General features: G+C 35.3%; 9 protein-coding genes and 1 non-coding gene across 14 annotated transcripts in view; 5 read left to right on the top strand and 5 right to left on the bottom strand.

The window, feature by feature from the left end:
- Positions 1-6621, top strand: part of LOC133313664 (ATP-dependent RNA helicase DEAH13) — a 7756-nt gene extending 1135 nt beyond the window's left edge. The window contains exons 6-12 of the mRNA XM_061515059.1: positions 1-250; positions 643-888; positions 986-1216; positions 2349-2465; positions 2596-3813; positions 4228-5767; positions 6081-6621. The exon at positions 1-250 is cut by the window's left edge and continues 131 nt beyond it. Of these exons, the coding sequence (XP_061371043.1) occupies positions 1-250; positions 643-888; positions 986-1216; positions 2349-2465; positions 2596-3813; positions 4228-5751 (3586 nt within the window). The 3' untranslated portion in view covers positions 5752-5767; positions 6081-6621. The remainder of the gene's footprint in view (positions 251-642; positions 889-985; positions 1217-2348; positions 2466-2595; positions 3814-4227; positions 5768-6080) is intronic.
- Positions 6622-6924: 303 nt separating this feature from the next.
- TRNAK-CUU (transfer RNA lysine (anticodon CUU)) lies at positions 6925-6997 on the bottom strand. Its single transcript has one exon. It is a non-coding gene; the product is annotated as a tRNA-Lys (tRNA).
- Positions 6998-7848: 851 nt separating this feature from the next.
- On the bottom strand, positions 7849-11963 carry LOC133313674 (glutathione S-transferase 2-like). 3 transcript variants are annotated; one of them, XM_061515071.1, is made up of 10 exons: positions 11774-11963; positions 11567-11678; positions 11123-11179; positions 10932-11017; positions 10564-10635; positions 10185-10238; positions 10034-10106; positions 9863-9924; positions 9210-9269; positions 7849-8052 (listed from the first exon to the last, which is right to left on the bottom strand). In XM_061515071.1, exons 1-10 carry the CDS (start codon positions 11855-11857, stop codon positions 7945-7947), a joined length of 768 nt encoding a protein of 255 aa, XP_061371055.1. In that variant the 5' UTR covers positions 11858-11963; the 3' UTR covers positions 7849-7944. The 3 variants fall into 3 exon arrangements, with proteins under 3 accessions (XP_061371055.1, XP_061371057.1, XP_061371056.1); XM_061515072.1 differs by lacking the exon at positions 7849-8052 and adding an exon at positions 8118-8212; XM_061515073.1 differs by lacking the exon at positions 10932-11017 and having other exon boundaries at positions 11100-11179.
- Positions 11964-12924: 961 nt separating this feature from the next.
- Positions 12925-18179, bottom strand: LOC133313668 (ATP-dependent DNA helicase 2 subunit KU80). Of its 2 annotated transcripts, none has more exons than XM_061515065.1 (12): positions 18126-18179; positions 17885-17977; positions 17702-17753; positions 17175-17306; positions 16179-16582; positions 15265-15551; positions 14959-15154; positions 14648-14854; positions 14068-14235; positions 13680-13994; positions 13387-13517; positions 12925-13289 (listed from the first exon to the last, which is right to left on the bottom strand). In XM_061515065.1, the coding sequence occupies exons 1-12, from the start codon at positions 18138-18140 to the stop codon at positions 13229-13231; spliced, it is 2061 nt and encodes a 686-aa protein (XP_061371049.1). In that variant the 5' UTR covers positions 18141-18179; the 3' UTR covers positions 12925-13228. The 2 variants fall into 2 exon arrangements, with proteins under 2 accessions (XP_061371049.1, XP_061371048.1); XM_061515064.1 differs by having other exon boundaries at positions 12926-13289; positions 13680-13997.
- Positions 18180-28902: 10723 nt separating this feature from the next.
- On the top strand, positions 28903-30873 carry LOC133313660 (uncharacterized). Its single transcript, XM_061515054.1, has 3 exons — positions 28903-29426; positions 29512-30105; positions 30363-30873. The coding sequence occupies exons 1-3, from the start codon at positions 28903-28905 to the stop codon at positions 30871-30873; spliced, it is 1629 nt and encodes a 542-aa protein (XP_061371038.1).
- Positions 30874-32729: 1856 nt separating this feature from the next.
- LOC133313676 (uncharacterized) lies at positions 32730-35415 on the top strand. The gene is made up of 7 exons (XM_061515075.1): positions 32730-32906; positions 33011-33067; positions 33280-33405; positions 33755-33824; positions 33990-34082; positions 34785-34898; positions 35234-35415. The coding sequence occupies exons 1-7, from the start codon at positions 32773-32775 to the stop codon at positions 35285-35287; spliced, it is 648 nt and encodes a 215-aa protein (XP_061371059.1). The 5' UTR covers positions 32730-32772; the 3' UTR covers positions 35288-35415.
- Positions 35416-35678: 263 nt separating this feature from the next.
- LOC133313666 (proteasome subunit beta type-1) lies at positions 35679-38494 on the bottom strand. 2 transcript variants are annotated; one of them, XM_061515062.1, is made up of 7 exons: positions 38339-38494; positions 38136-38243; positions 37885-37966; positions 36494-36623; positions 36274-36416; positions 36091-36181; positions 35679-36015 (listed from the first exon to the last, which is right to left on the bottom strand). In XM_061515062.1, the coding sequence occupies exons 1-7, from the start codon at positions 38383-38385 to the stop codon at positions 35945-35947; spliced, it is 672 nt and encodes a 223-aa protein (XP_061371046.1). In that variant the 5' UTR covers positions 38386-38494; the 3' UTR covers positions 35679-35944. The 2 variants fall into 2 exon arrangements, with proteins under 2 accessions (XP_061371046.1, XP_061371045.1); XM_061515061.1 differs by having other exon boundaries at positions 35679-36019; positions 36095-36181.
- A 1124-nt stretch (positions 38495-39618) lies between these two features.
- Positions 39619-42499, top strand: LOC133313675 (pentatricopeptide repeat-containing protein At1g09220, mitochondrial). The gene is made up of 2 exons (XM_061515074.1): positions 39619-41365; positions 42262-42499. The coding sequence occupies exon 1, from the start codon at positions 39622-39624 to the stop codon at positions 41164-41166; it is 1545 nt and encodes a 514-aa protein (XP_061371058.1). The 5' UTR covers positions 39619-39621; the 3' UTR covers positions 41167-41365; positions 42262-42499.
- Positions 42500-44343: 1844 nt separating this feature from the next.
- Positions 44344-47005, top strand: LOC133313658 (probable leucine-rich repeat receptor-like protein kinase At1g35710). The gene is made up of 2 exons (XM_061515053.1): positions 44344-46522; positions 46635-47005. Exons 1-2 carry the CDS (start codon positions 44344-44346, stop codon positions 47003-47005), a joined length of 2550 nt encoding a protein of 849 aa, XP_061371037.1.
- Positions 47006-54093: 7088 nt separating this feature from the next.
- On the bottom strand, positions 54094-55119 carry LOC133313681 (zinc finger CCCH domain-containing protein 17-like). Its single transcript, XM_061515079.1, has 3 exons — positions 54695-55119; positions 54430-54527; positions 54094-54343 (listed from the first exon to the last, which is right to left on the bottom strand). The coding sequence occupies exons 1-3, from the start codon at positions 54842-54844 to the stop codon at positions 54334-54336; spliced, it is 258 nt and encodes an 85-aa protein (XP_061371063.1). The 5' UTR covers positions 54845-55119; the 3' UTR covers positions 54094-54333.
- Positions 55120-69267: the final 14148 nt, after the last annotated feature.

Genomic DNA, 69267 nt, shown 5'->3' with positions numbered 1-69267 from the left:
TCATTTGGTGCAGGCTCAGGAAGTTGGTGCAGATATCATTCAACCAATTAGAACAGAAAGAAAAGTCTTAAATACAACATCTGTTCCTTTGGAGTCCTCTCAAGAACAAGTTCATGGAAATGAAGCTGTAAATTATAAATCTGTTGCTAAGCCTCTAGCTGGCATTTCCATTGACAAGCGACCTGATGAAATCAGAAGTTCTTCTCCCAGGTCTTGCTCTAATGATGAGGTAAAAAGCACCAAGTCAAAGGTATAGTCCCTGCTCAGATTGTGCTCAGATTGTTGGTGGGTGCGTGTAACCAAGAGACAATATATAATTCAACTGTGTCATTTAGATCATTTGATTTGTAGCCATATTTATAAAATTTATGAAGTAGTAAGCCTTAGTTCTTATACTTGTTTGCCTTCTTTTTGTGTATGTATTTTTTAGTACCCTTGTTTTCATCCTTTCATGTATTTGTTAATTTTGGAAGAAATCATATATATATATATATATATATATATATATATATATATATATATAATGGTAGTTAATTAATATGTCATATTTGTTATTAATTGTTGCCCTGATTTCTGATATCTCCTTTTTTGCGTATCTCGTAAATTAATTTAAGCTTTTTGGCACTTTATAACATGGGACAGGATAGGACAGAAGAGAATACAAATACCAGTTTCAATGAATTGAGAAACCTTCCAGAACTTTCTGCACATAGGCCTTCGACTGTTCCTACTGTTGTGCATGTATACAGACCAACGGAGGTTGAAGACAAAAGAAAGGATCTGCCCATTGTCATGATGGAGCAAGAGATAATGGAAGCTATAAATGATCATTCTAATGTTATCATATGTGGAGAAACTGGATGTGGTAAAACAACTCAAGTTCCTCAGGTGAGTATGTCTGATGCTTGATTATGATGATATCATCCATCATTCAAAGTAGCTTATACTTTGATTATTTTCTTTTTTAATTTTGGAAATGTATCAGTTTCTTTATGAAGCTGGCTATGGTTCAAGTAAGTCTCGTATTCACAATGGTATTATTGGTGTTACTCAACCACGTCGGGTGGCTGTTCTTGCCACAGCAAAGCGTGTGGCATATGAGCTTGGTCTTCATCTAGGGAAGGAGGTTGGCTTTCAAGTTAGATATGACAAGAGGATTGGAGAAAGTTGTTCTATCAAGTTTATGACCGATGGAATTTTGCTCCGGGAAGTTCAGGTTGTTAAATTATGCCTCACTATTTTTTGCATTTGTTCATTTTGAGAAGTTCTTCTATCGTGTTTGTATCTGAGTAACAAATGATAAATTTGCAGAAAAATTTGTTCAATTTGTGGGAAAACATGCCAATAATAAGTTCAGAGTTAGAAAAAATAAATAAATTATATTGACGATCCTGGCATCTTAAAACTCACAGTAAATTACTTTCTCACGGTAAATTACTTTCCCTCCTGTGAGAGATGCTCAAAGTACACTGTCCTCCCCTCTGTTTTGAAAAATCACACTCTCCTCGCCTGAGAAATGAAAATATAATATATTACACTTTTGTCTATTTTTAATGTAAGTGAATCTCTTAGCAGTGATGAACAATAATGAATGAATCGGGACATTTTTTCATTCTTTGTGACTTACTGTCAACAAAAGCTAATTTTAAACACCTTATTATTGCCATTGGGACTTTAGAAGGTAAAATGAAGTTTTGAACACTAATACTATCAACTTTGGGACTTCACCCGCATCTTTATTTCATCTTCTAAAGTCTCAGTCAATATTAGGGGTCCAAAACTAGCCACTGATGATGCTTCATAGGGAGAGAAAAACATCCAATGAGAGGCTTGTTCACATTAAAATGGACTGAAGCGTAGCACATATTAATCTCTCAGGGAAGAGGATTGGAATTTAAGAATCTCTCAAGGCAGGAGAGTGTAATTTACCTTAATACATGATAGAATCTTTGAAATTATTATTCATTGTGGAACATCTTAATCCATCATTCCTGGCAATCACTTACTTGGGAACATTTATTTTTTTGTGAAATACTCAAGAGTATTATTATCTGTGTGAATGTAGCACATTTTAGGATGATGTATATTTCATATCACTCCAGATTGGACACTGAAACTTGATTGATTTTCATTTGTTCATACCATGTTTATTATTATTAGTAGTTGCAAGTATCATTGCTATCACTGAAGCTGTGTTGCTATTGTTTATTATTTTTTTATGATGATTCCACGTTATACTGGGATATGATGCTCTAATGTGTTTGTGCTTACTTATATTATTTGAAAAAAAATAATAATAACAGAACCATATGTACTTATTTCATTTAACTGAATACATTCTGTTGCAGAATGATATTTTATTAAGGCGTTACTCTGTCATAATTCTTGATGAGGCTCATGAGAGGAGCTTGAACACAGACATTCTGATCGGGATGCTCTCACGTGTAATTAAAACTCGCCAAAAGGTGAATATGAGAGTAATTTATTTTATAAATGTTTACATAAGAAATTTAATTTTCTATTAGATCTTTTAACATATTAATTGTGCCACTGACATCCTATTCTGGATGCTCTTTTATCTTTCTATTATGACAGATTTATGATGAACAGCAGAAGATGATACTTTCAGGGGAAAATATCAGTTCTGAAAAAATGGTTTTTCCATTAAAACTTGTGCTGATGAGTGCCACCTTGCGAGTACAAGACTTTACTTCTGGAAGGTTATTCCATACTCCTCCACCCGCGATAGAAGTTCCTACGAGGCAATTTCCAGTTACAGTGTACTTTTCAAAGAAAACTGAGAAAACAGATTATATTGGAGAAGCATATAAGAAGGTTTTGGCAATTCACAAGAAGTTGCCACCTGGGGGCATACTTGTCTTTGTAACCGGGCAAAGGGAAGTAGAGGACTTGTGCCGGAAGTTACGCAAAGCATCAAAGGAGTTCATCATGAAAAAAGTTAAAGGGTCTGTGGAAAGTGATGGCTCTGTGGTCCAGGAAACAAATTCTGTTGAGGGAATACACATTAATGAGATCAATGAAGCATTTGAGACTCATGGAAGTTCAGCCATCCAGCAAACTGATAGGTTTAGTGGTTATGATGAAGATGAGGGTGATGTAGACGGGAATGAATCTGATTTTTCATATAATTCAGAAACAGAGAGTGAACTGGAGTTCGATGATGATGATAGTCTTGAGCATTCAGAGAATAAGAGTAATATTGTGGATGTCTTAGGACAGGAAGGAAGTCTTGCTTCACTGAAGGCTGCTTTTGAAAACTTATCTGGGCAAGCTCCATTAAGTTCCTCAAATGGGGAGCAGACATTATCTGTGGATAAAGAAGGTAGTTTAGACCAATCAAAAATTTCAAGGGAGAAAAGATCTAGAGAAAATTGCAGTCTTTCTCCAGGCGCACTTTTTGTTCTACCTCTTTATGCCATGCTGCCTGCAGCAGCTCAACTTCGTGTATTTGAAGGAGTCAATGAGGGAGAACGGCTCATTGTCGTTGCCACAAATGTTGCTGAAACATCTTTAACAATCCCAGGTATAAAGTATGTGGTTGATACTGGAAGGGAAAAGGTGAAGAATTATGACTCCTCTAATGGTATGGAGACATATGAAGTACAATGGATAAGTAAGGCATCTGCTGCTCAACGTGCAGGCAGAGCTGGAAGAACTGGACCTGGACACTGTTACCGTCTCTATTCTTCTGCAGCCTTTAATAATGAATTTCCTGAGTACTCTCCTGCTGAAGTTGAGAAAGTACCTGTTCATGGTGTTGTCCTCCTCTTGAAGTCCATGCATATTAAGAAGGTAGGTTTAATATTTTTCCTTTTTCCTCTCTGAGTTTTCATTCCTGTCTGCTTGTTGATATTGGGTGCTATCATTAGCAGCAGGGAAGGAAGTAGTTAATTTTGTACTTCTCCATTCTGATAGCTTGGCTATTTATCGTGGGCTGAGTGAAGGAATGGGATCCTTTTCAAGCCAAAAGGTCTTCCACTACATATGTCATTAACAAGATTGTATTCATTTAGACTGTTACTATTTTATTCGAAGGCATTATATGCTACTTATAATCTCAAGTTTGGTCCTGAGTTGTCAATTTTGTTCTACATCGCATACTTTGTTGAGCTTTTCAGTTGTCTAGTAATGTGATTTACTCAATTCCTGGTCAAACTGGATTTTTTAAAGATATTTCTGTACTTATTATTGTTGCTTCTCATTCAGGTTGCGAACTTCCCATTTCCTACTTCTCTTAAAGCTGCTTCCCTGCTTGAAGCTGAGAATTGCTTAAAAGCTCTTGAAGCACTTGATAGCAAGGACGAACTTACACTTTTGGGAAAATCCATGGCGCTTTATCCCTTGAGTCCTCGTCATTCTAGAATGCTCCTCACTGTTATTAAAAATACAAGGCACAAGCATAAATGTAATCCAAGTCTGCTTTTGGCATATGCGGTTGCTGCTGCGGCAGCATTGAGCTTGTCAAATCCTTTTGTAATGCAATATGAAGGAAATGATAGTAGCAGGGATTCAGAGATGTCTGAGAAATCTAGCATGGTAGACAATGACAAGGACATTGATAAAAAGGAAAAGTTGAGGAGAAAGAAACTAAAAGAAACTGCTAAAGTTGCACGTGAAAAATTTCGAGTTGTCACTAGTGATGCCCTAACCATAGCTTATGCTTTGCAGTGTTTTGAACAATCACAAAAGTCAGTAGAATTCTGTGATGACAATGCCTTGCATTTCAAAACCATGGATGAAATGTCCAAACTTAGACAACAGCTACTTAAACTTGTCTTTTTTCAGAGTGATAAAGGTGGTTTTGAAGAAGAGTATTCATGGATTCATGGAACTCTTGAGGATGTAGAACGTGCTTGGGGGGCTCCCTCTGAAAAATATCCTCTTTCACTGGTTGAGGAAAGGCTCATCTGTCAAGCAGTATGTGCTGGCTGGGCAGATAGGGTTGCGAAACGTATTCTATCTTCTTCTAGGGCCTCCGATGGAGAGAAAAGTTCTCATATTGTTAGGTATCAATCATGCATGGTTGAAGAAAGTATTTTCCTTCATCGTTGGTCATCAGTTTCCATTGTAGGCCCTGAGTTTTTGGTTTACAATGAACTATTAGAGACAAAAAGACCAAACAAACAAGGGATAACAAGTGCGAAGAGAGCATACATGCATGGAGTAACAAGTGTGGAGCCAGCTTGGCTAGTTGAGCATGCCAAATCTTCATGCATCTTCTCTCCACCCCTGATGGATCCTAGACCTTTCTATGATTCCCAGACTGACCAAGTAAAATGTTGGGTCATCCCAACCTTTGGGCGTTTCTGTTGGGAGCTTCCAAAGCATTCATTGCCCATCAGCGATGATGATCACCGAGTGCAAGTGTTTGCCTATGCTTTGCTTGAAGGCCAGGTGTGTCCATGTTTAAAAGTTTATCGAAAATACATGTCAGCCCCTCCTGAAAGTATTATGAAGAGAGAAGCATTTGGTCAAAAAAGGGTGGGAAATCTTTTAAGCAAGTTAAAGAGCAAGCTGATTGATAGCTCTGCTATGTTAAGAATGGTGTGGAAGGAGAATCCAAGGGAATTATTTTCAGAAATTTTGGATTGGTTTCAGCAGAGTTTTCACAAGCACTTTGAAGAGTTGTGGTTACAAATGCATAGGGAAGTGCTTCTGGAGACACAAGAACACCCTCTAAGTAAAAGTTTTAAAAAGAAGTTGAAAGGAAAATCTAAATCGCTACGATGATTGTTCAACAGTAAAGGTAAAACTGCATATCCAATTCTACTTTATTTGATTATTTGTGAAATCTAAGTTACTAACGTATTTTCAGTATTGACCCAAATTTTATGTCAAATCTTTTCCACGTAGTTTTGGTTTGGTAAGCATAGTTTTTTAGAAAACTAAAAATAAATAAATTTTACAAAGAATGTCTCTATTTTTTGGCTGTTTGAATATGGGTTGGGTTAGTATGAATGATTGAGTTGTGGGTTTAATATGGTGCCTAGGTTGCATCTTGTTCTAACCAGCTTAACATTTTTATTTTGTTGTCATGAATATAATGTTATCCTTTGCAGGAAAGGAACGAATCCCAGTTTTAGCCACAGCCAGTGATGACAAGAAAGTTGTGGGCATCTCCATCACTGTATTCATCCTGAACTACTACATCTACCTCAGTACACTAATCTGTAACTTTAGCATGATCAATCACCTAGCTGTGACAACTAATTTATTTGCAAGGGAGATGCTGCATGGAGTTACTCATCTTTGGTTTCTTCGCCCTCTTTGGTGTACACAATTTGCAACTTGATGGAAGCTGCATGGTATATCATGGAAAGTAAAATGAGAAAATAGGATGAGTTGAAATTGATACAAGTCGAGTTTGTTGCTTCTTAGATTTATATGTCACTGAATTTAGTGGCTAAGAATTTTGTAGTGATTAGATAATAAGGAGTTGGTTTTGGCTGCTAGTGAGCCAAATGTGAATAATTTGGTGGAGAGAGGAGTAAAAGCAACTTTGGAAAAAGACATTGGTCATATTGCTTAATTACACACCATTAACCTTTTTTGTTACGGTCCAAGGTCCTATTTAACCTTGCTGATTTTTGCACCATGTTTCAGAACATAGAAGCTGTTGTTTACATCAGCATATTGGAAATCTTTGATTAATGCCCCTCGTTTGTAGCTCTCTAATGCAATTTGATCAGAACGAGAATGCCATTGAAATTCACTGCACCTATAAAATGTTTCAGGCTTTGGACCAACCAGAACTGTCATTCGACAGCATAAAAAACACTTGAAGTTGTGTAGCAATTTATTAATCACAAACAATACCGAGATATCATACAAAGCACTCTATACAAAAGCAATATGTAGCAATTAATGAATCACAAACAATACCGAGATATCATACAAAAATTTCGCCCACCGTGGGGCTCGAACCCACGACCACAAGGTTAAGAGCCTTGCGCTCTACCAACTGAGCTAGACGGGCCTCGTTGCTATATTTAGCTTTGAAAATGTTTTGTTAGTTTGCTACTAGTTATTTATGGTGGCTTAATTGCATATTTTTGCGGTACTAATTTCGTAGCATGAATTTTTCTGCACTAAATCATACATGATAGGTTTATACATTAAGTATAATATATAATTTTATAAATATTTTTTGAAAAATTTACTAATTCTTTAATATCTTCTATATAAAGAAAAATGATAAGAATTTTTTTTTAATATTGACATAGCATATAGATTTTAAAGTGAATGGCAACAACTACATTAATATTAGGTTAAATTATTGTATAAGCTCCTATAGTTTTAGTAAGTTATTAAATAAATTTTTAGATCAATTATAAAAATATATTTGACAGAAAACGTAAATAAATTCATATACTTTGAGTTTTCAAATGGATTCTTATAATTTAACAAAAAATAACTGGTGACAAGTAAACACTTAATTAAAAAAATTGAAGGTATAAAGACTCCCTTAACATCCTTTAAACTATTTTTTTTTTGGTAAGAAAATTATTTAAAATTTTAATAAAACTATAAAGACTTACAAAATAATTTATTAATATTAAAAATATATTTTTAGTACCAAATTGGTCAACAAAGGTATTACAACTTAGAAGATATTTAAACTATTTGGACAACTTTTAAATCCATTGGTTTTACGATGAAGAAAAAAATACATAATAGTTTAATATAATTACTGACATCGATTTAATCTAATTCAAGCACTGTTGGACTATAATAGGGGTGCCTCTCCCAATATTGTTTTTTGTCATTCCTAGGACTAAAATTCGAGACCTCTGGTTAAGGAGAATAAGCTTACCACTTGAACCGATAATTATTGGTTGTGACAAGTATTTAATTTGCATGGTATTCTCCATATCCAAAATAAAATATACTATAATAAAATAAAAATTGCAGACACTGAGGCAATTAAGAATTGTGAATGTAGGCATCAGGTTGTCTTTGGGGTGATGAAGCCTGGAACTCTGGCAAAGCCTTGTATGTTTCATACAACCTACTCAGGATAGGGAATTTGGACTGCAAAAACCAAAAACTTGAAAATGTTCATCATATATACCAAGAGGCTTATAATCTCTTCTTCTCTCGGCCAGAAGCTTTTATAAACAGTTGTTTGTTAAGGAATTAGAGTTTTAATATAGATAAAGCCACCTTTGACAGCACCAGCAATTTTATGTTTCTGTACAATAGAACATCATGCTAAAACATTTCAGAATGTTAGAACTGCAATTTGTTAAAGCTCTTTCTAGTGAATGTTAACATGATTTTCATGGATGCTAACTGCATTCTCCAATCTGTTATGCAATTATTTGACCAATTGAAACAAACAATAGTTCCGAAAACCATCTCTCTCTTAAAAAAAGAAGTATCACATCTTTTGGACCATCTAATGTTTAATTATAATATAAAGGCATTTTAACACCTTTAATTAAATCATTGGGTCCTAATACAAGCTATGAAACACTGACACTTCAAAATCCCTGACGTGTCGTGTCCGACACTTCCCGACACTCACCGACACTTCCCAACACTCACCGACACTTCCCAACACTCCAATACTCGTTACAAAGACTCAAAAAAAGTTCAAATGTTACGTTGCGTTGCATTTTGAGTTCCAACTATTAGATTCATTGGATTACGATTACTATTTTATTGAGTTTAAATCAAATATTTGGTATATCTTATGTTTCTTTGCAAAATTGATAGGTATTATAAGTTTAGCTTTATTTTTTTGTTAAATTATTGAATATTAAATATAATATACACTACATAAATTAAAAATATTATATAATATCAAAACGTGTCCTAACGTGTCGAAATTTAATATTTTTTAGAATTAACGTGTCAAAGTGTCGTGTCGTATCCCGTGTCCCGTGTTGGTGTCGGTGCAACATAGAATACAAGTATGCTTAATTTGATAAAACTGATACTTCACTCTTTGATTTAATATCTAGTAACCATCCAGTGCTTGTTCTAAAACCTCCATTGAAAGAAGGATCACCAAATGACACAGCCATTCCATCATACTTTTATTTTTATTTTATTTTTATATATATATAAAAAAAAAGACAAGACAATAATTTTATCTCCACTCTCAACCGTTCATGCTTATGCCCCAAGAGTGATATAAAGAAACAAAAGAAATATATCAAGAAATCATAAGAACTATACTTTACCATATCAATATCAAACCTCTGAAGTGCCTGCGTAATCTGTGGGGCCAAAAATACATCAGCCTGCAGATTACAATATTTACTTTTGTTAAATATGCCTTTTCAAGTTGGAAGTTTAAGGGTTTAACTTCAAAATATCATAAACTTTCACTGTTTCCTGCTAGATCGTTAAATTAATTCATTAGAGAATATTAAATATTTTAAATAACAAAGATGGGCATGAAAGCTAAGATATGGCAGATAAACCTTTAAAGGTTATGAATGTGCAATAAGGACCCTTGGTTGCAGAGAAAATTAAAATTCAATACCAAAGGAGCAAGAATCTCAGAGTAGAGAGAATCATACAATACTTAAAACTCATTTTGGCAGCCATTGAAATTTTGTAATCCGTGATGGACAAACCCAGCATGTTAATTAAGGGGTATAATTGGAAGGGGGGAAATAAGTTTATGCAAGATTATGAGCAAAAGATAAAGAAAGGCTAATTTACAATTTCCATTTTCTGCCTTCAATAAATAGCTTAGCTACAAGACATACTTTTCAGGAATTATGTAATGACCACAATAACATAGAACAATGATTCAAAATAAGACATTCAAATCATACTGAAGCAAATCATTGTAGACAAAGAAGGCTTTAGAGCGACCAGAAGATACCATATAGATATGTTCCCCTGTGGCATATGTACCAGAAAAATCCTTCAATAACTTCTCAAGAGCTGTACATTGGCCAAGTAAAAGAGAAAGTGAGTGATACATTTGAAAAAAATATTGAAACAATTTCAAAAATCAAAGGAAATGATAGAGCTTAGAGTAAAATATGCTTACCGAAGAAACCTTTGTCTATGGTAAATTGGGCCCACAGTTCTGGTTCTGCGCCAAACATTTCCTCCATATCTTTCTGTTGAAATAAATTGTCAAAACTGAAAAATATTTGAGCACACAGCCAATCCAAGCATTTCAAATGAAAATAATATACCAGAACATTAATCATATGAAGAGGTTGTATACTGGAGTTGACAATACTTGCTACCTGTAAAATAATACAAATTTATATAATTTGAGCCTGTTAATCTATCAGTGTCAGAACATTTCCTTACAGGTTATATTTTCAAATTACAAATTGGACTGCAGAATCATTTTATAGTGAGCAAATTATTACAATCCCTGGTTCTCCTGTTCTTCTATATATCTTGCATCTATGAAAAATATTTAACTATAATAATTCACAACATGGTTTACTTTTTCCCACTGAATTCTTTCAGAAGACACCAAACCAGTAGGGCTAGCATTAAAAATGAATCTTGATTCAACACGCTCATGTTCAAATCCAAAACATCAATCATCTTAAATTTTACCTGAAGATTGAGAGCTCTGAGCTGAGGAACAACTGGCAACAGTGGCTTCTGGGTATATTTTTCCTCCAAATACTAACCAAAAAGGAAAAAGTGAAACATATAAAGTTTTCAATTTGAAGACATAACACCAAACCCTAACGAGGGACATAAATGAAACTACTGAAAAGAAACTCAAGCATCAGAATAACTAGATATTTTCCCCACTCAACTCCATGTTTTGGTTTAATATATTCTGAAATAACCAATGTCACCCAGAAATCGACCCCTAAGACTGATGTAATGTAATCAGGTGATAGAAAAATCATTAGTTTCCCGGGGGAATCAAGTTGAATACTCAATATTTTCAGTGCTTATAGCACTAGACCTACCAGAAATATTGCAAAAGAGTCTGAAACCACCACATTATCATCAACTAATACTGGAACATAATGCAGAGGACTTAATCTCTCAAACTCTGAAATTTAAGCATAAATGAAATATTTTTCAGTCAAATAAACATTACTAACAGGCATTCAGTTTGGCTCCAAAAGCACTACATTTATTAGAGCTCTGCATTCACCTGGACTGAACTGCTCTCCTTTTAAAAGGTCCACTGCTTTGTACTCATATGGGATCCCTAATCATATTAGATTTCAAAAAAGCAAAGTCAATCAAAGAAATCCAAACTACTAGTGTCCAATTGAACATCTTATGGAGTTATAACCAAATCCAAAAAAAAATGCAAAGATTTAATCAAACAGATGGAATTTCTGAATTCCCACCACAATTAATAATTAGTTATTCTTGATTAAAAAAAAAATTAAAAAAAAAAAAGCAGCAATGCTGCAATGGAGGTCATTCTGAAATGAGGGGGATTGAACTTGGGGGATCATTCTATCAGAATTTCAAAATTAAAAAAAACCCAGAAATGGAAAATGATAAAAATTTAATTTTTACAATTTAAATGAACAAGGGGAGAAAAATAAAAAATAATAATAATAATGCAAAAGGGGAGGGAAGGAACCTTTGAGACATAAAGCAAAACGGATACGCCATGAGCAGGAGCTTTGCCAGTAAGAATACAACACAAGATTGGATGGTGATGATGATGAAGCATAACTGCTAACACCACTTTTCTGCAATGCAACAATTCGTTTTTTCAAAAAATCAAAAAATCAAAACAAGATCTTTAATGGTGATGAAAGTGATAAATGAAAGAAGGATTAATCACCTGAATCTGGGTCCATGCCTTATTCAAGTGGTTAAATCTATTGATGGCTCGTCTTATATTTTTCAATGTAAACGGCATCAACATTCTACTTTCGAGAAAAATGGATATTACATTAGTGCTCTGCTCAATTCCAAGTTCCAACCCTCTTCATCTCCACAACAAAATCTAGTTTATGAAATTTTGGGGTTAGTTTAGTGTTATCAAAAAGACTTTTATTTTTCTCTCTTACTTAAGAGACTCCGTTTTTATTCTAAAGCAATTTTTAGTCATAATCACTTACTTTATTTTATTGAATTATTATATTAGCATACGAGTCATTTGTAACTAGAATAGAACCAGTTTGGCTTAACTTATTTTTAACGTGTCCTTAGAAGTTGTTTGGCCAAACATTTTTTAGCGAGAGTAGCTTTTTCTTATGAAGAAAAATAAAATAAAATCGGGAGTTGTTAGAAAGAACTTTATGGATGCTTCTTTTAGTGTTTTTTTCTTTTTCAATTATTATCTTTGACTTTCTATGACACGTTTTATATGATTTTATTTTGGGAAAAATATTTCTGTGTTTTTACTGTAAAAAAAAAAACTCTCTGTCACGTTCATATAAAAATGAATGGATATTATTGTAAAAAAAAAAGAAAAAAAAATTAATAAGACCATTCACTTTTTCGCGTGTCAAAAAAAAAAACTTCTACTACAAAAACAAAAATATTAAACCTTTTTATTTTTCTTTTTTTTTGACTTTATTCATTGCTTTCAACCTTCGACTTATTAGAGCATAATGTTATCTTTTGTTCTGGTTTGTTTTCTTTCCCTATTTTGAGCAATAAAAATGTTAAATTTAATATACTTTTATGCATAATATTTCTTATACATTTGTCACATGTACATGTTCAATTACTGCCATGAAAACAAGTGATTTTTTCCTTCAAAGTGGAGACAGTGGACATGGAATAGTCAGAGCTTCACGGTCACCTATTGCATCGACCATTTGACAAATAAATTAGAACCATTTGAAACATGTTTTGAACTGAACGAGGAAATTGTCCTTATTTCTAGTGGTTCCTAAAGGTAAACAACATGAACTTGTTCTGAAGCATGCATGAAAGCTGAGCTAAATACAAAAAAAATGACCAAAATTCAATGGTCCATCAGCACACCCTTCTCTTGGAGTGAATAACATTAGTTCATGGAAATTTGGGAATGTAACCAACTTAACATTTATCATACTACTGCATCATTTTGTCATGTTATAAACTAGACTGTGGAAGTTTCATATATTAAGCACGTGTGAAAGCAGAATTCAAGCTCCCCAAATTCTAATTCTTTGCAAATGAATTAGAATAGTTACAATGTATTCCTATATTTTGCCAAAACAGTTGTTTATACAAGATATCTAATCATTACTGGGGCATTAGAATGAAGCTCCCATATATTTCAGCACATTTTGTAAAGGGATCATCAATCAACTTTTGGTTCAGATTTAACCAAGAAATTTCTGGCTTCGTCCTCAGTAACTTCACTGTATAGTGAAACAAAATAACAAATTATGATCCACTTGAGGAAAAAAAGAAAACACTTAAATTAATTGAATCATAGGAAAGAGACAATGCAAAAACCTGTCTAAAGCTTCTGTTTTGGAGATCAAGGTGAGTCCATTCGAAGCAAGATATTCAGAGAAACTATGAAGGTTTTTCTCTTGACAGAAATTGCAAAGATGTTTAAGGAAATCGTTGAACTGTTTTGGTTCCTTCACACAAAAAGTTTAATAAGTTACTATAAATCTCAAATACAACCCAAGAAGCCTAGGCAGATAAAGGAAAGAAATTCAGAGGGATAACAGATAAATGAAAGGTTGAACAGGGAAAGTCCTAACTGTCTTTCATGTGCTGGAAGAAGGGAAATGGATTACCTGCTCAAGAATGCAACCCTTGCGAAGCGCAACTAAACACTCCAGTGCTTTAGGATAGTTATCACCTTCATGGGAGTCCTCTACCAGGTCAAATATTTTATTTTTCATATCCTTAATTGCTTTCACAACCCAGTCTGGACTATCTCTGCGTGAAATCATGGCTTCAAAATCTTGGACAGGAGTCAGGTCCCCAATGTTCTCAACTTTAATAGATGTATATCCAATGAGATTGGCAGGCTGAGCAGTAATGTTTCCTTTACCCTCTTCATCACTTGAAACAGATCTCTTTTCTCGCAATAAACGCCTTGACTTTTTCTTCTGCAAGATAGTTCCAATGTAAAACATAGTTGATGGTTGTAACGACTAGAAGAAAAGCACACATTCTTACTATGGGATTTTCCTTTAGCTCAAAAGATCTACGAAATGAGTCTATCATAGATTTGTTTTGCAAGAGCAGGTCAGTGTCAGGCTCTGTAATTTTCTTGAGTGTGTCATCAATAGGAGGCACCGCAGCATCTGGATGCTTTGATTTCAGCTCTAGATAACGATAAAAGCGCTGAAAAGATACATAAAGATATCTGTTAGCTTTATCTTAAGGTAACTTATCATTTTTTTTTTCTTTTTCTGTTTTTTTTTTTTTGGATACTTCAAATTCATCTCAATAGTAATTTCTACACGATGGGGTAAATAAGCTGATTAACTTTTAATATACAGGATCACAAGGATTAAGCATAATCTCTCCATATCTTACAACATCCATTACTAACTCTAGACAACAAGTTATCCTAAATGCAGATTCACTTCTCAAGTCACAATCATTACATCAAAAAAGAAAATAACCATGTCAAAAACGAAAATCCAAATCCTTCTGAGAGAAAAGTCAGAAGAAAAATGCAGCATGGAAATAAAAAACAAAATAAAGAAGACAGAAAATAAACTAGAAACAGACGAGTGGACAGAATATGTACCTCTAGGACTGGATTTGGTGTAAAGTCAGGTAGCAAAACTTCCTCTTTCCCATGCGGTGCGAGATCAAACGTTTTTATTAAGTTAGCTGCTGCCTCAAGCTGTTGTTCGTTTGGCTGCCACGATGCTGGGAAATTAGAGAAGGAAGGGAATTGGAACTCCCGCACATCCTCGGCAAAAGGAAGTACATTGAAGTAAAATGAATCAGGCTGTACAGCATCATCAAGAGAACCAAGAAATAAATAAATAATAGAGGTAGAAATGAAGCCTACAGATGCAAACCAATAAAAAATACAAGAAACAGAAAACCTACAATATTTTCTCTATCAGATACATTGGGTGTCAAGACCCCAATGACAACATTGGCTTGTCCCTGTCTCCAGACACAACGTAAAATTGCCACCTTATTCATTTCCTTCATAGCCCTTGCTAGTGCAGAAACTGCAAGAATGGCTTTTGTATTTCCAGGTTCAGCTATGAAAACATAGACATCTTTCATGTAATGGTGTCTTTAGAGGAGGACATTTTCAGACAGAAAGAGAAGAGAAATAACGGGTAAGGAAATCACCATTAACAATTTTGAATCAAATATGTTCTATTAAACTGTATACAATCTTACCTCAATACATTAGAAGAATCAGTAAATCCTAAAAGCTTCACACCCTTTTCTGGTTTGAACTTAACAGCCTCCCACTCTGCAGAGGATATAGGAACTATTTGAGGTCCATAACGATAACCTTTAATTCTTTGATCAGGAGGGACAACTTTATCATGATCGTCAGAACTCTTGTACTCATAATCTACTTTGACTTCACGTGTAGCAGATTTATCATTTGGAGGAGCTTTATCAGAATATTTCTTAAGAATTGGAAATTTCTCTTCCGCTGTTTTCTTGTATACCATTACCTGATTATCATTAAAGTTTTCATGAAAACAAAATTCATTTTTTTCTAAAAATGTTTTATTTAAAAAAACCAATTGGATAAATAATCATGGAGCATCTACTTGCTTAACTGAGAAAGAAAAATATAGAAACAATAAACACATAATCTTCAACTGTAAATTCTGTGCACACATCTTGATATACATAACTCAACAAATCATACTCACTACTGTAACATCAAGTTAAAAATAGAAAATTGCAGTACCAAAAAATGAAGCAGGAAATAAAAGAAACATGATGTGAAATATTAAGATGCTATTGCTGATGCAAGAGAAACCAACATTGATTATGCGCTTCCATGTTCACTTTGCCTCAAAATGTTCAATTTAATTAAAGATCCATATAGTCCATGGACAACTCAAACTTGGAGCATTTAATGATCATTTACAAGAAGAAAAAAAAAAGTATGTATGATGGCATAACAATATTAAATATCAAATAAATACAACAATGAAAATGAGAAACATGTGAAATACAGATGATTTATCAGCTATGATGGGTTCTGTCAGAAAAATAAATATAATAACACTCAAAATGACATTCGTCATGGGCCTGGGAATTAAATTTATATATCATACTGCAGATATCACCTTAATCCTCAGTTTTGGGCTGAATTCAAGATCCCCTCTAAAAACTGTAGTTGGAGTTATATTTCGGGTTCTAAGAGCACCAAACAAAGAAATTGGATTCTCCACATACAACAATCTTGTTGACGTCTCCTTTGAAAAAATATTTAACAGGCGATCATTCTCATCCATTATTCTCTTGTCTGCATCTTGACTAAGCTTTCCTCTCATAATTATACTTTCCATTCTCATACCATGGACAGTCATTTGTTTAGCAATGGTGGTAACTTGATCTTCTTTTGTTCCTTCAACAGATTCTTTTATTGGACATTGTGCATTGGTAATAAGACAAAGACGTTTTTTCCCCTTGTTAGTTTCTCCAAAAAATTTTATTAACATATCCATGCCAACAATTATAGCATCAAGAACTAACATCAAAGTCAAGGTATCCAAACAGGGTAAAAGAGAGCTGATCAGGTAAAATTCATGGCAGGAGGAAAGGACCAACTTCCTCTCGTAAAATCAAATAATTAACCTTGAAAAGTTATACTACAGATTAATCCCTTCAATTTTAATAAGACAAACAGAATGGTATTCAGGAAAATATTAACTCGGTATACCAATCATCCAAGAAAATATTGTTAGAAAAGGTGTAATTCTTGAAGAAGCAATTAAATTCAATAATGGAACCAAAGATTTTTGTTTATGTAAATAATTACTATATAGCCAATTATTATAAAGAAAAAAGGAATCAAAATGAAAGATAAATGGCATTGTGTAGTAAGCTGCAGAAATCAGAAACGCAAATCTATAAAATCGTATAGTCTAAAAAGCAAAAAAATTGCAAAAGGAGATATTTTAATGACAGATGGTCTGGTTTTTTGCCAGGAATGAATATTTTATCGTTGGTCAAAAAAGTATATAATTTTTTTTTCTGGCAAAACATAATTAAAAAAAAAAGACATGGTAATTAACAAGTAAAAAAGTACAGAATATAAAAACCAAGAACTTTGTGGATACAATCACCGTCAGTAGTTCCTTGAGGCAGCTGTTGTAAAGCCTCAACAATATCTCCATCAACAACTTTAATATTTTTCAAAACCACAACATGTTGATACCCACCCACTTCGGTAGTAAGTTCATTATCAGTGTCTGGAAAAATGTAAACATAAACATAGGTGAGGGAAGCCTTTGATCAAACTCCATCACAGGAAAATGATTGAATTAAAGAAAATGAATAGAAAAGTACAAGCAGGATTCTTCCTGCTACACATTGCAGCATGCATAGTAACAGTAACAACAGGAAATCAAAATGGAAAAACTGAAATGTAGTTGACAAAGATTCTATTCAGACAACAAAACACAACAAAGTGGAAGATAATCAAGGAAGATCCAATGATTTCTTACTCTCAGTTTCCTGACAATTTTCAGTGCAAGGAAAATTTTGTCATAACATGACAACAAATCAGTGATGAAACAATAAACACCAAGTCAACATCATGCATTGCATATTTGCATATTTGCATCATAAGGATTAAAGTAAGTACCTTTTGTTCCAAATAAGATAATTCCCACTTCATCATATTTGTTATAGATCAACTGCACATAAAAATAAAAAATAAAATCATGTTATTGAAGCTCTGAGTGAACAAAACCAAACACAAGGTTGGGATAACAACAACAAAAATTTAAACTTTGAATAGAAAAGAGGGGTGGGCAATGATTAATACCTTCTTCTGTACAAGCATGGAACAGACTTTCTCAATCTCAGGAAGAACAGAATGCATGGATGGGCCAACATCAAGCAGCAAAAGCAAAGCTTCCTTTTTTTTTGCATAATTTGATTATAGCAATAACAAAAAATATACACATTTATGCATTCAGAAGCAGTGAAATGTATAAAACCCTAAACCAAGAGGATTGAAGTTGGGGAATGCAAAAGGGTGTCGAGAAAGTATGAAAAAATCGTACCTTGTTTCGAGCCATGGATGGAAAAGCAGAGATAGGGAGCTTAAGCTTGCAGAAGAAGATGGGTTACTTATTGATCTTCCCGCTTCCAAGGGTGAGCTTAAGTACCAAAGTCAAGTCACGCAAAGGTCCCACAAATCCAGAATTTTGTGTTGTAAGAAAAAATTGATGTAACTATAAAATAAAATAATAAAAATAAAAATAAAATTGGACACAATTTACACTAGTTCAGATTCTATAAATTCTTCAATAGGATTTTTATAAAAATAAGGTGTCATTTGGGCTAGTAATTTGGACACAATTTATTTGTATTTTTAGAGTGGGATTGTCTGGGGTTGTTGAAAAATAAAAATGAAAGTTGATTTTAGAGGTTAAGTAGAAGGTAGAATGAGGTATTTTCTTTTTAAATAAAAAAAATTAATATTATAATTACACTTTTGAAGATTTTTTTAACTTGGTATGATTAAAATATGTAATTTCTAATTAGTTATACTTTTAAATTGTGCAAATTTTACGAAATGTTGATTATATTCATGAGTTTTTATATATATATAATAAAGTTATAGATATTAAACCTGACTTATATATGTTTAATTTTTAATATTTATTCTATAAATTAGCAGGAAGCCAAAGCGTTGACCTCGTAGAAAGTCCCTAGAGCGTTTCTCAATGCCATCACATAACTTAGTAGGAAGCAAGCAGGATTGCATTATATATGTTGGAATAGAGACCAAAACATATAGGAATAAGGTGGACCTATCAGCCATAGATAAGGAGGCTATTTTCCAATTACATAATTTCACATCCATCTTCTGTAAAACATGGTTGAAATGATTGGCATTGGCTCTGACATTCAAAAAGTGAATACCAAGGTATTTGCCCAAATCTGAGGTTGGAGAAAAGCCCAGCACCTAGGCAATTTCAGTTGCTCTAAAATGGTTCATATTCCTTGAGAAAAAAACCATTGATTTTTCGCTACTCACCTTCTGCCTTGATGCCTTACATAAGCATTTAAGGATCCTTTCAATGAGCACTGCTTGTTCTAAAGAAGCTCTTGCAAAAAGAAGTAAATCATCAACGAAGAAAAGGTGACTAATGGAGGGACCTCTCCTCTTAAGAACCACCGGTTTCCATTGCTTATTGTTTAGAACCTGAAGGATCAAATGAGCAAGTCCTTCGATACATAGGACAAAAAGATAGGGAAATAAGGGATCTCCTTGTCTAATTCCCCGTGTTGGATTAAAGTCCCTAGTGGTGGATCCATCTCAAATAACATTGAGGGTGTATAAGAGACACATTCCATTATCAAATTAACTGATTCAACCGAAAGCCCAGCTTCACCAAAAGTGATTCGAAGATAATTCCAATTCACCCTGTCATAGGCCTTTTCAAGATCCACTTTAATGGTCATCCATCCTTTATGGCCCTTCTTGATCCTCATAGAATGGATGATTTCTTGGGCAATAATAATATTGTCATTATTGTGCCTTCCTTTAATGAAACTACATTGATTGGGAGAATTAGAGAGCTAAGGTGAGGTCTCAAACGGTTAGGCAGAACTTTTGTGACAGCTTTGAAAATAACATTATAGAGGTTGATTAGTCTCAGATTCCTAATTGTGTCAGGCTTCTCTATTTTTGGAATAAGGCAGAGGAAGGACTTATTGAGGGGCCTCACTCGTGTTGGATCTTCAAAGACTAATTTAATAAGCCTACAAAAAGAGTTGGTAATGGTATTCCATTGAGAATGGAAGAATACTGCTTGCAGACCATCGGGACTTGGGGCTTTAAAAGGATTTATCCTAAAGAATACCTCTTTTATTTCTAAATCATAGGGCAATGGGTGCAGCTGGTGAAAGGAAGGGCTGATAATCCTAGGGAATCAACCAGCAAGGGAAAATGTAGAAATAGGAGGCCCCTCATCCGTGTACACTCTTTCAAAGAAATCGACAACCATGTGCTTAAGAGCTTCGGGCTCTCCTATCTAATTATCATGCTCATCATTCACGTGAGAATTCTATTTCGACGCCTTTTAGATAGAGTAGCGGTGTGCTAAAACCTTGTGTTTGTATTCCCATTAATCAGCCACTCACATCTTGAACGTTGGAACCACATTAATTCTTCCTGCATATAAATCAGATTGAGTTCCTCCCAAAGATTTTGTTGTAGTATTTCCAAGGCATTGCTGGTGTGATGCTGCAGCTCCTCATCAAGTCCAAGGATACGGGCATGAAGATGAAATTTCCTGTGAAGATGGGCTTTGAAATGAGTTTTATGCCACCAAGTAGCTTTTGGTTGAAAGGTATGAGTAGCTAAGCTCCACTGGTTATTGTCATTCCAATAACTTTTAATTACCTCCTCGAAACCGTCACAAGTAAGCCATAAAGCCAAAAATTGAAATGGAATGTTACTAGGCTTATTCACAATTCTATTTCCTTCCTAAATCAGTAGGGGCCTATAGTCTGAGGAGAAGAAAGGAAGATAAAAGACATATCTATCAGGAAAGGAATTTGCCCGAGCATCATTAACAAGAACACAATTCATCTTTTCTTGAAGTTTATCCCTTTTCCAAGCAAAGTGGGGTCCCTTAAAACCAATATCTATTAGATTGCAGACATTGATGCACTCCTGGAATTCAATCATGATTCCTTCACAAAAAAACTCCTCCCACTTTCTCATTGGGGTTGCTAATGGCATTGAAGTCACCCGTTAAAAACCAAGAACCAACCACCGAAGCTTTGAAATCAATAGCATTATCCCAAAAGGATCTTCTATCACCACGTCTTGGACTTCCATAAATGAAGGTTGCAGACTCAATGATGTTGGAATGAAGCCATCTTAGAGTCGCATGAGTACAATGACGATTGTGATCAATGATGGAGACATCCACCAAGGATTGGTCCCACAAGAGCCAGATTCCCTCGAAGAAACCAATGGCATCATTAATACGATAATTACTAAAACCAAGTTGTCTAATGCGTCTAGCAGCTGATGTTCCACTAATACAGATTTCAGTTAATACCAGAATCTTAATATCATACTTCTTAATCATTTCTTCGATAAGTAAAACAAAGCCCTTCATGTTGTCCCCACGACAATTCCATGTGCAATTATTCATGGACATCATCAAAAAACAAAACGGAGTAAAAAAATTCGAGTGAACCCATCACTACATACTGAGGGGTATACATGCCCCTGCAGCAACTTTTCATCAGCTTTTCTCACCAAGTTAGGGTTTTCTTAGGAGAATCTACGTAACAATTCAACGGCATCGAGAGGCTTATTGTGAGGAGTAGCTTCTGCTTCATGCATTACAACTTCTCTATGCTCTGGCGTGGCAGTGCCCAAGTGAACCATTTAAGGATCTTTATCCATAGTTATCCCCAAGTTAGTCCCTGATTGTTTCGGCTCGCTGTTATCCAGTCAAAATATGGTAGCATATATGGTCAACTATGAAAATCAAAATTTACCTTTTACTTTTCTACTCCAAACTGATCACTTTTGATTTTAACAAAGGTAAATTTTCTTTTTCATGTGAGGATTTCTCCAAGGAATTCGTCCTACTCTGCATGTTTCCAGTCTTACCTTTTGAGCTTAGCCTCGACTCAATCACCTTCCTTTCTCCTTCTGATAACCTATTTTGTTCCCTACCCTTGTAATAGCCTGAGGTTGTACGACTTTGACAGTAACATGCCCCCCACTAAGTTTCATCTTCGAAGAATGCATGGTGGCCACCAGAGTCGTAGGCGTCTTTTTCCTTCCATCAACTATGGAATCTGACAAAGGTCATGTAACATCCCGGGCGCTGACGAGGGCGGGGAGTGATCGCCGGTGCGAAAGGGCATGGTGCGAAAGGGCACAAACAAGGAGCGGCTCCTGGCAGGCTTCTAGGGACGGGGGTACATGAATGAATCGAATCAACACTCGAAAGAGAGGGATTCCAGAGACTGTGCTGGTATGGGACGGTACAGTTGGGAATGACTTATAAGAATTAATTGGTCCTACCTATACTAACAAGATGCATCTACTTTTCGGCAGCCCGGAACAGAAGAACTCCACAGTTAAGCGTGCTTGACTTTGAGCAATTCTGGTATGGGTGACATACTGGGAAGTTTTTCCGGGAAGTGTGCGAGTGAGGACAAAGCACGTTGAAAAGTATCGTGTTAGTGTGTGGGGACAGTCGTTGATCCTTGCAAGTTGCCAATTGGAGCAATTCTGGGATGGGTGACCTCTTGGGAAGTTTTCCCGAGAAGTGTGCGACTGAGGAAAAAGCACGCTAAAAAGTATCGTGTTAGTGTGTGGGGACAGTCGCTGATCCTTGCAAGTTGCCAGGCGTTACAGTCTAACTTTGTGGCCTTTAGGCTTTATTTTAACGACCATCCAGGCCCCAAAAGCATATTTGTCATATTTGGTTTTCACTTCTATCTCCTCATTAGCATTATCTGGTTTGTTGCATTCTTGTCTAGAAGTAACGTTACCTCCATCTGAGCTCGTACTGGAAGAAGAGCCATTAACTTCATTCTTGTAATCCAAACCACCATCGCAAGCCTCCTTTTGATGCCCATATTTTCCACACAAAAACATATTAAATGTAACCCTTCATAGCCAACATTCAAGATGACCTCCTCATTATGAATATAATCTCAAATCTTAAATCTGGACACAAAGCTTCGACGCAAATCTACTTCCACGTATATTCTAGTGAATCTAGCCTTATCAGTATCTCCATCTCCATCTTCTTCTCTCCGAAAAGAAGCCTTGTCTGTTAGGATTGTGGTTTCCATACTCAAGAGGGGGTGAATTAAGTTTTACAATTTTTTTGCAAAATCCTTCTTTTAGTTTCTAAATTATCATTTCAAGAAAACTATGATATATGAGAAGCTAATTAATTAATTCAAGCAATCCATAACATATAATCTATCACAATTATATAACATATACTAGCATATACAAGATATCAAAGAAGAAATTAAAGTGGTAGAAATAAAGAATTTAGAGTTTAAAGAATTGCAAACACAATATATCCTGGTTCGGTCACCACTACTTGTGACCTACGTTCAGACTGAAGTCGCTCAATCAACTCTTTCACTAATGGTCAAGCTTCATGGGTGCTTAACAAACCTATACAATGTTCCAAGACTTCGGGTTCTTAGATACCTTACAACCTTCAAATTTATGGAAATTTAGCAACCTTACAATTCTTTCCAAATTTATTTAGGTATTTGGCTACCTTTCAAACACAATGGGTATCACAACCCTTTCAACTCAAGAATACAAGAAGAAAGTTTTTGGAAATAAATATACACTCTCAAAATATGGATAATACAACTTCAAGCACTGTGGGTATATGGATTTTGAAGATATAAGCTCAAGAATGTGTGATCTTTGAATGATACTGAAAGATATGTAAATGATGATCAAAATATGTTTAAGATGTGTAGAAATGATGCCGAAAATACTTTAGAGCCGTTGAGAATGCATATATAATGTTTCCTTTGAAAAATAGTCGTTTATAGTCGTTATATGCATTCTAGACAGTAAGGATTCGAATCCTTTTCGTAAAAGATTCGAATCCATGCTTCTGGGAATAAGGGATTAGAATCCTTTTGTGAGGGATTCGAATCCTCCATTGACAACAAGAGCATTATTTTGTATTTTAGGCATAACTTGAGTTATTCTTGTAGGATTAATGTGATCTTAGTCTCTTTAGAAATATAAAAGAGGGATCTACAAATTCTATGAAGAACACAAGATCTAAATCCATCATCTTGAATACGAAAAATTGTTTAGAAGACAATAATCAAATTATGCAGTAAATTTTAAATTCAAATGTGTTCTAACTTTTTTCCAACCACTTTTTATGAAAGATCTTGACTTGATAAATATGTTTTGAAGTTATAAAACATGTCAAGGATATTTTTCATGGATTTTTCAAATTTCTTTCAAGTATATAAAAGGTTTGGATTATGCAATTTGAAAAAAATGTTTAATTTGAGAAAAACTTTGAGCTCATGCAATACAATCTACCATATACCCTTAAAACCATATCTAAGTCCTAAAAGTGTATTATAATAAGGAATTAGACTTAGCTTATTGCTTTCAATTTTGGATCTTGATTCTCACTTGAACTTGATGTTTTGACTTATTGGATATGACAATTCTTGGCATTTTATTGGTCTTGATCATTTTTCACCATGGTTGTGATATTAAGCTTCTCTTAGATATTGTTCATGGTTTATTGCCTTTGATCATCAATGATTATCTTTGATTTTGCCACATTGATGACTCATCATTCTTCTTATATGACTTTATCATATATCTTCAATCTTCACATAGGCATGATGTTTTTTGCTCTTGATCAAGGTTGTTCTCTTTTTGTTGTTGCCACTTTGTGTTATCATCAAAACATACCTTGTATCTACATTATCAACTTTCAGTGTTTTTCCAAATATGTTCCTAATCTCCAAAGGTGCTGCATAGTATAAAACTCGATGTGTAGGCCAGGAATTCTAAGCCATATGGCCAACTTCTTCACCTTTTCATCATATGGGTCAAAGAAAGGTCTCCACCTTTACTCTATTACGTAATGGTCCACCACAATCCATGGACCTTCATGTAGAACAAGAAAATAGTCCATGTCGTCATTGAACTTGATCAAGGAGTAACCAATGTCAAGTTGTACTAGGTTGTAATCCCTCATTAAGTTCCATAGCCTTTGAGGCCTAGATATAAGGAAGTGTGAAACGATCTTCTTCCCCATCAATTTTATGATCAATGCATTTCTCCATTTCTTACAATCTTCCTTATGCTGCCTCCTCAAGAATACATATGAAGGACATAATGGGTCATCGTTCCCACCAGGGTGCACTTTTTCTAGCATGTTCTCTTCATCCTCTTTCTTTTTTTGTTTGGCAATCCACTCTTCATCTTCACTTTCATATACATTTCTATCTCCATTCAGATATAGCACTTTATCTATGTAGGACACCAACTTTTTTTTCTTTGGTTGCTACAGAACCTCCTCTCGAAACTAGAGTATGGCTATTGTCTTCCACTCCACCTTGACTTTCACACGTAGTATGGTCCAACATTTCATCATCCATCGTCTCATCATTCAGTTCTCCTAGCCCTTTGAGTTTTTTCACACTTCGAGTTAGAGCATCTTCCTCCTCCACCATTGAGCTTCTCTCTAGGACTCTGTTGGCCTTTTCACCAGACATTTTTTTCCTTATTGTTGGGTGTTTCTTATTAGTATAGGTTTAAACTCATTAAAAAGGTCATTTTAGAAATTAGGCTATAAGTTTATTTTAGAAAGTCTGACCTCTAATTCTCCAGGTTTGACTTGTATTTCTTAATAAATAATATCTGATTTTTAATAAAATAATATCTTTTTATTTTTTAATAAAATAATTTTTTGAGTTGTGGTGTGGTTTCAACTATTGTATTATTTTGACTTTCCGTCAACTTAAACATATACAATAAATAAATAATTATAAATTACATTTTACATAGTAATATGTCATTTTTGAAGGTTTGGTAGGCTTAATAGGCCAAGCCAAATCTTATATTTTTTAAAATTAAGTTAGACCAAGTTTATAATTTGGTTTTTATTAAAGTAACAAGTCAATGCAGGTTTGAAATATTTTACATAATCTCAAGCCATTTAGGCTAATGCTTGGATTGACCTGCCTCATTTACACCCCTGGTTATAATAATATTTCTTGTGTTAATAATTATTTTCCTCATAAAGAGCTTATTTTAGAAAATAAATGCAAATCAAATCAAATCTATAATTTATTTATTATTTTCTTAGGTCTTGAAATATTTCGATAATGAGTCCCTTAATCAATATATCAGCTAATTGAAATCTTAATAAAATATATAGAATAATGATCAATTCACTATCGAATTTCTATTTGCTTAGGTGGCGTGGATCTCAATGTGTTTAACTATGTTATGTTGAATTAAATTGTGAGCCATGCAAGTGCCACAATTATTATCTCAACGTAACTTTATAGCTATTTCACATTTTATTTTAAGGTCACCTAGTATTACTTTCAATCACAACCGTTTACAAACCCCTAGAGTTATATAACTTGGAATTTTGTCTTTCTACTTAAACTGGTCATTTCATTTTCTTTTTTATTACTCCATGCTACTAAATTCCCACAAAGAAGCATATAATAACGAGAGGTTGATCTCTGGGTAGTAATGGATCCTGCCTGCTCAACATTAGTATACACTTTTAAGGATAAGTTTTCACCTTTTCAAAACAACAATCATCTCACAGGTAGATTTAAGATGCTTGATAATTCTATCAGTGACTTACAAATGTCTCTCCCTCAGGTAGTTCATTGAGTGACTAACAACGCTGATTGCATATGGTAAATTGATCACATATGAGTCAAATATATCAAATTTACTATCAATCTTTTATACTACCTTTTTATCAACCTTAGGACCCTCTTTTTGACTTCCTATTTTGTTTTTTTGACTCAATAAACACATAGATAACTATACAAGTTTTTCAACTTTTTTGAGAGATCAAGAACATAATCCCTTTGACAGATTAAAAAAACCTTGTTTATAGTGAGCAACCTCTTCCCAAAAAGTAATCTTAGAATTCCAAGGTCTTTAATTTCAAAATTTAGTTGTTAGCCTTTCATATTATAATCACTTCTCAATTGGATCCTTTCACTTATAATGATGTCATCAATGTAGACAAAAAGTTAACGAGTTTTTCTCATATAAATATCTAAAGGAGATGGTAGCTTCTTTAACTTTGCCTATATCATCCCAATAACATCATAATCTCCAAAGCACCGATACGTCAATTCTGGAGAAAAAAGCGTGTCGGACACGTGTCCGACACCGACACGTTCCGACACGCTCCGACACGCGTCCGACACGTAGTCAACTTTTTTCGACACGTTGACTATCCCGACATGCGATTTTGACCGTGTCGGACACGGTCAAAGGGTACAAATGTAAATATTTTGAAATTTTTATAAAATTAAAATTAAATTAAAATAAAAACAAAATAAAAACAAAACAAAAAAAAACATTTGGTCGAACAATTTGGAGCCCTAAATCAGACCACTCAGACCCCATTCCATCGTTCTTCTTCACCTCACCGGCTCGCCGTCCGTCAATGCTCTTTGAGGTGTGTTCTTCATTCTCAACGTACCTTTTTTCTGTAGCAACCCCTCAATTACTTTTTTGTGGGTGAGTCTATCTTCTTTTCTTTATCTCTCTCTCTTATGATTTTCGATTCTAAGGTTTATTTGTTCCGCTCAATATTCTACAGATCTCTTTAGTCTTCATATTGTCCATTCCAACAATACTCGCAAGGTTTATCTCTCTCTCTTATGATTTTTCTGTATCACATGATTCAGATCGACCTGTTCCGATTTATTTACTTTTTATAATATTTGTTAGTTTTATTATATTTTTATACATATGCAATTCGGTTCATTTTTTTCCCTTTATTCGGGTTTGAAGACACATCCCTCATGAATTTAACAGGTGCCTATTTCCCCATTTCCTAACATGTTCTTCTTAACATGCGTCATCACCAATCCATGGCAGCAACTTAGCCATATATAATAGATGGGACCCAACAGTTTAACAACCCCTCAAGGTGAACACGGTACAATCTTTTCTTATGAATATATATATATATATATATATATATATATATATATATATTCATCGGTGTAGCATAAATTTGCTACTAGTATGCAGTACATAATTGAAGACATCTTCAAAACATAGAAGTCATTTTTTTCATAAATTTAAGAATAACTAACAATTTATTTTTTTCATAGATATGTTGGTATTCCAATGCTTGTGCTGATGTCAAAGACCAATGAATTGTATTCTTGAGGTGGGGGCCTAATTGAAGAAGGGAAAATAAGAAATTTAGTTGAAGGAAAGAAGGCAAAGAAGGCAATCATATTCTGGTTGAAACAGAGGAGGTAGGGTGTGTATGTTTACTAGGGAATATGGATAATAAAACAAAAACAGAATACTTTGGTTGGCTTTATATGTTTTTTTATTGAACTATTTTTGATTACTAAGTAGGGTGTGTATGTTTACTAAGTAGTTTGTTGTTTTTTTTTTGTCACTGAAAGTGGGCTATTAATTATTTTAAATTTATCACTAACCGCAATGTGTGTGCTCCTATTTTTTTTGTTTAAATAATTGTACATTGGATTCTTTGTAATTGTAGTTGTGGGGCGGCTAAATGCTTTACTCTTTATCATTCTTTACTGAATAGTTTATTGTCAAATTGTGTGCTTTTGTTTCTATTAATTTTTAAGTGTACTTCACTGATTTAGCATCTATGTTCTTTAAGAATTAAGACCAAGATATTATATTATACCTGCTAAAATATATGTGAAAACACAGATATACCTTATCATTACTTGGTATTCCATCTACCTTATGTATTATATATGGACTTAATTATGAATCATATAACTTTTTATTTGTTTAACACATTTACAGGATTACAATATGGATCGTTCAAGTTCTGCCTCCGCCAGTGGCAGTGATAGTGCCACTCTGCTAGTGTCTCTACTGCCAATGAATTACTAGATAAACTCCTATGGAAATATGTTACCCAATTGGATGCTAGAGTGGAAGCAGGCGGGAATTTGTCTTGGAAGTGCAACTTTTGTAAAAAAGATTAGAAAAGTTCGTATACTAGAGTGAGGGCTCATTTGTTAAAAATATCAGGCAAAGGAATTGGGAAATGCTTAATGGTGCAAAATAGAGACATGATAGAGATGGAGAGATTGGAACATGAAGCTGAACAGAGAAAGCAATCTAATGCACCTAGAAATGTACCGTTACCCCCTTCTACCTCTTCCACTGGCCCAAAAAAAAGAAAAACTATGGGTTCTCTTGAGATGGCATTCAATGTTGGGGAACGAGAAGAATTAAATTATCTTATTGCTAGAATGTTTTATTCAGCAGGATTGCCATTCAATTTGGCAAAGAACCCTTACTTCCAAGCTTCGTATACTTATGCAGCAAATCATAATATTGGAGGTTATTTGCCACCAGGATATAACGCGTTGCGAACCACTCTGTTGCAAAAGGAGAAAGAAAATATTGATAGGTTGTGTGAACCTATTCGAGAAGCATGGACTCATAAGGGAGTAAGTATTGTAAGTGATGGGTGGAGTGATTCACAAAGGAGGCCACTCATTAATTTCATGGCAGTATCTGATGGTAAAGCAATGTTTTTAAAATCAGTTGATTGCTCGGGGGAGATCAAGGATAAAAATTTCATTTTCAGGTTGTTCGTTTGCTCTTATATAATCTGTTTGAGTGTGTTTGTTTGTTTGCTCGAGAAAGACTAATGATGAAAATTTTATTTTCAGGTTGTTGAAGGAAGTTATTCAAGAAGTAGGAGAGGCGAATGTGGTTCAAGTAATCACAGATAATGCTGCAAATTGTAAGGGAGCAGGGCAACTGATTGAGCAGGAATTCCCATCTATTACCTGGACACCGTGTGTTGTTCACACATTAAATTTGGCAGTGAAAAATATTTGTGCTGCAAAGAATGTGGAGAACAATCAAATAACGTATGAGGAATGCTGCTGGATTTCTGATATTATAGGTGATGTTGCTGCAATAAAGCATTTCATTATGAATCATTCTATGAGATTGGCCATCTATAATGAGTTTGTGAGTTTGAAGTTGCTTTCTATTGCTGATACTCGTTTTGCTTCAATGATTGTGATGCTGAAGAGGTTCAAGTTAATAAAGAGCGGTCTCCAAAACATGGTGATAAGTGAGAAATGGAATATTTATAGAGATGATAATCTTGGGAGGGCCAGACTTGTGAAGGAAAAATTATTGGATGATTGTTTTTGGGAATCAGTTGATTACATACTTGCCTTCACTGCTCCTGTTTATGATATGATCATAGCTTGTGACACTGATAGAGCTTGTCTTCACTTGATATATGATATGTAGGATTTAATGATTGTGAAAGTGAAGAAAGTTGTATACCATAAAGAGGGGAAGAGGATGGAAGAGAGCTCCTCTTTTTATGATGTGGTGCATCGCATTCTTGTGGATCGTTGGACAAAAAATTCAACTCCACTACACTGTTTGGCACATGCTTTGAATCCCAAGTAAGTTTTTAAATATGATTCAGTTTAAAATTAATACTCCTCATCACAGATAATTTGACAATTTTTTGATTTTTTTTTTGTTTCTCTTTTAGATACTATAGTCAACAATGGCTTCAGGAAGATTCTAGTCGAGTTCTTCCACACATGGATTTAGAGCTTACTCAAGAGCGACAAAAATGTTTAAGGAGATTCTTTCCTAGCATGGAGGACCGAAGCCGGATTAGTTTGGAGTATGCAGATTTTATTAGCAATAGTGGAACCTTTGGCGATTTTGATGCCATCAATACTCAATACACTATGGATCCGAAATCTTGGTGGCTACTTTATGGTACTTTTACACCGATGCTTCAAAAAATAGCATTGAGACTTGTGCAACAACCTTCCTCTTCATCATGTGCTGAACGCAATTGGAGTACTTATTCTTTTGTGCATTCCATCAAGAGGAATAAAATCACTCCAAAACGTGCTGAAGACTTGGTTTATGTGCATAGCAATCTTCGACTCTTATCAAGAAAGACTCCTAGTTATGCACAAGGAGAAAATCAGATGTGGGATATTGCTGGAGATACATTCGATTCACTTGATGATGTTGGAGATTTTTAATTTGCTAGTCTTTCATTTGATGAGCCAGAGATAGAGGCCATGATTATTCAAGATGGAGATGAAAATAATTAAACTTGTGAGTGGTCTACACTCTACACATTACACTCTTGGGATGTTCTATTATTTTTGTTTCATATTTATGTTATAGAATTTGAATATTTGATTATTTATACGACTTATTATGAGTTGATATATGTATTAAATATAAACTATATTATATATATTAAAAATATTATTTAATATCAAAATGTGTCCCAACGTGTCGAAATTTAGCATTTTTTAGAATTAACGTGTCGGAGTGTCGTGTCGTGTCCCGTGTCGGTGCATCATTGATCATAATCTTGGTAAATATTTCCTGTGTTGCAGCCGGGATTTGAACTCGAGTCTCTTGAATATGCTCAACAACAACTTATCACTGGACTGAGTTTGTTTGTTGGTTAATATGCATCATTTAATAGAATTATTTAAAATTTGCATCTAGTGGGAATCAAACCCTTGTTGTGAAGATATAAATTGTAGTATTTATCACTAAGCTACATTTGGTTCTTGGTTCAGTTGCACCATTTAAAATTTTTATTATATAATTAAACATAAAATATAAATTTATATACATATCTAGTTCATGCGGTTGAATCAGTGACCCGTTGATTAAACCAGTGATCCACTGACCCGGTACCCTGACCGGGTCAATCACCGATCCAGATTTAATAACATTGATGTCAATTGTGTCATTTGACCAATACTTCAAAATATAAATCCTTTTGTATCCCGATATTTTATTTCCTCTTCGTCCATAAATTATTTTTATATTTTATTTTTCTTCAAGACATTCATTTCTTATACATGTTCCGATGTTCGTCACAATAACAACATAAACAATAATTAAGAGAGCTAGGTCGCAATGAGAATGACGGTTGCAATAAAAACAAACTAGGGTTTAAAACCTGATGCCAAGTTAAGATATGAAATATTTAATATTATTAGTTGAATATTTATGTTCAAATATTTATAATAAATTTACTAATGTAAGTAATTAATTTTTTAAGAAAGATATGATTCTAGAAAAATAAATATAAAGAAAATTAAAATTATAACGTGTAACACGTTTTTTCTTATAATCTCTTTAATAAAACGGAAAAGATAAATTTATAATAATTAAAAAATTACTCATATCTTATTTACACTTTGAATACCCTGAATGAACCCGTTTGTATTTACTTCTCCCAAAAGTCCTTTTTATACCTTATTTATTTTAAAAGTATTTTTTACAAAAATTAAAGTTATTTAGATTTTTAAAAAAATATTAATTTTTGAAAAACATATTTAACTTTTGACTTCTGTTTTTTTTTAAAAACTAAAATTTTTAGTTTAAAAAAAAAGTAATTTTTTGAATTTTTTATGACTTGTTTTTTTTTAAGAGTAGACATTCAAACATATTTTTTTTAATAAGTGCTTTTTTTTCTTAAAAAAAGTATCGTTTGTAAGAAAAAAAAAACTCATCAAAGGGGCTCTTATTCGTTATGCAAAAAGCAGATTATAATTACCATATATTTTTAGCGGGGGTTAATCTTTTGATGTTATAGGAGATAAATTTTATCTTCTACACAAATATAAAAGTGTATAAGACTCGTGTGAGAAGAAAAAAAAAATAATAAACCCATTTTTAGCATCCGGATTTGACCACTACGTGAAATAATTTCAATACATTATTTTTTTTCTAAATTTCCAAATCCAGAAAAAATGGGCGTGGAAATGAAGAGAAGAGACCCACACCCACCCACCCATGACCCACCATTGAGTTTTATTTTTATTTTTAGTTTATTTTTCTTACATCTCATTTCATAAAATGCGTAACATTGCTCTGTGGTACCTTCATTTTCTCGTACCTTCATTCAAACAATGGCTTCAATGGCATCTTCAAGCACCTTCTGCAACCTCAAGTTTCACACCAAACCCAACAATATTTCCTCTCTTCCTCGTATTCTACTCTCTCAGAAACAGGATGACATGCCCACCGACCAAATCAACCGAAGGTTTCTCTCTCACTTTCTCTCACTCATTTCTAATGATAATTTATGAACTACTCATGCCCCATCTTCTGAAATCTCTTACACTTCAACTTTTTCTCATCTCCAAGAGAGCTCATATTAAAAACCAGCGAATTAGCAACCATTGGTGCCATATTCAATTTCAGGTACCCTCTTTCTGTTTTTGCCTAATTTACATTTTTATATTAATTTGAATGTAAATTTGGATTAATTTTTTTTTAAAAATTCAAGATTTGTGTTATTACTTGATGAATGATAAGTAATTAAGGGTCAGTCAGCATTAAGGACCTTTTGATTTCTATTGGAGATTAATGGTAAAAAAAGAAAGTTGGGTTTGTGTTTTTGTCTTTTGGTGTAGTGGGAAAAAGCCTAATTATCTTGGAGTGCAGAAAAACCCAGCAGCGTTGGCTTTGTGTCCAGCAACTAAGAACTGTGTATCTACCTCTGAGAATATCAATGATTCCATCCATTATGCTCCTCCTTGGTAAAATTCACTTCTTTTCCTCATTTTAATTTTAAGCTTGGTTTTGTGGGATTATATAAATTAGCTACATATCTTTTTGTTCATTGAAGACTTAGTATGATGTTTAGATTTCCAATATGTTGTTTTTTTCCCCTTAAACTTTGAACCACGTGAAATCAGTGCAAAATTGTTGGATATTGACTTAGTCACTTAGCATAAATATTGGTCGGTGAAAGTAGTGCTATCTTTTCTTTTTCTTTTTAATTCTTAAACTTTTATCTATCTTGGTCCAACCAAAATTCAAACTTCATTGGACAATAGATGAGTATGTCGGTATCACTTTGTTTTAAATTTGTTAATTATTGTACAGGAACTATAACCCTGAAGGTAGGAAAAATCGTGTGAGCAGAGAAGAGGCAATGGAGGAACTGATAGAAGTGGTAATCAATCTAATTGAAATCATGAGTTTTACCACTGTATTGCAATTATATTTCCCTTGTCTCTGGCTATTAACAGCGATTAGAATTGTGTTGCAATAGCTTGTGATGTACACTTTTCAAATCATTGTAAGTAAAGCTAAAAAGCAGTTCCTGATAATCTTACAGATAGAATCAACCACACCAGACAAATTTACACCACGAATAGTTGAAAGGAAAGAAGACTATGTTCGAGTGGAGTACCAAAGCTCAATCTTGGGGGTATGTATGTGTAACTTATATCTAAGAAAACCCATCATGAAAATGAAACTATCATCTTTGTAAGAATAATAAGTCGAGACATTACCCTTTAATAAAAATTTATCTGATTGCCACGTTTGAAATTTTTTTTGCCAAAATGCCACGTCATAATCTCGCTGGTCTGACAAGCGGGAATGGACTGGACACGTGTCAGTGTCTGAATGGTCAACCATTCTCGTTGGACTGCACAGCTAGAATGACAGAATGCTGACACGTGGCAAAAGAACAGACATCCAGAGAATGCCTGTACTTTTGCCACGTATCAGCATTCTGTCATTCTAGCTGGGCAGCCCAGCGAAAATGGTTGACTATTCAGACGTTGACACGTGTCTAGTCCATTTCCGCTTGTCAGACCAGCGAGATTGTGACGTGGCATTTTGACAAAAAAAATTTCAGGCGTGGCAATCAGGTAAATTTTTACCCAAAAAGTGACAATATTGTCATTGTCCCTAATAAGTCACCCGATCTTAATCGTTGATCTCAATTGTATTTAACTGCTTACGTGGCTAATAAATTAGAGTATTATATGCAATAGGATCAATGGTCAATATTAAAATGTGAGACTTGTTATTTTTATATTAAGTTGATCCTCCCCTTAATACATTTAGATGATATCAAGAACCGGCTCTAATTCCCCCTCCCAAATCTGTGATGTGCCAACAGTTTGTGGATGATGTTGAGTTCTGGTTCCCACCTGGTAAGGGTTCAACTGTGGAGTATCGATCTGCATCCCGGTTGGGAAACTTTGATTTTGACGTGAATAGAAAAAGAATCAAGGTAAAATTTCATAACTCATCTGTGATTTAGCTTTGGTTAAATTAAAAAATTCTTTGTTTCAGGGTAATGCTCCCTCTTCCTTCATATGTAAAAATCTTTTTAATTTAAGTTTTTATGTGATTAATTAAGTGTGCATCGCAATTAACTATTTTCATTCTAAATTAATCACTTATTTGAACTGAACATAAATTTATTTAAAAACTGTTAAGAGAAACTAAGCAAGTTGATATAAAGAAATGAGACATTTTTTTGGTACAAGAAAAAGATTATTTACTTTGGAAGAAGAATCCCATCTTCACATATTTATGTGATAAAAACATCTTACTTGGTGACAGGCACTGCGACAAGAATTGGAGAAAAAAGGATGGGCATCACAAGACACGATATGATTTTACCTGTGCAGAAATTACATCAGCATTTAAGCAACTATAACCGATTGACTTCTCGCAGCTATTGTTGCATATGTTTTGTAACCTTAAATAATTTTATATTGGACTACAAAACTCAATTAATCATTGAAAGAAAACATTTCTTTGATTATTAGTATTGTGGAAATCATTCAGTGAGAATAATACTTCAACTCTTGGGTAAGGGATGAAATGAAGATACATCCCTATATATTCTGGAAGTTCATTTATCGGTCCACTTCTTTACTCTTTCACTAATTTGAAATGCATAATTTCTGCCATATTAAATTTGTAAGGACACACTTAACAATTCAGATTTCAGATTACAAAAACACTAGTTGCAGAGCAGAAGCGGATTTCGCTAGAGATAAAATGACCAAATTTTATAAGCTCTTCAACACAGTAGACTTGAATAAAGCTAAGAAAAATACTCGGATAACATCCAATGCAAATTAAAAACACAGTCTAGTTTTAGTGTGAACAGACTAGCATTGGTTCAAATTGGTTTCACTGGAAACGCTATTCCTAATTTTGCCTCATGGGAAAAACCCACCACGACATATAAAATTACAGGAACATTCCAAACATTCTCAATCCCAGTCTGGCATCTCCAACAATAAATTTCTGAGTAAAAACATATTAGTCTCTCCTTAGGTCCATGTACTCACGACGAATGCCACTAGCATTTAGGATGACAACTTCAAGCTTATCTCCCTGTAAAAACATCCACAATAGGTTACAAGTTTATCCTACTGTCAAATGGCAATCAAGTATGAAACACAAACTTACAGTGTATATATCTCTCTCAGTTGCAGATGCAAAAACAGTTTTGACCAGATCCACTGCTTCTGTTTCAGACAGTGGAGTGACAGCATCCTGCAAGAAATCATATTTTTAATGTAGGTGTCAGTCCAAGGAAATTCGAAGAATCAAATATTTCAAGCAAAGCAACAGTTTGAGAACTTCACCTGGGCTGGTAATAGGAGTGGGCTAGGAGACTTCAGTTGGTTATCAAGAAATGGCATAATGAGTGTGGATCCAGAGCCCTGAGAGCTATATCCAACCCTCTCATAGGAACCAACAGCATCATATGTGAAGACACATCCCTTTCCTATTTCAGGTTGAAGTAGCAATTAGCAAATATAAAATGGGACATGAACATTGCACAAAAGGCTAGAAATAGTGCACCTTCATTGTCAAGGCCACCCAAAACATTGAAAGCATAATAAGGAAAGAAGCGTTTGTAATAAAGGGTGTTTGAAAGCAACTGAGCCATCGCAGGGCAGCTCATTTGCTTGTTGTGTTGATGCTGATATATCTGCATACAGAATCAAACAAGAATATCATACCAGATCCATGGTAAATTTAAAATAAGGGAGCCAGAGAAACAGAACAATTTGAGTTCAATACTACAGTTTCCCAGATTTATAACTAACATCTAACAATATAATTAATCAGGTGATATACATTCATAAAAAGACTAGAAGCTCTAATAATTTACACAATTAGTATCAGAATCAAGCACATCATTCTACTAATGAGATTTTATATTCATGCATATCAAAATGCAAATGGGAAACAGTTCAGAGAGACATTACACTGCAAAGTAATTTTTCATAAAAAGATAAACATACAATGGAAAGTCTAACAATTAAAATTTGCTAAAGTATGCTTTTTATCTTTCTCAGACATTTTTCTTAACAATTATGAATATATAATTATATGTGCAGACTGCAGAGAAGAACAATTATTCTTTCACGGTACAATAAAAAGAACAAAACTTCCATACAACCAACAAATGTCAAACTATTCCCTACCATCTTCATTTCACTTTATGATGCACTACAAGCAGTTGCAATATACTTCTTCAACTCTTAACAATTGAAGAAAGTCACCGATGCAGATTATTTTGGTATTCAATTTCGGATTTTAATTTGAAAATTAGTTTCAATTTGGGTTTATTTGTTATTTAGGGGTTTCATTCTATTTTAGATTATCCTATTCCAGCTTAAAATAGGGTAATTAGTAATTACATTAAAATTTCTTATTTTGGGTCTAAATAAATAGACCAATCTGTGTAAACATTCAACAACTTTTTTGCATAAAGGGCAACCCCGTGCTCTAATCTAAAGCTCATGCTCTGCGTAAGGTCTAGAGAAGGGTAGGCAGTCTTACCTTGCATTTACAAAAGGCTGATTAAATGAATTGAATCTGTGACTTCCATATCACATGGCTACAAAAACTTTTTTGCATAACTGATAATATTGAAATTTTTGTTTCTTCAAAGCAGAGGAGCACTCTAAGATTATTGTTCTATCGTTCTACACCAGTTATGTTACACACAAGGGAGGATGAAAACAAATTGGAACCGAGCAAAACTCTTTTTCCAACTTAAAAGGAACAGAACTATCCAACGATCTAATAAATAGTAACAAAAATAAAGAAACTTGCAGACAGGACATATACTCAAAGATTAAACATAAGAGTGTAGTTGCTAACATGCTAACCCAACCTGAAAGAATTTGCAAGTTAAATAGTATTTGAATGTTACAACTAGTGTTGAGAATTCTTTGACTCACCAAATGCCTAGCAGACAAAACCTTTTGCAAAGCTTTTACATCAGCTTGAAAACCAGAAGAAGCCATCACACTTTTGTCAGCACTGTCACAACATAAAACACCAAACATATAACACAGTTAAAATCCTTAAAAGAAAACACAAACACGAAACAAAAAAAAATTGACTCTTGTCCAATAATAATCAAACCCAATTAAATTTCAACGAAATTAAAAAACTTCAATCAGTGAACGATAAAAATAAATTAGCGTACAGTTGGGAGATTTTTGAGTATTCGCGAGTGAGGATGTTGTAACCTGTCGACATCCTCGTATCCGCGGCGATCACACAGTAATCCGCACCAGCAATTGCAACACAAGATCTACAATATAAAAAAATATTAAAAAATAAAATAAAAAAATACTCCGTCAACGAACACAGAATAGAAAGAGAGAGAGAGAGAGAGAGAGAGAGTACCCTCCATTGTTATCATATGGAGACCAATTAGCTTGTTGCTTGGTCATGGTGGATGAGAGTGAAGAACAGTGCGAACGAAGAAGAAGAAGAAGAACTAGGGCGTGGTTTTGTTTTGTTTTTCCCTTTCTTTCTAGTCTTTCACTCTTCACAATTCAGATCTTGTCTTTGCAAACACGAAACACATTTAAACGTCGTCGTTTTGCTTCTCTCATATCACACGGACCTTTTCATAAAAGCCCATACCCGAGCTCGTTTTATTGGGCCCAACAGTATATTCTAAATATAAATGAAAAATCATAATTCGAATAAAAAAAAAGGCCGCGTGCAAAAATAAAAGAAAACATATTTACTGTTAGAGTGGATCCTCTAATTTTATTTTCAAATTATCATATTAGGTGGAGAGTGACATAATAGATCAATGGTTAACATTTAAATTGATAATTTTTTTTTTTAAATTCCTTCATCAAAATTATAATTATTAATTTGTGAATGAATAAAATCTTTCACGTAATATAATTATGTGAAAACAAGATATAGAAATACATCTAATTAGTTTGAAGTAAAATCAATGTTAATAATTCACTTAGACCCAAGGATTTTACGAAAACAATGAATAATGGATTCGATTTTTGAGAATCAGCAATTAATATTTACATTGATTATGTTATACGGGGAGACTCAAACCCAAAATTAAATTAATCAGTCTATTACAATTTCATATATCAGCTCTTATCTACAAACAAAAAATAAAATTAATATTAATATTTATAGACAAAATTATTTGTCATTTTAAATGACGTAAAGTTATGCCATTTTTAATTAAACTATGTCGCTTTGGTGAGATTTCTCTTTCTTATCTCATCATCAATAAGTGATTGTGATTAAATAACATGACGACATGATCATTTTTTTTTTTTTTTGTATGAGAGGATCTAATCTCTGTTTTGGTGTGATTTTACATTCTCTTTCCTCTACTTTCTTTTTCTTCCTAATTTCATAAAAAAAAGAAAATGACAAAACACACAAAAAACGATGTAATTTTATTAAAAATAATATAATTTTATGTCATTTAAAATGATAAATACTTTTTTCATATTTATATTAGTTATGTTATATGAGAAGACACATGTCCAAAAACAAATTAATTAAATTTATTAGGACTTTAGACACATGATAATATCTACCCAAAATAAAAATCAATATTAATATTTATATTTATATTGGTTATGTTACATGTGTGACTATAGTGTTGTGAACGAAAAACAATAGACCTTGGGCATTGCATGGTTCCACTTACTATGTCATACTTGAAGTTAAGGAACCATGTCTCAGCTAGTGTAGCAGCCATAGCCACCATTGCCACCATCTCTGACCAAACCCTCCACCATTTTTCATATCCTAAAACTACTGCTCCTCCATGCTCTCCCAAACCCAAGCATCCACAGCACTTGCTTTCCCTTCTTCTCAAAGACCCATCTCAACGCCAAGCTATTCAACAAGTCCACTCTCATATCATCACCTCTGGGCTCTTTCACTACCCTTTTTACAACACCCACACTTGTTTACTCCTCTTCAACAACATGATCCGTTGTTACTCCCTTGGTCCCTTCCCCCAAGAAGCTCTTCAGTTCTGTAGATACACTCAGCATTGCAACACTTTCTTGACATACCCTTCACTTGACACCTTTGCATTTGCATTCCTTTTCCACTCTTGTGCTAACTCAAACTGCACCCATTTTGGGATTCAGCTTCACGCCCTCGTTTTCAAGGTGGGTTTTCAGTTTCACGTCTACGTGCAAACTGGGTTGCTTCGTTTGTACTCAACTTGGGGTCTCTTAGTCGAAGCAGCTAAGGTGTTCTACGAAATGCCGCACAGAAATGTTGTTACTTGGAATGTTTTCATTACTGGTTTGATTAAATGGGGTGAGGTTGAACTTGCTTGTTCTGTGTTTGATCAGATGCCGGCTCGGAGTGTGGTCTCATGGACTGTTGTTATTGATGGATACACCCGCATGAATCAGCCTACGAAGGCATTGATTTTGTTTAGGAAAATGGTTGAAGTTGATGGTATAGTACCTACTGAAGTAACTCTTTTGACCATTTTTCCGGCGATTGCGAATCTTGGGTATATTAAGATATGTCAGTCAGTTCATGGCTATGCAGAGAAGAGAGGGTTCAATGCCTTTGATATACGCATTACAAATGCACTTATACATTTGTATGCAAAGTGTGGATGCATAGTGAGTGCAATTAGATTCTTCCAGGAGATACCTGACCAGAGGAAGAATTTGGTGTCGTGGAATTCAGCTATCTCCGGTTTTGCAATGAATGGGATGGGGAGGGAAGCTGTAGAGAATTTTGAAAAGATGGAGAAGGCTGGGATAAGGCCAAATCGAGTGGCATTCCTCAGTGTTTTAAGTGCCTGTAGTCATGGAGGATTGGTGGAGGAGGGGCTCAAGTTTTTCACTAAAATGGTGAAAGATTATCAGCTTGTGCCAGATATCAAGCACTATGGTTGTATGATAGATGTGCTCGCGAGGGCCGGGAGGTTAGAAGAAGCGGAAAAGGTTGCTTTACAGGTGCCTCATGAGGTTGCCAATGCTGTGATGTGGAGGGCGCTTCTAGGCGCTTGTAGTATTCATAATAATGTTGAAATTGGCCAGAGAGTGACCCGGAAAATACAGGAGTTGGAGAGAGGACATGGTGGGGATTATGTTCTTATGTCCAATATTCTTGTTGGTGTTGGGAGATTTAATGATGCTGAGAGGTTAAGGGAAATGATAGATAAGAGAATTTCCTTTAAACTTCCTGGCTACAGTTTAATATAAATTATATACAGGTAATACATCAGACACAGATAGATTATTGTTCTGCCTTTCTTGCTTTGGTGGAGGCGGTAGTGAACCCATGAAAATGGGAGAAGAAATTGTTCATAGACAGGGCCACTCACTACTAGGCCAAAGGCCTATTGGCTGGTCATTGCTCTTTGCTTCAGATTTCTGAACTAGCTCAGGTCATGATATTGCGGTAAAGTTTTCTTCTAATTACTTGGTCCTTCAATAAAACTTGTCTCCAGATGCATATGAAAAGCTTAAAAAAATTATTTGAAATTTTTGTAGGTAAACTCATTAAATATGTTTTGTTCCAAAACATCAGGTTCAATAAAAGCAAAATTATCATCAAATTTCTGGAAGTAGAAAGACTAATATTTTGTGGGAAAAAATGTTTGTCCTTTTAAATAACACAATTTATATCATTTCACTCTCACACAAAGAGGTGGACCCACACTTTTATATTTTTTTGTCTACTCTCAACTCATTTATCTATCTCTTTTTCTCTCTTAAAATGACACAACTTTACATCCTTTAAAATGATACACACTTTACCCTATTTTGTGAAGTTCCTATGCATGAAACCATCTTTAGTCGTTTAGAAGTTAGAACTATGTTTGACATATTTTGATGTTTTTTCTGTCACTGATTCTTCATTTAGTTTTAAATTTCAATATGTATTGCACTAATTTTCTTTGGGTTATATTTATCTCATTTTGCATGAAATAACTAAATTTCTTACGCACACAAAAGATGGGTGGGTCCCACTTCTTTTTTCTCTCTCTCCTTTTACCTATGGGTACCACTTGCAATCTTGTTTCTACAACATAAAATAACTATTTTCCTACGAAAATTATTTTCCATTTTCTTTTTCTTGTAATACTTATGCTGGACAGCCGCATTTTTTATGCTTAAAATATACTCCCTAACCTGATTTTGCCCCAGGTGAATTTTTTTTAATAAGAAAATATATTTATGACTTCTGTAAATTGATTTGATTATATGGTATAAAAAGTTCACTTTCTTGATTTCTTGGCCTATTACAGAGCTCACTTATACATTGACTGTGATAGAAAAATGTGATGTTTACAGTTTTGAGTGATGGCATTAGAAATATTAATGGGAAGGCATCTGCAAGATCAAATCTCATCTTTATCAAACTCATCTACTCAAAATTTGTTGGTGAAGGATCTCTTAGATGTCACGTCTGCCTTTTCTTTCTCTTCAAACGACGCTCAAGGCATAGATAGTGCTTGTGGTAATGTAATTATGTAAGTAATATCATGGACATTGTTTTGGAACATAGGAGATGTCTATGCCTTGTTGATAGTAGAAGTATGCTGATAGTGACAGTGTTTGTATGTATAGGATTCTATTTATTAAATATTTTTTCATATTTAATAGTGATTTTCTAATTTTTTGGAAAAAAAATTAGTAAAGACACTATTGTATTGTAAATAAAAGTCCCCAGAATACATAATTAAATATCTGAAGAGAGAAAAAAAAAAAAAAAAAACTTTAATATCATAATTATGTACTCTTCAGAATATATAGTTATAATTTTTTGACCGAACAAAATCTTGTGTCAAGTCACGTGACATCGGTTTAACCCATATATATGTATATGTGTGTGAAATTATACCGCCATTTCCACACATACCATCTCCATGGTATCAAACTGTTTGATTCACAATCCAAATCACCGTCTCCGTATAAATTGCCTGGATCATCAAATTCTTTGAAATTCACAAATTCTCTTATCATGCACGTTGTTTTAATCGTTAAAAGGATACACGTTTGTCTCCTTTAAAAATATACTCTCTCTAAACCCCTAAATATAATATAAGGTAAAGGTACCGCGCACCATATACCATTCACATTTTTTCGCAAAAAATGTTTAAATACTCTAAATCATATGCTTAATTAAATTTTACCATTCATATCACCAAGTTACTCTTTGTTGATATTATCATATTCATTCCGTGATTTACTTGTCATCAATACCCATTAATCACTTAATAATATAGATTTTTGCAGAACTGCTATAGCGACTATTACACGCCGTAGCACATTCTCATATTCACTTACTTGTTATTAGCTGGGTGTGGGTTGTTATAAATTGAGTGTCCAAGTTTTGAGTTTTGATTATTAGTGTGCCACCCCATTCCCCTCCCTGTAAGAGTGTGTGACCACAACCTACCAAGTACCAAGATCTTTGTAGGAAGTCCCAAGCGCGATTAACCAGACTAATAGATCAAAGGGTGATTCTCTCTACAACCATGCAACATCTAATGCTACTTTTGAGTCACCTTCTATACAGACCTTCCTGAAGCCTATGTCCCAAGCAACTTGTAAGCCTATGAGATGTCCCCAAACCTTTACTGTAAGCGAATTTCCTAGCAAAGCCAATGAATGATCCATCTGCCAGGGTGTATGTTTTCCACTACAACGTGTAGGTGTTCCTCCTCGGGCACTAAAATCATCTAAATTGACTTTTATCCATTCATGCCAAAGTGTTTTTTTTTTTTATCTATTTTAACACTCAAAACAACTTTTGTACTTAAAAAATACTACATTCAAATACTACAAAGCGTTTTTTTTTATTTCAAATGTTACATTCAAACACAAAATAAAGATACATGGTTTTATAAGATATTTCTAACACTAATAACTCTTTCAGATTATAGCCACTTAAGGGGGTATATTTATGGGGAGGAAGGTGACCTTTTGGTGGTATGCAATGCGCGATCTCAAAATCATTATCCCCGTAAACATAAGCTTTGCTCCTGTGAGCCAATACATTCCACAATGTTGAGGTAATGTTGTCCATGGGAGTGAAGGAAGAGTGTTTTTGGTGTGGTAAAAATCATAGTCTTATAGTGGGGACAGAGGGCAGAACACGGCTGTGTCAACCTCACAAGTCATCGGTGTAGATTCCTTGTTTACATCTCACATGTTCATTGAATCTTCAACCAAATAATTTCAGAATTCCTTTGTTCAAAAGCGTGTATTTGGTAGTCCATTGTCCTCAACAAGTTACTTTCCTTGGAAAAAGTTGGAACAAAACTTCAAACTGAATTCATAATTTCCACACTGGCCACTGTCATATATATAGATATATATAAAAACAAGTTCATCGTTACTTGAAACATAATATTCAAATTTGAATTAAGCATGGAAAACAGTGGTTGCAGTTTATTAGTATTGACACTCATCTTTGGCACAACCTCTTATGTGTTGTTCCTTCCATCTGTTATATCTTCTAATTCTTCATCCATAAATCAGGAGCGACAGGCTTTGGTTCAAAGTGGTTGGTGGAATCATGACCAAAATGTCTCAAACCATTGTAATTGGACTGGTATCATTTGTAATGAAGCTGGAAGCATTATAGAGATTTCAGATTCGCATACTATTCCATTTGAATTGCGGCGGTTTCAGAACTTGAAGTTGATTTCCTTCCTCAATTTAATCCGTCTAGACCTTAATGGGATGCAACTTAGAGGAAGTATTGCCAAAGAGATAGCTGCACTTTCAAAGCTTGCCTATCTTGACCTCTCCTATAATCATCTTCAAGGTAAGCTTCCTAAAGCACTTTCAAATCTCACACAACTTGAGAACCTTTATCTTTCAGACAATTCTCTTAGTGGTTTTATCCCTTCTTCTTTGGGTCAATTGAAGAATTTGGTCAATCTCTGCCTTCGATTCAACCAAATTGAAGGCCTTATACCAGTAGAATTAGGGAATTTGTCCAATTTAGAGGAATTATATATTTCAAATAATTTACTTGTTGGTTCAATCCCTTCTACTTTGGGTCAGTTGAAGAATTTGACTCATCTTGACCTTTGTTCTAATCAAATTGAAGGTCGTATACCACTAGAACTGGGGAATTTGTCTAGTTTAAAGGAATTATATCTTTCACAAAATTCACTCACTGGTTCAATCCCCTCTTCTTTGGGTCACTTGAAGAATTTGGTCCATTTGTTCCTTGGTTCTAACCAAATTGAAGGCACCATACCAATAGAACTAGGGAATTTGTCCAATCTAGAGGGATTATTTCTTTCAAATAATAGGATCTCCAGTGTTATACCTCCAAAACTTTTTCAAATGGCAAACTTGCATTCTTTGTCTGTCTCATCAAATCAATTGCATGGTTCAATACCATCAGAGAATGTGAATGCTATCAGTCTTTCAAATCTAGACCTTTCCCACAATATACTTTCTGGGTCTATCCCATCTCCTATCCTAATCTGTTCCCCCTTTGCTCCCACTTACAAATCAGTGAATTTAAGCTGCAACTTGTTAAATGGAAGCATCACTTCCCAAATTAGTTGTGTTTCTAACCTTAACCTTAGCCACAATTTTCTCAATGGTGAGGTTCCATATGATTTGGGAAGAAATTCTTTGATAGAAGAGTTGGATCTTAGTTATAATGATTTCACAGGTAAACTACACAAGGAACTTGCTGTTATAGGAGATATAAATCTTTCATACAATTCCTTTGACTTCTCAAGAGATCTTGATTCTGAGTCACAATCACCAGATTATTGTCATTTCAAAGAAGACTCATTGATCGGTTACAACACACCAAATTTCACATTCTGTCATTCTGTCCACCAAACCAATCATGGCACTAGTAAAGCTAAACATTTCATTCTAATTTCTCTTCCTATCATTTGTTTCATTATTCTTGTACTTCTTTCAACATTATATTTCACAAGATGTACTTCTAAGATCAAATTTGAAGGAAGATCAACAAAGAATGGAGACTTGTTTTCTATATGGAACTATGATGGTAAAATTGCATTCGAAGACATCATTGAAGCAACTGAGGACTTTCACATCAAGCACTGCATTGGAACTGGTGCATATGGTAGTGTCTATAGAGCACAACTGCCGAGTGGCAAGATTGTTGCATTGAAGAAACTCCACCAATTGGAATCTCAAAATCCATCTTTTGACAAGAGTTTTCGCAATGAGGTCAAGGTGTTAACCGAAATCCGTCATAGAAACATTGTAAAGCTTTATGGCTTTTGCCTCCACAATCGATGCATGTTTTTGGTCTATCAATACATGGAAAGAGGTAGCTTAGTGCATGTCTTAAGCAACGGTGTGGAAGCTGAGGAACTGAATTGGAGTAAGAGGGTGAATATCATTAGAGAAATGACACATGCTTTGTCCTACATGCATCATGATTGTACCCCGCCAATTGTTCATCGGGATGTATCAAGTAGCAATGTTTTGTTGAACACACAATTGGAGGCTTATGTCTCAGATTTTGGCACAGCTAGACTCCTTGATCCTGATTCTTCAAATCAAACCTTAGTAGTTGGCACATACGGGTATATTGCCCCAGGTGATGTTTGATTTTTTTTTCTTAGATAAGAAAATCTATTTATAAATTCTCTAAATTTATTTTAGTATGTTGCATAAAAAATTAACTTTCTTGATTTCTTGGTCTATTACAGAGCTTGCCTACACATTGACTGTGACAGAAAAATGTGATGTTTACAGTTTTGGAGTGGTAGCATTAGAAACATTAATGGGAAGACATCCAGGAGAGCTAATCTCATCTTTATCAAACTCATCTACTCATAATATGTTGTTGAAGGATATCTTGGACTCACGTCTTCCCCTTCCTTTCTCTCAAAAGGATGAGCAAGATATAGTGCTTGTGGTAACACTAGCATTGGCATGTTTGTGTTCCAAACCAAAGTCCAGACCTTCAATGCAACATGTGGATCAGGAACTCTCTTGTTTCAAACAGCCACTTCCCTTGCGTTTTGGTGAAATCACAATCATTCAGTTGATGACTCCAGATATATCTTCTATCACCTGAGTATCATCAAGAAGAAATCTTGTACGCAAAAACTAAGGGAAGTAATATTTGGTGTTTAAGGATGACTGAGCAATTTTCATTAATTAAACACAAGACCATGCAAGCTTGTCTGTTGCCCTTTGTTTTTTTTTTAATAATTTATAGGCCTTCTCAGTTTACCTTTGTTAACTATCAAGAAACAAGAGGTATTCATTGTAATCCTTGTGTCAACTACACGAAGGAGATTTCATTTATATATAAAACCAAATAGAAAATACAACGACGTATACACAATGTGGGACTTCTATACTATTTACAGCAACACTCCCCCTCAAGCTGGAGCATATAGATCGTATGCACCAAGCTTGTTACATATCTGGTCTATCCTAGGTCCTCTCAAAGACCTAGTGAATACATCAGCTAATTGATCATTGGAGTTGATAAAACGAGTGACTATATCTCCTGAGAGAACCTTTTCTCTAAGGAAATGACAATCTATCTCAATGTGCTTAGTCCTTTCATGAAACACTGGATTTGAAGCAATATGCAAAGCAGCTTGATTATCACAAATGAGATATACTGGGCCAGTGTCTCCAAACTTGAGTTCTTTCAGTAGTTGTTTTAACCAGATGAGTTCACAGGTAGCTGTGCTGTGGCCATGGAGCGATATTCTGCTTCAGCACTTGATCTAGCAACTACACTTTGTTTCTTACTTCTCCAGGAAATCAAGTTATCTCCAACGAATACACAATACCCAGAGGTGGATCTTCTATCAATAGGAGAACCTGCCCAATCAGCATCTGAGTATCCTACAACTCTGGTATGACCCTTGTTTTCATAGAGAAGACCTTTGCCAGGAGCAGTCTTGATGTACTTGAGGATACGGATTACTGCGTTCCAGTGATCTTCACAGGGAGAATTCAAGAACTGACTTACTACACTGACTGCAAAGGAAATGTCTGGTCGAGTAACTGTGAGATAGTTCAGTTTCCCAACCAATCTTCTATACCTTTCTGGATCAGAAAATAGCTCCCCCTGATTTGGCAAAAGCTTGACATTTGGATCCATAGGAGTATCGACGGGCTTAACATTCAACAGTGCTGTCTCCTCAAGAATATCCATAGCATATTTTCTCTGTGATAGTACAATGCCATCTTTGGATTGGGCCACTTCTATTCCTAAAAAATATCGGAGTCTTCCAAGGTCCTTTGTTTGAAAATGATGGCACAAATGTTGTTTTATCTGAGTTATGCCATGAGTATCATTACCTGTAATGACGATATCATCAACATATACTACCAAATAAATAGAACCTGAATCAGAGTGTCTATAAAAGACTGAGTGATCAGCATCACTTCGAGTCATGCCAAACTGCTGTACAACAGTGCTAAACCTTCTAAACAAGGCCCGGGGAGATTGCTTGAGACCATACAAGGATTTCCGGAGACGACAAACTAGGTTAGACTCCCCCTGAGCAACAAACCCAGGAGGTTGCTCCATATAAACCTCTTCCCGCAGATCACCATGGAGGAAAGCATTCTTTATGTCCAGCTGATACATAGGCCAGTGATGAATGGCTACCATAGTAATAAAGAGGCGAACAGAAGTCATTTTCGCCACGGGAGAAAATGTGTCACCATAGTCGAGGCCAAATACCTGAGTATAACCTTTAGCCACCAAGCGGGCCTTGAGACGGTCCACCTGACCATCAGCACCAACTTTAACCGTGTATATCCATCGACAGCCAACAACAGACTTCCCAGAGAGAAGGGGAACCAGATCCCAGGTACCACTGCTCTGAAGTGCACTCATCTCATCAATCATGGCCTGTCGCCATCCAGAATGTGATAAGGCATCACCTGTAGTCTTAAGAACAGATACAGAAGAAAGAGAAGAGAGGCAAGCAAAATGGAATGGTGAAAGACGATGATAGCTCAAATTTATTAAATACCTGGGAGGGGGACGAGAATCACGAGTACCTTTTCGGAGTGCAATGGGTACATCAATGTCAGACGGAAGGATCAGAGCTTCCAGAGGACATGATGACGGAAGTGAGTCCACAGGAGCCTCAGTAACAATAGGGGCAGGGTCTTGGGGGGCAGGGTCCTGGGGAACATGTGGACGTTGCCGACGATGATAGACCTGGAGGGGGGGAACATGGACGGGGACATCTAAAGAAGGAGATGGTGAAGGTATATATTGAACTGAAACAGGGGGTAAAGGTAGCTGAGTAGCAACAGAATCACTGGGAAAGGAGGAGGAGTCAAAGAATGGGATAGACTCAAAGAATGTAACATCCGTCGAGACAAAGTAACGACGAAGACTGGGAGAGTAACAACGATAATCCTTTTGTGAGCGAGGGTAACCCAGGAAAATACATTTATGTGACTTAGCAGATAACTTGTCAAGACCAGGACTGAGATTGTGGACAAAACAAGTAGAACCAAAGATGTGAAGAGTGAGTGGGTACAAAGGTTGATGGGGAAACAACACAGAATGTGGTACCTAGTTATTTAGTACGGAGGAAGGCATGCGATTAATGAGATAACAAGCTGTGAGGACAACATCGCCCCAATACTGGAAGGGGATATGACTATGTAACAAAAGTGTCCGAGTAGTCTCAATTAGGTGACGGTTCTTGCGTTCAGCAACCCCATTTTGTTGAGGGGTGTGTGAACATGATGTCGGGTGAAGGATGCCGTGAGACGCAAAGAAGGTTTGAAACTGATGAGACAAATATTCACGAGCATTATCACTTCGAAAAATGCGAATGGAAACACCAAATTGAGTAAGGATTTCATTAAAGAACTTGTTGAAAATAGAAAACAATTCAGACCGATTTTTCATTAAAAATAACCAAGTACATCGAGAATAATCATCAATAAAAGTTACAAAATATTTGTACCCCATAGTGGAAACGGTACGACTAGGACCCCAAATATCTGAATGAACTAAAGCAAAAGGAGACGAAGACCGACGACTGACACGATCGGGAAACGAACTACGAGTGTGTTTCCCTAACTGACATGACTCACAAGACAAACTAGATAATTTTGAGAAACGTGAGACCATCTTCTGGAGCTTAGCAAGACTTGGATGACCCAACTGAGCATGGATAGTAAGCGGAGAATCCACAGCAGAGCACACTGGGACAGAAGTGGAAAGCTGATAAAGGCCATTGGACTCAGATCCGACGCCAAGTGTCCTCCTCGAGATCCGATCCTGCAAAATGACAGACTCTTTAGTGAAAGAAATAATACAATCAAGGGATTGAGTCAAGCGACTAATGGAAATAAGGTTGAAAGGAGAATGAGGAATATAAAGCACATTCTTAATGGGAATAGAAGGAAAAAGGAAAACAGTACCAATCCCTTGGGACTGAACCAGTGACCCATTAGTCATAGTGATACTGGGCAGGGGACCAGACGTACAGAGAAAGGTAAATAAAGACTTATTACCAGAAATATGGTCAGATGCACCAGAATCGAGAATCCATGGACCAAGAGAGGGCGAGTGAGAAACACCAGCAAAGGAATTACCCGTGTGTGCACCAGAGGCAGTGGTACCAGGAGGACGCTTCCCTTCATACCATTGCAAGAAGTCAGTGAGAACAGACGGAGGTGGCTGTGGTCCAGCAATCAAAGCGGAGTCCGAGGCAGGAGCAACACTCTGTGCAAAATGAGCGGAGCGAGGATGCGACCGTGAAGATCCCAGCAATGATCAATAGTATGGCCTGGCTTGTTGCAATGAGTGCAGAGAAAGCGTCTCGTAGAGGGTTTGCATCCACGTGCATAACCTTTGGAGACAAGAGCAGATGGGTCAATTGAAGAGGGAGCAGATACTGCAGGCTCCATAGCAGTCTTAGGTGGAATTAGAAGCAACGTAGACCAAACAGAGTCCAGCGATGGAACAGTAGTAGAGCCCAAGATCTGATCCCGGTTGACAGAGTATTCCGGGGGCAAACCATAAAGAGCCATGAGCATGAAGAACGTGTTGCGTTGCTCAAGTTCTGTAGCAGGATCTGTAGCAGGCGGCAACAGTTCATTGAAATCATGAAGGAGGCCCTGAACTTTTCCCAAGTAAGCAGACATAGAGACATCAAGTTGTTGAGCAGCAATAGTAGTGATCAAATTTTGACAAACACCATAGAGTCGCTGAGTGTCATTGGTATAAAGTGACTTGGCCTGACGCCAAACAGACTCACAAGTGACGTGAGCACGAAAAATCTGCTTCAAGGACGGGTGGATGGTAGACTTGATGATGCTACATAACTGAGCATCAACCTTTTTCCAATGAGGGCGTACATCTACCGAGATGGACTCAGCCTTAATAATGTGATGGTCAGTGTAGTCCTGTCCATCAAGCCAAAGTCGGAGATCAGAAGCCCAAGAATCATAATTGGAGCCATCCAACTTGTCGACGTGCAGCGGAACATTAACATAATTAGTAAAAACAGGCGTGTCATGCTTTTGAGAACCCTTGGATGCATCATGTGATGACAAATCAGCCATAGGTCACCTGAAACAAAGATGAACAGTAATGGAAAGCAAAGAGACACGCGTGAATAGTAACCAGCAAGGAAAAGACACTGTGCGAAGCCGAAACAAAGTCAAAACCACAAAGTGAGGACAGATCCAGGTGCGCAAGGAGAAGACGAAGAGAACTGTGGTGGTCCGATGGCAAACCGGCGCCGCTGCAAGAAGACGGGCTGCAACTGCTGTTTCGAGCGCGTGAGAGCGCGTGGCTTGGATTCTTCAGGTGGGTCCTGGACAGAAAGGACCGCCTCTTTGTGGCAAGCAGAACGGTGGGTGTTTCACCGGAAAAGTCGCCGGAGACGGTGGTCAACGGCGGCGGGCGGCGGTCAACGGTGGTTCCTGACGGCGACAGTGTTCAGACAGGTCCGGAAACAATATATGGAAGCCGGAAACTGACAGATATGACTGTTTCCGGAGAAAAAAAAAATATTTTACTCAGAGGACAGTGTTCCTTGTAATCCTTGTGTCAACTACACGAAGGAGATTTCATTTATATATAAAACCAAATACAAAATACAACGACGTATACACAATGTGGGACTTCTATACTATTTACAACAACAACCTTCAATATCAAATTTATCAAATTATGGGTGTTATGGTGTTTTTCTTCTATTGGAGTATTATTATAGTTGCTGCTGTCTGAAATTTTTTTTGCTTGTTTCCTTAAAGGATAACAAAGCCCAGGTTTTAGATTAGTTATGAACAACAAAAGAGACTAACCAAAACCAAAGTAAAAACACAAGAAAGAGAAATTTTGAGTGCGATCAAAATATAATAGCTTATTTTAGTTCATGTTTCTTTAGAGTTAACAGAAAACCACACCTCTTTTATTGCTGAATCATCTTAGCTGTCTAAATAATGATAGGAGGGATTCTACTATTCAAGGAAAGGGAGATTATAAACCCTAGCGTTTTAACTTGTTCTTGAATACTAGATATGGAATAGTAACAACAATCAATTTCAACAGCCCAACAAATCTTAAAACCTTGTTCAAGTGGCAAAAGTGAGAAAGAAAAGAGTACAAAAGTACAGAACAGCAATGCTAAGGAAACAAGCAATAATGCATTAGAGAGCTAATCTCATATTTGTTTAACTCATCTACTCAAAATATGTTGTTGAAAGATCTCTTAGATTCACGTTTTCCCCTTTCTGTTTCTCCAAAGGATGCTCAAGACATAGTGCTTGTGGTAACAAAGTCCAGACCATCCATCCAGCAAGTGGCTGAAGAACTTTGAGGTTCCAAATTGCCACTACCTTTGCCTTTCTATGAAATTTCAATATATCAGTTGATGACTCAAGAGATATATACTCTTTATTTAATCAGCAAGAAAGAAATCTTGCAAGCAAAATTTAAGGAAAATAATAATTTGCTAATGAATGAACAATTTTCCTTGAGTAAATACAAGACCAATGCATATGTCGTCGGTTTGTTGGTTTACATTAATAACTTCTAGCCATTTTTGGTTTACCTTTGTACTTTTTTATAAACTTTTTTTAATTTTCCTTCCCCGAGATCGACATATGAAGTAGACAAATTTATCAAATGATAGGTGTTGATTGTGGTGCTAGAAACCTTATTCAGTTTTGATTAGATTTTCAATTTAAATTAGCTTCAGTTGACACTACTAAGCACTTTATGATCTTTGTAATATTTTTTGCTTTTTCCTCGTTATAACGTTACTCAGAATTTTCTTTTGTTTTCCTGGATCATAAAGCCAAGTCTCAAGTAAGTTGTTTAGACGACTAGAAAGAGCATGTTTGAATGCGATCAATATAGTAGCTTAGCTTCTTATTTGTAAACTAGTTTTATTAATTTAAAATAAATTTGGCTTAAAAATTCTGAATCCAAAATATTAGTGGAAAAATATCAATTACATCATGCAATACGAAAACCTGAGTATTTATTTTTTCTCCTAGTTGTTTTGGGTCATAATATCATTATGCAAGAGACAAAATTCAGTTCTTACAGATTTGTCGATAATTCACAATTAATGCTGACAGATAGTATATTTTTCTTTGATCTGCATAAGGAAGTGAAACTTCCTCTACAACAGTTCTTTTAGCTTGGGAAATAACTTATGATGAGGAACACTTTTAAAATCCCAAATAAAATATAATCTCATACCTAAAGATATAAAACAAACTCACTTTCAACATTGCTTATTAGCAAAGATAAGGAATCTCCCTAAAATTCACACAAAAAAATCTTCAGCATACTTGCTCAAGAAAAAAAAAATTGTCATGATATATAATGGCAACTAAGTTGAACTTAGCAAAATCATTTCATACATTAGCATAGCAAAACCGTTACTCTTACAATTAGTTTTCTACGCTTCTTTTTTACATGGACGAACACTCAGATTTCAATTTATGACCCTATACAAATTATTCAAGTCCTTTATAATTGTCTTTTCCTTTTTTTAATACTTTTACACAATTCCCTTTTACCCATTCCTAAAAATCAAACCAGAATTCTGAAGCATACTGGCTCAACAAAAGATATGCCATGATGGATAAGGGTAACCAAAAGTTGCATTGCAACAAATTCAGTATCAATTTTAAACTGCCCTTCTGCATGCTTGAACAGATTGCTAATATTTGAGAATCATGACTATTTCTCATAAAATCCACTAGAGTAGAGAAATTATCAATGGCCTTGATAATCAGGCTTCCTCATGCCCTCACGAAATTCCTCTCTATTGTAAATATTCAGGATTCCACTATCTCGAACCAGCTACAAATTGTTCCCCTAGTTTATGCGAGACATTGTTCTCAGATACTTGCGATGCCTCTGGGCATCACCACTAGAGCTCAGCAAATGCTGTCCATAATCGAAAGCTAAGTAACAAATTGTTCTATTCATCTTTAGAGCAACAACTAATTCATTTGTTTTTGTTAAAAACATACGATGGCAAATCATACAGGCGAACCGAAGTGTCTCTGCAAGAGCAGAACAGTCTATGCTTGTCTTCTGCATCAGTCATCCCACTAGGTGCAAGAACACCCTATAATATAAATAGAAAATATGGAAAAAGGTGAATCAACTAAATCCTTGACCAATTATAAAAAGTAACAACTAGATTTCTACGAATGAAAATATAACCAAATGACATTTGACATAAAATGAAAATTTTACTTTATGCACACATGTTATAGTGGTTACGCAACTTACATTTTCCTCTTTGTATGTATATGTCACTTTCAAAGTTCCCTCTTCGGTGGCATCCCAGTCCTTAATGGTGCAGTCATATGAACTTGATAACAAATAATTGTCCCAACAAATAAGGGATGTGACTATGTCAGTATGCCCATAGAGTGTCATTTTACACTCTAATGTATCAAGGTCCCAAACATGAAGAAAATAAGATAAAAAATAATCCTTTCAGAAAAATTACCATGTAGAAAAAAGCAACATGTAGTTGAGTAGCTAAGATAGAAAAAAAGTATACCGCCTAAGATTCATAATAAAAAAAACATGACCCAAAAAACACACAATATTTTTGGTTTCAATGTTACACAGCAGAAAGACTAAGAAAATTTTGGCAATGTCTATGTCAGTATGAAGAACTGACCATCAGATGGTTTTAAAATTGTCCAATCTCTGGACCAGTGAAGATTACAGAAAAAAAAAAAAAAAAAAAGTCTAAATAGTATTAAATAACAACCATAAACCACTGTATGGGAAGTTACCTCTGCTCCAGCCAACAGTGCATCATTGCCAACAATCATGTCAAGGACTTGCCCCTTAGGTTCATTAAGAGTAAACTCTCAGCCAGTCTGAATATTCCAAGCCTTCACAATAAGGCAGACCACATGATCAGCTTACATGTAATGCTCCAATATGACAGCATTCCGCACACCAACTAAAACCCATGGGCACTCAGTGATCAAAGAGCCACCTCCGGCACCAAGATTTATCACATTAGCGCATTGACCAGTGATGACAGTCCCACGTCCGAACTGTCCCATCAGTGCTGCCAGTTGTCCAATCCAACTGGAAGTGCAATCCCAGTGATTACCTGTTGTCAAAGATTTAGTTTAAGTACTCCAAAATGATTAATATCAAAGGAACCCACACAATTTCTTCTCAGGGTATGAATGAGGTTTCCTTGGATAACAGTAAGCATTCTTGGCATTATAATAAGGGGCAGATGGTAATGGTGTTTCTCTGTGCAAAAAACCCTACAAGTATTTCTGTTGCATCTCCAGCTAGCCAATACACACATGTTGTCCCAAATATAGTGCTCCATATCAGTACCATCCCAACACACATGGTGTTCCTCTAAAATAACAAACATTCAAGTACCATCCCAAATCAGTCACTCTATGGTATGTTACGAATTTTTTAGTTTTTATTTTGTTTTATTTTATTATTTCGTTATTGTTGCTAATTAGTTACTAGACTAGTATTTGAATTTATTTGAATAAGTCTTGGCAGTTTCCAAAGCCTAGCAAAGTGGGTATAGGTAGTTTTAGGTGGTTCCTATTTTCATGCATTATGGCTTTCATGTGTAATTGTCTATTTAATTAGAGTTTGGATTAATAAAACATATCAGTTGAAAATATTAGTTTGGCACTGTGTGCAAGCAAGAGGTCAGGCTTCCTCAGTAAAGCCACCATTTTTTCTTTATTTTTGTATTGCCATCTCTTTGTTTTGCCATCCTTGTGTTACAAAAATAGCCAAGATAGGTAAGAAAACCCAAGAAAAATCTTTGTACGTACCAGCTTGGTATCAGAGCACAGGCATGGATGAACGTGTGGAGAGATTGGAAAATGCAATGCAGTCCTTGTCAGAACAATTTAAGGAGATGTTCGCTCAACTTTCCAATAGGTTGGATGTTATTGTCACCACACCAACACATCGAAAAGGGAATAATTCTGGAAGCAGCTCCCATAATGCTTCAGAATCGCATGCAACATACGCTCCCAAGGTGGTCAAGTTGGATTTTCCGCGATTCAATGACAATGAAGACCCAACTAGTTGGCTATGTCGAGCTGAACAATTTTTCCAATATCATCACACCCCAGAAGAAGAAAGAGTTTCACTAGCATCTTTCCATTTCACAGGAGATGCTCAGTTGTGGTACCAATTACTCATCCAAGACCATCCCCATATCACTTGGTTGGAGTTTCGGAAAGAAATACTGCAACGCTACGGTGCCAATCAATTTGTTGATTTCTTTGGGGAATTGACCAAGTTGGAGCAACATGGTACGGTGCAAGAATACCAAAGTCAATTTGAGAAATTGCTCTCCAAGGTTGGACGATTGGAGGTGTCAAGGCAAGTAAGTTGCTTCATAAGTGGGCTCTCTGAGACTCTTCGGGCGGATGTGCAAGCAAATCGACCCACTTCCTTATCTAATGCTATTGGGCTTGCCAAATTGTATGAGGCACGAAATAGCCAGATCTCCCCAAATAGCACAAGTTCAACCCTTTCCCTCATGAATAACCCAACCCGGAGCGAAAATCCACCGGTCAAACGATTATCCTTTGATGAAATCTCGGAACAAAGACGAAATGGCTTATGCTTTCGTTGTAATGAGACTTATGTACCGGGTCACCGTTGTAAGAAGTTATTCGCAATTCACGCTGTCATGGAGGGTAGCGACGGAGAAGCCGAGATGGAGCTCGAAGAGGAGCCGCCCGATAGGGAAAAATAGAATAAAAAAATAAAAGGAATTACTCTTGGAGACAAGAGTAATTTTTAGAGAGAGGGAATGTTACGAATTTTTTAGTTTTTATTTTGTTTTATTTTATTATTTCGTTATTGTTGCTAATTAGTTACTAGACTAGTATTTGAATTTATTTGAATAAGTCTTGCAGTTTCCAAAGCCTAGCAAAGTGGGTATACATAGTTTTAGGTGGTTCCTATTTTCATGCATTATGGCTTTCATGTGTAATTGTCTATTTAATTAGAGTTTGGATTAATAAAACATATCAGTTGAAAATATTAGTTTGGCACTGTGTGCAAGCAAGAGGTCAGGCTTCCTCAGTAAAGCCACCATTTTTTCTTTCTTTTTGTATTACCATCTCTTTGTTTTGCCATCCTTGTGTTACAAAAATAGCCAAGATAGGTAAGAAAACCCAAGAAAAACCTTTGTACGTACCGTGGTATCAATAAAATCCTCCATATCTCATGGTTTCTTCCATTAACTCAACAATAAACAACAAGCCGCATAATCATTCCCGTAACAGACCCAGAACCTCTTTCAATCCGAATTTTCCATCACCAAACATAAAAATATGAAGTAAATGACAAACACCGAAACAAAAACTAGAACAGAACGAATCCATCGCAGATGTTCCAGGCAATCAACGTCAAAACCCACAACAGAAATTATTGGTTAGCTGGGAGATGCAACAGAAATCCTTGCACGCGCAATCAACGTCAAAACCTCTTGCATTCCAAATTTTCCATCACTAAATATAAAAATACCCAAAACCAAAAAGTAAATGACAAACACCGAAACAAAATATAGGGCAGAACAAATCCATTGCAGAACTTCTAGACAGTGAACGTCAAAACCCACAACAGAGTTGGACGAAAGACTAATAATTTAACCTTATTAAGCCGCCTTAATAGCCACTACCCTAAACCCCCAAATTACCTTATCGCCGATCATTCATAAAATCCAAATAAATAAATTAAAAGGAACCCTAAAATCAAAACCCCAACATTCCGCCGCGTAAAATCAAAATAGCAGAGAAAGATACCATTTATAGAACAAAGAGAGACAAACCCTAAAAGCGGTTGCATAACATAATTTATTATACGCACATAGAACACGTGGGCTCATATGGTGATATATGAAGAAAAGAGAGACCGAATAGGAGATAATTTTATTTATGGGTTTTATTAGTGTTATGTTACATGATTTAAGTGTTGTTTTCAACGCGCATAAAAAAATGGAGAGAGAAAGTGAAATGATGAAAGATAAAGAAAAATATATGGACTCCACCTCTTTAATGTGTGTGTAGGAAAGTGATGTTATATCATGTTACATGATAAACATAAACCCTTTATTTATTATACCGTTACAAACCTTAAATCGATATATTTTTGTTGGGTTTTATGAATATAATGATAAAAGAAGAAGATAAATTATCTCATGTCATATAGATAAATGTGTAGGCTGTATCACCTAAAAAATAAAATATAAATAAAATAAAAAAGTGATACAATTATCGAATGGTATGTAAGAAAGAAAACTTATCACATGTAATATGAGAATAGTTTTTTCCATTTTTGTTTTATTTATTCGATATTATATTAATTTTTATATTATAATATAATTGCAAAGCTCAAAATCACATATAATACTGATAAATTTACATCATGTGATAAGAAAGATATTGAATATTACGATTAATGCAATTTTTTAAAAATTCAAATAAAATTGATGTGCTTGAAAAATATCGATATCATTTCTCGTTAAAAACTTTTTTTTCCTTTGCTTCTATTTTATTGTTAAATAAGATTTTGTTGTTTTTGTTATTATTAAGTAAGATAGAGAGATTATAAGATATAGTAATTTAAAAAAATTAATATGACATTATTCATTGAATTATATTTATTTTTCCAATTTATTTATAAGTTGAAATATAACGTTTCCATATACTTGTGACGAAATGTGAAAAGTGAAACTATTTATTAAATATTTTTCATATTTAATATTTTTTAACTTTTTAGAAAGAAAAAAAAATAGCAAAGACACTGTCGTATTGTAATTAAAAGTCACAAATGAAATTACCAAAAAAAAAAGTCACAACTGATAAGAGATTTAACAATTGCTACTGTAATTTCATTACAAATAGTTTTAAAAAAGTGTATAGTAGGTTGCGTTTGATGTCCATTGTGGCATAGGATAAATACACGATAAACAATTGACTCATAAATTTATATTGTGAATTATTTGTCACAATTAAATATTGGATAAGGTGATATGAAATTTATTATAATATCCTTTATATTGTGCATTGTTTTTTTTTCTTGTATTAATAAAATGTACATGAGAAAATAATATTAAAATATTGCAAAATTATAATTTTAGACTATTCAAATGCAAAAAGAAAAAAACCACCTTTTAAACAATTTAAAATGATTTTGTTGGACTACTTTGCATCTATGAGCATTTTATCTCAATCATGAACAGTGATCAAAATGCCACTGTTTCTCAATTTTTTTTCTAAATGTCACGCCAACAGTGTTAATTTCTAATATGCCACGTAGGCAAGTTTGCTGGGCATTGTAGCGAACTTGGTTGCAATTAATGCAACTGCACGTTTTCACCTGCCACGCAACGTGGCAGACATGCAACGAAGTTCGCTGCCCATGTCTGCCACGTGTTATCGTGGCAGGTGGAAACGTGCAGATGCATTAATTACAACCAAGTTCGCTACCTGGAGTAGCGAACTTGGTGTCCACCAGGAACGTGACATAACAGCAAATTGAGTTCGTTACAATGTCCAGCAAACTTGTCCACGTGGCATATTGGAAATTAACATTGTTGGCGTGGCATTTAGGGAAAGAAGTTAGGGAATAGTGACATTTTGGACACAGTTCGCGTTAGCTTTGAGTATTTATAATTTAAACTAGGAAAGGTGTTTGTTATTTTAAATGATATAGAGTTATTCATTTTAAAAGAGAGAAAAACACAAACTAATATTTCTTTTATTTAAAATTTAAATTAAAAAAATCACTCACTTTCTCTACCATAAATTTCATTGTTTGTGTCTATCTCTCATTTAAAATGACATAACTCGGACAATGAGATGGGTTAGGCGAGTGGTGTCACAAGCGCGTTATTCTCGTTCTGCTAGGGTTTGATCAGCAAATTTTTCTTCGAAGATCTCTGAAGCTTTTTCTTTCTTCTTCTCCATGGGAGAAGAGCTTACTGATAATGGTGATATGTTGTCCTTGTCGCGAAGAAGCAAGAAGCGTTCTAAGAATGGTGAGGAGTTTCCTTCTGAAGCTCGTTTGAGGGAGAAGGTGAAGGAGTACCAGTCTGGTACTCCGGTGATGGAAAAACATCGTTCCTTCGCAGATGTCACAGGTGTGGAGAATGGAGTGATGGGGGAGACTTTGCCCTGGCTTGTCGTTGATGATGATCCAGATCTGGAACCCTTGGATCCTAGCATGGATGTGATCTCGGAGTGGGGTTTTCAGACTGTGTTTAGAGAGGATGGGTCTGTGGAGATTAAGAGTAACAAAGAAGCGTGGGCTAGGATGAGGCAACGCTGGAGGAATGCGCTGATTGTGAAGTTGTTGGGGAAGAAAGTTGGGGTTGGTTTTATGAAGAAGAGGTTGGAAGCCTTGTGGGCGAAAATAGGTAGCATTACTGTAGCGGATCTAGGAAATGAATTCTATTCTGTGAGATTCAACAGCCTAGAGGACCTTAATCTTGCTATCACGGGAGGTCCCTGGGTAATCTTGGGTCATTATTTAGCTATCAGAAAGTGGGAGCCCTGTTTTGATCCTGAATCAGCCAATATTCACAAGGTTGCGGCATGGGTGCGCTTACCTGGTGTTCCCCAGGAGTATTCCACCTCAACTGGGGATAGAGCTAGATTTGCTCGAGTCTGTATCGAGTTGGATTTGTCAGCACCCTTGAGAGGAGAATACATTATTGATGGGAGAAGGAAGAAAGTTGAGTATGAGGGGTTGTTTCTTATCTGTCTCAAATGCGGGAAGTATGGGCATAACTCGGATTCATGTTCTGAATGTGCAAGGCCCAAATCTCCCACTAAGGCTGAAGAGACTCAAGACCAGCCAAGGGATACCCCTGCTCCTCAGGGTTTAGGGTCGTGGATGGTTGTGCAGCGCAGGAGGAGGGGGCTCTCAAAATATCCAGAAAATGGATAATGGTAGTAATAGGAAGTTTGGAGAGGATTTATCTAATAGGAAGAACCTGGTTGAACCTACACCAGGAGAGAAAGGTGAGAAAGCGTTACAGACGAATGGCGTGGAGAAGAATTCAGTGACTAGTTCATCTTGTTCAAAGGTGAACAAGGAGAATATATCAGGTGAGAAAATTAGTCAGCAACCTTTGGTGGAGTTGGAGTTCACAGCAGCAGCTTCCATTGCTGTTGAGAGAAATTCAAGAACTAAAGCTGCAGCTCGTTTTGTGAAGAAAAGTTCTGGCAAGACCCACGGTGGGAAGGGGAAGGGAGCTGCGGCCAGCTATCAGGCCAAGTTTGCTCCTGGCAGTAACTCTGTTCACAAACCTGTGAAGATTCCTTCTCAGTCTGCTTTTGGCAAGCAGGAGAGCAATAGGTGGAGTGCTCTGATGATGGCAGAAGATGTCCTCAATGTTGAAGTTAACAATCCAGCTCCTAGCAGTTCCCAGTGTGATGGCAGCTTATTGACTGATGATTTAATGAAGGAACCGGACCCCCCTGACCTTGTTATGGGGGAAAAAGCAAAAGTTGTGGAATCCTTGTCAGGTATGGGATTGGAACCCTCTTTAAGTTTTGATTCTAGGACTGTCATGTTTACTGCTAGTTCTGGCTGTGAAGGTGGTGTGAACTTAAGTCAGGAATTTCTTGAGGAATCTCATTGTTTGAGTAGCAAGGACTCTGGAATCTTGCACCATCCCCAATTTGTATAATGAATGTCCTAACATGGAACTGTAGAGGTGCTGCTAAGAAGCAATTTAAAAGCACTTTTATCAGGTTTTGTAGGAAATATAGGGTTGGTGTGGCTGCAATTTTAGAGCCTAGAGTTAGTGGTAAGAAAGCCATCAGAATTATTAGTAGTTTGGGTTTCTCTAACCATATAGTTGTTGATGCTAAAGGTTTTGCTTGTGGGATTTGGCTAATGTGGAATCCTTCTGAGTTAAAGATAACTCTCCATGTTTCCAATGATCAGTTTATTCATGTTTGGGTTGATTCTCCTGGTAAGAAAGGATTCTTCTGGATGGCTGTGTATGCTAGCCTTCAAGAAGGGAAGATGATGGTGTTATGGGAGGATCTGAAGCACTTGGGAAGAACTATGAATGACCCCTGATTGATATCTGGTGACTTCAATGAAATTGCCTCTCCTGCTGAAAAGAGAGGGGGGACCAGTTGATTTCAATAGATGAAAAAAGTTTATTGAGGTGTTGGATGCCTGTGGTATGCTGGACCTAGGGGGTGGGGGTAACAGGTTCACTTGGAAGGGCCCCAAATTTCTTCACCTGGACAGAATTTACAAGAGGCTAGACAGAGCTGTCTCCAATGATGAATGGAGAGCTTGTTTTGAAGAAGCTGAGGTTCTAGTGCTACCTAGGCTGTTTTTAGATCATAATCTTATTCTGGTTAGGATGGATAAAGAGGACTCCAATTGGTGTGATAGACCTTTTAGGTTTATGGCCATCTGGCAGAATGACCCTAGATTCAGTTCTTTTCTTAAGGAAAACTGGAATCACAAGACCAGCTTGCTAGACAGCTTGAATTCCTTCATCCCTTTGCTAAAGGAGTGGAACAGGGATATCTTTTGGTTTACTCAGGTTAGGAAAAATAGAGTTATTGCCCGAATGGAAGGTATTCAAAGGCAACTTAATTATAAGAACAGCTCCCAACTTGAAGAACTGGAAAATAAGCTGAGGAAGGAACTTGAAGAGATCCTAGATCAAGAGGAGCAGATTTGGTACCAAAAATCTAGAGGAGAATGGATCAGAGATGGTGACAGAAACACCCATTTTTATCACACCAGCACTCTTATTCGTAGGAGCAGAAATAAGATATTAAAGCTCCAAGATGACAAAGGTGGTTGGGTGACTGGTGAAGAGGAGCTTATAGCCCTTTCTAGGGGTTTTTTTCTGAATCTGTTCAAGGAGAATTTGGAGGAACCTGTCTGGATAAATACTAGTAGCAGCTGGCCGAATGGGAGTGTAGATAAGCTGGCCCAGCTGTCCATTAATATATCTGCTGATGAGGTTAAAAATGCTTTTTTTCAAATGCCCCCCTTAAAAGCTCCTGGTCCAGATGAGCTCCCAGCTATGTTCTATCAAAAAAATTGGGAAGTTATTAAGGACCAGGTAATCAGTTGCATCCAGAGATATCTTCTGCATCCTGACCAGATTTGGGATATCAATAATACTCTTATTGTTCTTATTCCTAAAGTTGATAGGCCTTCATTGATGAGGCAGCTCCGGCCAATTGCTTTGTGTAATTATGTCTATAAGGGGCTAAGTAAGATTCTGGTGAACAAAATCAAGCCCTTCCTGAGTAGTGTCATATCCCCAAACCAGACTAGTTTTGTCCCTAAGAGGCACATTCAAGACAACATCATTATAGCTCAAGAGCTTATTCATGCCATGCACAGGATGAAAGGGAGGAAAAGCTATTTTTCTATTAAAATAGATTTAGAGAAAGCTTATGACAAGCTCAATTGGAGGTTTATTAAAGCTACACTTGAAGATTTGAAGTTGCCTGAAGACCTGATTAGAGCTATCATGGGATGTGTTACTAGCTCACATCTTGAGATTCTCTGGAATGGCTCTAGAACTCAGGGTTTTAAGCCTCAAAGGGGAATTAGGCAAGGGGATCCTCTCTCCCCTTACCTGTTTATTTTGTGTATGGAAAAGCTCACTCATCTAATCCAGGATGAAGTGGAAAGGAAGAACTGGAAACCTATTAAGGCTGGTAAAAAAGGTCCGTATGTTTCTCACCTCTTATTTGCTGATGATGTTTGCCTTTTGCTGAAGCTTCCCTCAGTCAACTTAATAGCATTTTAGCTTGCTTGAAGATGTTTTCCAGTATGTCAGGTCAATGTGTGAGCATAGAGAAAACTTGTATTTATTTCTCTAAAAATACTCACCTGGATGATGTGGAACTTATCTCCAAAGCTAGTGGTTTTAAGAAGGTGAACAATCTTGGTAGGTATTTGGGAGTGTTGATGAGACATGGAAGAGCTGGGAAAAATCACTATGCAGATGTGATTAGTAGAGTCCAAAATAGACTTCAAGGTTAGAAAACTAAATGCTTGTCTCTAGCTGGCAGAATTACTCTTGCAAAGAGTGTAATTTCTGCCATTCCTTGCTATCAGATGCAGAACAACATCCTTCCTGCTCATGTATGCCAGGATATTATAAAGATGCAGCGTAGGTTCATTTGGGGAGACTCTGAGGAGAAGAGGAGAGCTCACTATGTATCATAGGACCAGTTGTGTTGTCCTAAGGAGCATGGGGGGTTGGGTATCATCAACTTGAAAGTGCAGAATGTAGCTTTCATGCAGAAAGTAGCATGGCAGTTAATAAATGATCAGGAGAATTATGGGCTAAGGTCTTGTTAGGTAAATATGGCAGAAAGCAGAATCCTAAGCATAAGTTGATTGCTAGAGGGAGTGATTCTTCCCTCTGGAAGAGTATTTGTGCAGCCAGAGAGAAATTGGATCCATTTCTTGAATGAGAAATTGGTGATGGTAAGGAGTCCTTGTTCTGGGTGGACAGATGGGGAGTTGGGAATGAGAACCTTTTTGTAATGGCTTCTACTAAGCCTCCTGTCACTGATTTAGCTATGTCTGTTTCTGATGTTGTTGACCAGAATACTAGAGATTGGAACTGGATTTATTTGAAGAAGTTTCTTGATGATTCTATTTTGTCTAAACTTGTTAATTTCCCTCCTCCTAGTTGCAGCATGCCAGGTCATATTTTGGTTTGGAAGAATAGAAGGCCTGGGAAATCCATTGTGAAGACTGCATATGATCAATTATTGACCTGTAATGCTGAGAAGGACAGAATCTGGCAATCCATCTGGAAATGGAAAGGACCGTATAGGGTGGCTGTTTTTATTTGGCTTGCGTGTTTAAATAAACTCCCTGTCAGGAGTAGAACCAGTAGATGGGGTGGTGGGGAGAACAGCTGTCCTATTTGCTTCTCTGAGGAGGAGACCCTCTTGCACATTCTTAGAGATTGCAGAGCTGCAAAAGCAATATGGGAGGTTTGGTTTGAGGGATCAATCCCTATTAAATTCATGACTCTAAGTGGCTTGGAGTGGTTTAGAGTTAATTTGGAAAATTCTTTCTCAACTAAGCTTTGGATTTCTTGGAAAGAAGTGTTTTGTATCTCCTGTTGGTTTTTGTGGCAATGGAGAAATGCCTTAGTCCATGAGGAGGTTTACATTTGGCCTTCTGATCCTGTGCTTAAAATTCTCAACTTTCTTTCTGACATGAAGAAATTTAGCAAAGCTGATCCTTTTGACCCTTGTCCTTCCCCTATAGCTGTCCCCTTTGGCACTGAATCTCTTGATTTACAGGATGTTACCAGAGCCTATGTTGATGGAACTGTTAACTTTTATTCAAGGAAAGGTGCTTGCGGTGGCTTTCTAGTTTCTTCCAAAGGCGAGTGGTTGGGAGGATTTTCCTTGCAACTTGGAGTCTGTTTGCCTCTTGAAGCTGAACTCAGAGGTATTTTGAATGCTTTAAAGCTTGCAAGAGACAATAATTGCTTGCGAATCTGGCTGTATTGTGACAGCAAAGAAGCTCTTCAATGTGTGGAAGACCAAGTTGGTTCTGTTTGTTTTGATTCCATTTGTAAAGAGATTAGGAGTATTGCTAAAAGTTTTGTTCAAATCTGTTGGAGTTTTGTTCCTAGGAATTTGAATGATTGTGCAGATAGGCTAGCAAAGTTAGGTTTCTTACAGGAAGGGATTGGGATGTTGTTTTTTTCCTCTCTCCCTGATAGCATTCTATCCTCCTGGAATGCTTTTTGCACAGGCTGTCTGTTGGAGCATGTCTCTTTGAGCATGCAAAAGTTATTAATATAGTGTTGTTGGGCTAGACCCTCCTTTTATCAACAACAAAAAAATGACATAACTCTATATCATTTAAATTACAAATATCAAACCCTTTAAACTAATTATTTTACAAAATAATGGAATATTTTTTCTACATTACAAAAAGCTTGAAAGGCTAAACTCGAACTGATTTGCACAATGAATATAGTTGAATGAGTTTTATGAACTTAAGAATTAAAAAAAAATTAAATAAATTGAAACCATTGTTAATAAATCCGAATCGGCGCGACCGAGTTAACCCTAGAACCGGTGAACTGATCATATAAAGGTGTGCATGACAACCTTCCCGAAATTATTTTTTTTTAATTTTTGTTCGTGGCAACAGAAATGGATAGAAAACTCGTTTAGTAAAATCGGTTCATTTTTTTGTTCCCGTGATGAACCGATTTAATTTTTGAGCTGGAAACAGAAAAAAGAATCACAAAACTTTTGATTTTTTGTTTCCAGGCAAAAAATGAGAAACACTTGTCTCTCTCAATCATTCTCCACCTCTATCATCATCATTACCATCACCATCATCCCGACACGACTACCGCCACCATCGTCACCATCGCCGTCGTACCATCATTGCTGTCGTCACCACCATCACCACGGCCTCCACCCATCACTACCACATGCCACTATCACCACCACCACCACCACCACCAATCACCACAACCTATGTTGCACCGACACGGAACACGACACGACACGACACTCCGATACGTTAATTCTATAAAATCTTAAATTTCGACAAGTTAGGACACGTTTTGATGTTATATAATATTTTTAATTTATGCAGTGCATATTATATTTAATATTCAATAATTTAATAAAAAATAAAGCTAAACTTATAATACCCATCAATTTTGCAAATGAACATAAGATTATATTAAACTCAAATAAAATAGTAATCATAATCCAACGAATCTAATAGTTGAAACTCAAAATGCAACGCAACGTAACCTTTGAACTTTTTTTGAGTCTTTGCAACGAGTATTGGAGTGTCGAGAAGTGTTGGAGTGTCAGAAAGTGTCGAACACCACACGTTAGGGATTTTGAAGTGTCGGTGCTTCATAGACCACAACCATCATCACATCGTAGCCACTACCATAAAAATGTGGAAGAACAAATCGTATTATTACATCCTATAAATGTTATTTTTTAAAAAAATAACAGTCTCAACGAACCCTTTTTCAATTTTATGCTTTTATTTTTGTTAATATTATTTAAATTATTTTTAACGTGCTATATATATAAGATTAACAATTAATGTTAATTTTAAAAAAAATAATTTGTAAAGATTTTTTTTTTTATAAAATTTTCTGAGCTATTTACTATATTTTAATTAAAATTGTAAGTTCTAAATTTTTCTAAAAATTTAAAATAGAAACAAATCTATAAATAAGTCAAAATACAAAAAACTTCAAAATATAATTTTAAAGAAATTATGTAAAATCATATTATATATGATTTTTTTAGGGGAATGCTTTTCTCTTTTCAATAAGAGAATATTGATTCTTGCACATAGATCGAATTTCATGTCAAGTTTTTGTTCATTTAAATTGCTGGTCTCACTTTTTTAAAAAGTATCTAATGTTATTTTAGATAGTTTTGTCTAATGTTTTCTGAAACAATGTCGTTTTGGGTTGAAAAATTAAAAAATTAGAATAATAAAAATTATTATAACCCCGAAATAAATTAAAATTATAAATACATAATAATTTCTATCCTAAAATGACATTATTTCGATAGATATTATACAAAATTATCTAAACTAACTTTATAAAAACAAAACGAATAAGAATATGGTAAGATAAGAATATGTTTTAGGTTACTGTGAAGGTCAACTATTTATTCATAGACTAAACGCGTTTTTAACGGTTTGTAATCTCTATTTTTTTAATTTAAAGGGTTTGGTGCTTGTCATTTTAAATGACATAAGTTATGTCATTTTAAGAGAGATAGATACAAAGAATGGAAATCATAGGAGAGAAAGTGTAATTTAAATTTTAAATAAAAAAATATTTTCTTGTGTCTATCTCTCTTAAAATGACATAACTTTATATTATTTAAAATGACAAACACTTATTAAAATGTCTTTCTTGTGTCTATCGATTTCATTTTACAACAAATATGATTTTCTTTTGTTTGTTATTATTAACGAAGACTCGTATGAGGTAAAGTTATTTAAAATAATTTTTTATATGATATTATTTATTGAGTTAACTTTAGATTTTTTTTAATATCTGTGATAAGTTAAGATAGAGCACTTTCAGACTCTTCTGACAAAATTAAAAATGTAAAACTACTTATCAAATATTTTTCATATTTAATACTAAATTAATAGTGGTTTTTCTAATTTAAAAATATATATTGAAGTTTTGATTTTAAATGAAAGTTACCATCGATGAGAAATTTAAAAATTGTTCTATAATTTCGACATAAATAATTTTAAAAAAGTATAATTAATCCTGAAAAATACAGTTGTGTTAAAATTTGATAGAATTTTTTTTATTATTTATGCAATACTATCCAATTCGAATTAGACTAATCGAATAACTGATAAACCAATAAATTATATTCAAAAGTATATTAAATACGGAAACAAAGGATTGTACATCATTTCAACTTCAAGAGTCGATTTAATATTTCTTTGAAAATTAAGGTAATAAAATATAAAATTGAAGACATAAAATATATTAGAAAAGTATGTTTTAAATTTTCAGCCATATCGCTCCATGTTCTCCACTTCCGCATCCAAGAATTAAATCCGGTTATTACTTAGATATTGCACTAAATTTAAGTGTTATCAAACATAAGTTGGAAACATAATTCTTGAAAAAGATAAATAATTTTGAATATAAAAAATTTCCACTATAACTTAAATTTAGACTAAAGATTATACATTTAAGGATTCCTAATTTGTATATTCTTTTTTTAGTAAAATATTTTTTTATTTAAAAAATGTATACTTTCTCAAACAAATAG

This window comes from Gastrolobium bilobum, unplaced genomic scaffold, assembly GCF_033153095.1.
Source record: "Gastrolobium bilobum isolate Gb01-03AN ecotype WA unplaced genomic scaffold, APGP_CSIRO_Gbil_v1 utg3001, whole genome shotgun sequence".
In the NCBI taxonomy this organism is placed as follows: Eukaryota; Viridiplantae; Streptophyta; class Magnoliopsida; order Fabales; family Fabaceae; genus Gastrolobium; species Gastrolobium bilobum.
Note: the sequence above shows the minus strand (reverse complement) of the source record. Positions and strands in the feature narration are given on the sequence as shown.

Bases quoted from the DNA above. Each gene is read 5' to 3' on its own strand.
- LOC133313674 (XM_061515071.1), bottom strand. From the start codon at position 11,857: ATGTTGATGCCGTTTACATTGAAAAATATAAGACGAGCCATCAATAGA. The intron at 11,180-11,566 runs GTTCCTTCCCTC...TAATATGATTAG, and splicing joins TTTTGCTTTATGTCTCAAAG to GGATCCCATATGAGTACAAA. The intron at 10,636-10,931 runs GTAGGTCTAGTG...CTTTTTGGTTAG, and splicing joins ACTCTTTTGCAATATTTCTG to TATTTGGAGGAAAAATATAC.
- LOC133313668 (XM_061515064.1), bottom strand. The intron at 17,754-17,884 runs GTATTAATCATT...TTTTATGTGCAG, and splicing joins CCATGCTTGTACAGAAGAAG to TTGATCTATAACAAATATGA. The intron at 13,998-14,067 runs GTAAGAATGTGT...ACTATCTTGCAG, and splicing joins AGCTAAAGGAAAATCCCATA to AAGAAAAAGTCAAGGCGTTT.
- LOC133313660 (XM_061515054.1), top strand. From the start codon at position 28,903: ATGATAGAGATGGAGAGATTGGAACATGAAGCTGAACAGAGAAAGCAA. The intron at 29,427-29,511 runs GTTGTTCGTTTG...TTTTATTTTCAG, and splicing joins GATAAAAATTTCATTTTCAG to GTTGTTGAAGGAAGTTATTC. The intron at 30,106-30,362 runs GTAGGATTTAAT...TTTCTCTTTTAG, and splicing joins CTTCACTTGATATATGATAT to ATACTATAGTCAACAATGGC.
- LOC133313676 (XM_061515075.1), top strand. From the start codon at position 32,773: ATGGCTTCAATGGCATCTTCAAGCACCTTCTGCAACCTCAAGTTTCAC. The intron at 34,083-34,784 runs GTATGTATGTGT...ATGTGCCAACAG, and splicing joins ACCAAAGCTCAATCTTGGGG to TTTGTGGATGATGTTGAGTT. The intron at 34,899-35,233 runs GTAAAATTTCAT...ACTTGGTGACAG, and splicing joins TGAATAGAAAAAGAATCAAG to GCACTGCGACAAGAATTGGA.
- LOC133313666 (XM_061515062.1), bottom strand. From the start codon at position 38,385: ATGACCAAGCAACAAGCTAATTGGTCTCCATATGATAACAATGGAGG. The intron at 37,967-38,135 runs GTACGCTAATTT...ATGTTGTGACAG, and splicing joins TACTCAAAAATCTCCCAACT to TGCTGACAAAAGTGTGATGG. The intron at 36,417-36,493 runs GTGCACTATTTC...AACCTGAAATAG, and splicing joins GGGTGGCCTTGACAATGAAG to GAAAGGGATGTGTCTTCACA.
- LOC133313675 (XM_061515074.1), top strand. From the start codon at position 39,622: ATGGTTCCACTTACTATGTCATACTTGAAGTTAAGGAACCATGTCTCA.
- LOC133313658 (XM_061515053.1), top strand. From the start codon at position 44,344: ATGGAAAACAGTGGTTGCAGTTTATTAGTATTGACACTCATCTTTGGC. The intron at 46,523-46,634 runs GTGATGTTTGAT...GGTCTATTACAG, and splicing joins ATACGGGTATATTGCCCCAG to AGCTTGCCTACACATTGACT.
- LOC133313681 (XM_061515079.1), bottom strand. From the start codon at position 54,844: ATGACACTCTATGGGCATACTGACATAGTCACATCCCTTATTTGTTGG. The intron at 54,528-54,694 runs GTAAGTTGCGTA...TTTATATTATAG, and splicing joins ATACATACAAAGAGGAAAAT to GGTGTTCTTGCACCTAGTGG.